Source organism: Pongo abelii, chromosome 15, assembly GCF_028885655.2.
Source record: "Pongo abelii isolate AG06213 chromosome 15, NHGRI_mPonAbe1-v2.0_pri, whole genome shotgun sequence".
NCBI classification, from domain to species: Eukaryota; Metazoa; Chordata; class Mammalia; order Primates; family Hominidae; genus Pongo; species Pongo abelii.
Genome location: NC_072000.2, coordinates 31170461 through 31242549, shown reverse-complemented (window position 1 = coordinate 31242549; position 72089 = coordinate 31170461). Strand labels below are relative to the sequence as shown.

At 34.0% G+C, this 72089-nt stretch overlaps 1 long non-coding RNA gene across 1 annotated transcript; it reads right to left on the bottom strand.

Annotated features, from left to right (window-relative positions):
- Positions 1-31389: 31389 nt before the first annotated feature.
- LOC100937185 (uncharacterized) lies at positions 31390-63580 on the bottom strand. Its single transcript, XR_151274.4, has 5 exons — positions 63491-63580; positions 62672-62747; positions 55507-55557; positions 36686-36786; positions 31390-34588 (listed from the first exon to the last, which is right to left on the bottom strand). It is a non-coding gene; the product is annotated as an uncharacterized LOC100937185 (long non-coding RNA).
- Positions 63581-72089: the final 8509 nt, after the last annotated feature.

The following is a 72089-nucleotide window of genomic DNA, read 5'->3' as shown; positions in this document are numbered from 1 at the left end:
AGATAAAATGACATATGTTTGGGTAATTATCCTGTATTAGTATATTTGAAAATATCTCCTATTTTTAAAAATAAAGAAACACACTATTATAAGCCCCTGGCCATTAAATGTCTTTGTTACCAGGGCTGCAAGTTTTTACCAGTGTGAAGAAGATATTTTTCAGTTGCAAGAACTATACATAAAGCTTCAATTCATATATTAAACATATGCACATGTGTTAAAAAGCTGTATAGCACAGTTACCACTGTGCTGTAAGAGCACAGTGATTGGATAAGAGCATAGATTCTGGCCCTAGACTCCCTGAGTTTAAAGCTTAGCTTTATTACTGACATATATCCAGGATTATCTTTTTCAGTTGTAAAATGGTGACAAAAGTAGTATTTAAAAAATGTATTATTAGAATTAACTTATTTAGGGCCTCTTAAGATACAGACTACTTTCTGAGGAACAATATGCCCTTCATGAATTCTATGTAATCTATGTTTTTAGGCATAGGTATATGTAGCTATGGATGTATATGTATTTGGGAAAGTTCAGAATTTCCCAAAACTAAATAAAATGCCCAAGTTCAATTTTATTCACCTTCAAATTTATATCATTATTTTATTTAATTTGACTTCATATTCCAAATATTTGTTATGGATTTTACTTTCAACACAACTAAATGCAAATACCCATATATCATGCATAAATATAATGTTCATTGAAATGCTGGCTTTTCTCACTGAGAGAAACCAGTTTAGGTTTATTTGCTGCATAAATAGGATAACTGTAACTAGGGTGGCTATAAGTAGAATAATAAATACCTTTAATCGTAAAATTGGTAAAATAATTAATTATGCTATGATTACATGCATAATCCAGGACTGTTGCAGAAAATTTAGGAGATAAATATTTGGTTTCAGGGTCCATAGTTCTATGGCTAATTGTGAAATCATCAGGATATAATTTGAAGTTTCAAAAAGAGCATAAATAAAATATAGATAAAATAAATATTACCAAAAGATAAACTGTATCATAATCCAGTCTTGGCCCTAATTGTATTAAATTGGCTAGCCCTACATTATCTATTTAACAAATATTGAATGAACCGTCTCTTATTGGATGTAAAACATTGGATACTTTTATAATTTAAAAAAGATAATAGAGAAAAACATGGAGTATCACATAATGTTTAATTATTTTTTAAAAAAAGATAGAAAGGGATAAACCAGCATGAACAATCTAGAAAACTTCAAACTCAAATATATCACTAATAATATTAAATACATAAAAATGAAAGACTACTCACAGTAACAAAGAATGTCAAATAAGAATAAAAATAAAATAGTTATGCTATTTACAAGACACACCTGTTGAAATAAGGCATTGTAAATATAAATAAAAGGGTGGAAAATTTATCATGTAATGCCAAAAGAAGACAAAAAATAAAACCCACAACTAACAACACATTCAATGGAGAAACTGAAAGCTTTTCCTCTAAGACCAGAAATAAAACAAGTTGCCCAGTTTCACCACTTCTATTAAACACATTGCAAAAAGTTTTAGCCAAGAAATTATGCCCCAAAAATAGGCATCAAAGTTGGAAAGCAAGAAGTACAATTATCTCTTTTCACAGACAACATGATTTTATATGTAGAAAACCCTAAAATCTCTCTCTCCTCTCTTTCTCTCTCTCTCTCCCTCTTTCTCCCTCTCTCCTCTCTCTCCTCTCTCTCTCTCTCACACACACACACACACAATGGTTAGAGCCAAAATAAATTCAGAAAAGTTTCATAATAAAAATTACCATGCAAAAATCATTTGTTTCTATATATTAAGAATGAACAATCAGAAAAGGCAATTTTAACAATTCATTTACAAAACTATCTAAAAGAATAAAATGCTATATACTACAGAGCTACAGTAACCAAAACAGCATGGTACTGTTGCAAAAACTGACACATAGATCAATGGAACAGAATGGAGAACCCAGAAATAAGACCACATACCCACAACTATTTTATCTTCAGCAAACCTGACTTAAACAAACAATGGGAAAAGAATTCTCTATTCAAAGAATGGTGCTAGGGTAACTGGCTAGCAATATGCAAAAGATTAAACCAGGATTCCTTCCTTACATCCAACACAAGATGGATTAAAGACTTAATGTAAAACACAAAACTATAGGAACCCTGGAAGACAACCTATGCAATACTATTCAGGACATAGAAACAGGCAAAGATTTCATGACAAAAATGCCAAAAGCAATTACAACAAAAGCAAAAGTTAACAAATAGTATCTAATTAAACTAAAGAGATTCTGCACAGCAAAAGAAAGTATCAAAATAGTAAAGAAACCACCTACAGAATGGGAGAATATTTTTGCAAACTATGCATCTGACGAAAGTCTAATATCCAGCATCCATAAATAACTTAAACAAGTCTACCAAAAAAAGCAAACAACCCCATAAAAAAGTGAGCAAAGGACATGAACAGACACTTTTCAAAAGAAGATATACATGCAACCAACAATCATATGAAAAAAAGCTCAAAATCATTGGTCATTAGAGAAATGCAAATCAAAGCTACAGAGAGATGCCGTCTCACACCAGTCAGAATGGCTATTACTAAAAAGTTAAAAAATAATGGATTCTGGCAAAGTTGTGGAAAAATATGAATGTTTACACACTGTTGTTGGGTGTGTAAATTAGTTCAGCCATTGTGGAAGTCAGTGTGGCAATTCCACAGAGACTTAAAGACAGAAATACCATTTGACCCAGCAATCCCATTATTGTGTATATACACAAAGAAATATAAATTACTGTATTAAAAAGACACATGCACATGTATGTTCATTACAGCAACAGTCATAATAGCAAAGACATGGAAACAACCTAAATGCTCCTCAGTGATAGGCTGGATAAAGAAAATGTGGCACATATACACCGTGGAATACTAGGTAGCCATAAAGAAGAAAGAGATCATGTTCTTTATAAGGACATGGATGGAGTTCGAGGCCATTATCCTTAGCAAACTGACACAGGGAAAGAAAACCAAATACTGCATGTTCTCAGTTATAAGTGGGAGCTAAATGATAAGAACTCGTGGTCACATAGAGAGGAACAATACACACTGGGGCCTTTCAAAGGGTAGAGGGTTGTAGGATGCAGAGGATTAGGAAAATATCTAATGGCTACTAGGCTTAATACCTGGGTGATGAAATAAACTGTACAACATACCCTCATGACACAAGTTTACCTACGTAATAAATATGCACTTGTAGCTCTGAACTTTAAATTAAAGTTTAAAAAAGAATAAAATAATAAAGGATAAAAGAGGCTTATAAAATGAAAAGCATTGCTGAAAAGAATTAAAGAACGCATAATTATGCAAACATTGATGAAATATTCACATGTACCCCTAAAATAAAAGTTAAAAAATAAATTAATTAAATGAAACACAAATAAATAGGAAGACATCCAGTATTCATGGATGAGAAGAGTTAATATTATGCAGATGCCAATACTAGCCACAGAAATCTACAGATTTAAGACAGTCCTTAGTGAAATCCCATAGATATTTTTGCAGAAATAGATAAATACATCCCAAAATCCATATGGAATCTCAAGGGACCTCAAATAGCCAAAACAATCTTATTTAAAACAAAACAAAACAACAGTTAGAGGCTTATATGGTTTGCCTGTGTCCTCACCTAAATCTCATCTTGAATTGTATTTCCCATAATCCCCACATGTCAAGGGAGGGACTCAGTGGGAGGTAACTGAATCATGGGTGCAATTACCCCCATGCTGCTGTTTATGTGACAGTGAGTGAGTTCTCATGATATGATGGTTTTATAAGACAGTTTTCCCTCTTTGCTTGGCACTACTTCTTCCTACCATTATGCGAAGAAGGACGTGTTTACTTCCCCTTCCACCATGATTGTAAGTTTCCTGAGTTCTCCCCAGCCATGTGAAACTGTGAGGCAATTAAACCTCTTTTTCTTTATAACTTACCCAGTGTTGGGTATTTCTTATAGCAAACATGAGAACAAACTTAAACAGTAAATTGATACCCAGTAGTGGGGTGCTGCTGTGAAGATAGCTGAAACTGTGGAAACGACTTTGGAACTGGGTAACAGGCAGAGGTTAGAACAGTTTGGAGGGCTCAGAAGAAGAAAGGAAAATGTGGGAAAGTTTGGAACTTCCTAGAGACTTGTTGAATAGCTTTGACCAAATGTTAGTGATATGGACAATAAAGTCCAGGCTGAGGTGGCCTCAGATGGAGATGAGAAACTTGTTGGGAACTAGAGCAGAGGTGATTCTTGTTATGCTTTAGCAAACAGACTGGTGGCGTTTTGCCCCTGTCCTAGAGATCTGTGGAACTTTGAACTTGAGAGATGATTTATGATATCTGTCAGAAGAAATTTCTAAGTGACAAAGCATTCAAGAGGAAGGAGAGCATACAAATTTGGGAAAATTTGAAACCTGACAATGCAATATAAAATAAAAACTCATTTCTGGGAAGGAATTCAATCTGCTGCATAAATTTGCATAACTAATAAGGAGCCAAATATTAATCTCCACGATAATAAGGAAAATGTCTCCAAAGCATGTCAGAGACTCTTGAGGCAGCCCCTCCCATCATATGCCCAGGGGCCTACAAGGAAAAAGTGGTTTCATTGGCCAAGCCAAGGGCCCCCCTGAGGTGTGCAGCCTAGGAACTTGGTGTCTTGCATCCCAGCCTCTCCAGCCATGGCTAAAAGGGGCCATGATACAGCTCATGTCATGGCTTCAGAGGGTGCAAGCCCCAAGCTGTGGCAACTTACATGTGGTGTTAAGCGTGTGGGTACACAGAAGTAAAAAATTGAGGTAGGGGAACCTCTGTCTAGATTTCAGAGGATGCATGGAAATGCCTGGATGTCCAGGCACAAGTTTGCTGCAGGGGTGGAGCCCTCATAGAGAACTTCTGCTAGGACAGTGTGGAAGGGAAATGTTGGGTGGAAACCACCACACAGTGTCTCCACTGGGGCACTGCCTAGTGGAGCTGTGAAAAGAGGGCCATGATCCTCCAGACCCCAGAATGGTAGAACTACTGGCAGCTTGCACTATGAGTCTGGAAAAGCCACAGGCACTCAATGACAGAGTATAAAAGTAGACAGCAGCGGGGGAGGGGAGGCACGCAGGGGCTGTATCCTGCAAAGCCACAGGGATGGAGCTGCCCAGAGCTTGGGGAGCCCATCTGTTGCCTCAGTGTGACCTGGACGTGAGACATGAAGCCAAAAAAAGATGATTTTGGAGCTTTAAAATTTAATTAGAGCCTCATTCAGTTTCAGACTTGTATGGGACCTGTAGCCCCTTTGCTTTGGCCAATTTCTCCCATTTAGGAAGGGTGTATTACCCATTGTCTGTACCCTCATGGTATCTAGAAAGTAACTAACTTGCTTTTGATGTTACAGGCTCCTGGGTGGAAGGGACTTATCTTGTGCCAGATGACACTTTGGACTTGGACTTTTGGGTTAATGCTGAAGTGAGTTAAGTCTTTGGGGGACTGTGGGGAAGGCATAATTGTGTTTTGAAATGTGAGGACACGAGAACTGGGAGGGGCCATGGGCAGAATGATATGTCTTGGCTATGTCACCACCCTAATGTCTTCTTGAATTGTAGTTTGCATAATACCCAGGTGTCATGGGAGGGATCCAGTGGGAGGTAATGGAATCAAGGGGATGGTTACCCCCATGCTGCTGTTCTCATGATATAAAGTGAGTTCTCTTGAGATCCAATGGTTTTATAAGGGGCTTTTTTCTCTTTCTTTAGCACTTCTCCTTCCTGCCATCATGATCATGTGAAAAGGATGTTTGCTTCCCTTCTGCCATGATTGCCAGTTTCCTGAGGCTTCCTCAGCCATACATAAATATGAGTCAACTAAATCTCTTTTCTATATAAATTAGCCAGTCTCCAGAAGTTCTTTATAGCAGCATAAGAATGAACTAATACAGAGGCTTCACGTTTCCTTCCTTCAAATTTATAAAATTATATTATCAAAATATCTTGATGCTGCCATGAAGACATACATATAAACTAATGAAAAAGAACAGAGAACACAAAAATAAACACTCACTTACATGGTTAAAGAATTTTCAAGAGTGCAATTTAATGGAAAGGACAGTCTCTTCAATAAATGGTACTAGAAAACTGGATATGCACTTGCAAGTAGGAAATGTAGTTAGAACTTTACCTTACAGAATATGCAAAAATTAACTCAAAGTGAGTCAAAAATCTGATTATAGATGCTAAGGCTAAAAAGTATTATTTTAATTTTCAATTTTTGTGTGTAAATAGGAGGTGTATGTGTTTATGGGATACACAACCTATTATAATACAGGTATGGAATGCATAATAACTACATCATGAAAAAAATGACACATTCATTCCCTCAAGCACTTATCTTTTGTATTAAAATCAATCCAATTACTCTTTTAGTTATTTTTACATGTAAAGTAAATTATTATTAATTATAGTCACCCTGTTGTGCTGTCAAATAATAGATCTTATTCATTCTTTCTAAATATTTTTTGTATCCATTAACCATTCCAACTGCATTCTCACCCCCACCCCCAACCCCATACCCTTCCCAGCCTCTGGTAATCATCTTTCTACTCTCTATCTCTATGATGTCAATTATTTTGATTTTTAGATGCAACAAATAAGTGCAAACATGTAATGTTTGTTATTCTGTGCCTGGTTTATTTCACTTAACATAATTCCCCCAGTGGTATTTCAAATAACAGAATCTCATTCTCTTTTATGGCTGAATAGTATTCCATTGTGTGTATATACCACATTTTATTTATCCATTTATCTGTGAATGGACACTTAGTTTGTTTCCAAATCTTATCTATTGTGAACAGTACTGCAGAAAATATGGGAGTGCAGATATTTCTTTGATACGTTGATTCCCTTTCTTTTGAGTATATACCCAGCAGTGGGATTGCTGGATTGTATGTTAGCTCTATTTTTACTGTTTTAAAGAAACTCCAAACTATTCTCCATAGTGGTTGTACTAATGGACATACCTACCAGAAGTTGTACAAGAGTTCCCTTTTTTCCACATCCTGCCTAGCATTTGTCGTTGCCTGTCTTTTGGATAAAAGTCATTTTAACTGAGGTGAGATAATATCTCATTGTAGTTTTGATTTGCATTTCTCTGATGATCAATGATTTAGAGTACCTTTTCATATGCCTATTTTCCATTTTTTATGTCTTCTTTCAAGAAATGTCTATTCAAAGATTTTGCCCAATTTTTTATTTGATTATTAGGGTTTTTTTCCTATAGAGTTTTTTAAGCCTGTTATATATTCTGGTTATTAATCCCTTGTCAGGGGGTAGTTTGTAAATATTTTCTCCCATTATGTGCATTGTTTATTCACTCTGTGGATTTTGTTCTTTGTTGTGCAGAAGCTTTTTAACTTGATGAGATCAAATTTGTTTATTTTGCTTTGGTTGCCTGTGCTTGTGGGGTAATACTTAAGAAATTTTTCCCCAGTCTAATATCCTGGAAAGATTCTTCAATGATTTCTTTTTGTTACATAGTATGAGGTTTTAAATTTATGTCTTTAGCTTGAGTTCTGTGTATCGCAAGAGAGAGTGGTCTAGTTTCATTATTATGCCTATGGATATCCAGTTTTCTCAGCACTATTTATTGAAGAGACTATCTTTTCCCCAGTGTATATTTTTGGTAACTTTGTTTAAATTAATTCACTGTAGGTGTATGAATTTCTTTCTTGGTCCTCTATTCTATTCCAGTGGTGTATGTGTCTGTTTTTATGCCAGTAACATTCTTTTTTTGGTAGCTGCAGCTCTGTAGTATAATTTGAAGTCAAGTAATGTGATTTCTCTAGTTTTGACCCTCTTTGCTCAGGATAGCTTTGGCTATTTGGGGTCTTTTTTGGTTCCATATAAATGTTAGCATTGTGTTTCCCATTTCAGTGGATAATGTGATTGGTAACCTAAGAGAGGTTGCACTGAATATGTATATTTCTTTGGGTAGTGTGGACATTTTAACAATATTCATTCTTCCAGTCCATGAACATGGAATATATTTCCATTTTTGTGTCCTCTTCAATTTCATAGTTTTTATTGTAGATATTTTTCACTTCTTTGGTTAAGTTAATTCTAGGTCTTTAATTTTATGTGTGGATATCATAAATGGAATTACTTTTTTAAATTCTTTTTCAGATTGTTCATTATTAGCATATTGAAGTGTTACTGAGTTTTGTATGTCGAATTTGTGTCCTGAAACTTTACCGAATTAGTTTATCCATTCTACTAGTTTTTTGTTGTTGTTGGGGTCTTTAGGTTTTAGTAATATAAAATCATATCATCTGCAAACAACAGTAATTTGATTTCTTCCTTCCCAATTTAGATGTCCATTATTTCTTTATCTTGTCTGATTGCTCTAGCTAGGTCTTCCAGATCTGCAGAGAAAAGATCACTGAACTCAAAGATATAATAATAGTAATTGATCAAATTCAAAAACAGAAAAAATAGACAAAATAAGAAATGAACAGAACCTTTGGCATATGTAGAACTGTGAAGAAAACTTCAAACATGTGTGTCTTTGGATAGCTAGAAATAAAGCTAAAAGAGTGTGGGGCTGAAAAATTATTTTTTAAAATAATGGCTATCAAATTCCCATATTTGGAGAAACATATTAACCTTCAGTTTCAAAAACTGAGTAACTACAAAGAGGATAAATAAAAAAAAACTGATGCCAAGCTACATCACAGTCAAACTTCTGAAAACTAAAATTAAGAATATTTGGAAAGCAGACAGAGAAAAACAATATATTACTTATAAGGGGAAACATTTGGAATGGCAGGAGGTTTTTTTTATCAAAAATTCCAGAGACGACAAGGAAGGGCCACAACATTTTTCCAGTGCCAAAACAAAAAAACAAAACAAAACAAAAAACTACTCACAATTATCCAGTAAAAGTTATCCTTCATATATAAATGAAAAATCAATAAATAAGCTTTTTCATTACATATCTACCCTAAAAAACTAGTCAAAGAACATTTTAAATCAGAACAGAAATAAAATAGAATGAACCCTGTGGTGGGGCGCCATGGATCATGCCTGTAATCCCAGAAGTTTGGGAGGCTGAAGTGGGTGGATAACCTGAGGTCAGGAGTTTGAGAGCACCCTGGCTAACATGGTGAAACCCCATCTCTACTTAAACTACAAAAAAAAGTCAGGTTTGGTGGCAGACATTTGTAATCCCAGCTACTCAGGAGGCTGAGGCAGGAGAATCGCTTGAACTTTGGAGGCAGAGGTTGCAGTGAGCTGAGATCATGCCATTACACTCCAGCCTGGGTGACAGAGTGAGACTCAGCCTCAAAAAAAACAAATGTAACATTGACAAAGAAGAAATAACAACAGAAGAAACAAAAATATAGGTAAATATAACAGATTTATCTTCTTTTATGTAGTTTTTAAAATTATGTTTGATAGTTGAAACAAAAATGTTAATGCTGTGTCTTATGATTATCAATGAATATAGAGTAAGTATTTAAGGAATTGTATTATAAATAAAGCAGTACAAAATGACATAAAATGTGTTAAGTTTTCTGTCCTTTATTTGCACTGGTAGATGCTGTGCTGGAAAGTTATATTTAATATATAAATATATATTATATAACTATATATTAAGTAGAGCAGCTACTAAAAATGTTATACATAGAGATAAGTTCAAAAACATTATAGACAAACAAAAATAGAAAATTTAAAAAATTCCACAAAACCATAGGCAGGCAGAAAAAAGAAAACGGAAAACAAAACATAGAATAAACAAAAAAAAATAAAAGGTAAACTTATGTATAAACTTATCAATAAATACACTAAATATAAGTGGTCTAAATACATTATTTAAAAGATAGAGATTAGTACAGTGGATAAAACAAAATGACCCAGCTATATATGTCAGTGCATTAGCTCCATAGGGATGCCAGAGCAAAGTACCACAAACTGTGTTGCTGAAAACAACAGAGTTGTTCTCTCACCGTTCTGCAATGATGAAGTCAACATTCAAGGTGTAGGTAGGTCCATACTCTCTTTGAAACCTGTAGGAAAGAATACATATTTTCCTCTACTAGCTTCTTGTGGTATTTGCCAATTGTTGATGTTCTTTGACTTGCAGCAATGGCACTTCAATTTCTTCTTCTTTAGTCTCATGACATTCTCGCCTCAAGTGTCTCTGTCCAAATTTCTCTCTTCTTACAAGGACACAAGTCATATTGGATTAGGGATCCATCATTCTTCACTATGATCTCATCTTAACTAATTACATTGATGATGTCCTTATTTATAAATAGAATCACAATTTGTGTACTGGAAGTTAAGACATCAACATATTTTGTAGTGGACAAAATTCAACCCATAACACATAGGAAGGCTAAAAGTTAAAGAACAACAAAAAAAGATACAGTATGAAAATATCAATCAAAGGAAATTAGGCATGAGCACATTAGTATTAATAGACAAGGAAGATACCAGAGCAAAGTTAATTATGGGATAGACAGTTGTCAGTACATAATTTTAAAGGGCTAAATCCACCAAGAAGACACAGCAATCCTAAAACTGCATGCACCAAACAATTAACTCCAAAATATGTGAAGCAGCATTGATAAAACTGAGAGAAGAAATAGACAAATCTACAATTTTAGTGATCGACAAATCAGCAAGATGCTAGAATAACTCAACACTATGAACTGATAGCATCTAATTGAGATTTACAAAATGCACCTTCCAACAACATAAGAATACACAATTTTTCTCAAGTGCTCATGGAACATATGCCATGAGAAACTATATCCTGGCCCATAAAATAACTTATAAAGAATTTGAATATAAGACATAAAAAGTGTTATTTAACCATAATGGAATTAGACTAGAGTCAATAACAGAAAAAGACAAGGAATGTTTTCAAACATTTGGAAAGTAACCAATGCATCTCTAAATAATCCAAGGGTCACAGTCAAAGTCTAAAGTAATTTTATAGATAGATAGATACATTATAGGTATAGATATGTAATCAAAGGGAACATAAACACAAACAATTCATATATATCTAAATAAAACTAAAAACATAGCATATAAAAATGTGTACCCAGCTAAAGTTATGCTGATAGTGATGTTGTAAACTGGATGCTTATAAAAGGAGAAAAGGTTTTAGATCAATAATCTAAGTTTCAGCATCAAGAAATTATAAAAAGAACAAAATAAATCTAAGGGAAGAAGAAGAAAGGAAATTGTAAAGAAAGAAGCACAAATCAGCAAGATTAAAATATAAAAATAGAGGAAGTCATTAAAACAAAAATCAGATTATTTCAAAAGATTAGTAAAATAAATCTGTAGTAATTTGGACAAGGAAACAAAGAGAAGACATAAATTACTAATATCAATAAGAAAATAAGAGATGTCACTACAGTCGATGCAAAAATCAGAATGAGTAAATATGAACAATTCTGTATAGATTAATTTGACCATTTGGAAGAATTGGACTCATTCCTTGAGCAGTGAAAACTGGCAAAACTACATGTGAAATAGAGTATTTGAATAGCCCTATAACTATTAAGTGAATTGAATTTGTAATGGTAAACCTCAGGTAAGAGAAATCTCCAGGCCTGGCAGTTTCACTGGAGAATTCTACCAAATGTTTAAAGAAAAATTAACACCAATTTAAAAAAATATTTTACAGAAAATAGAAGACAGAGTAATTTCTATCTCATTATATGAAGCAGAATAACCCTGATACCAAACCAGATAATGAAATCTCTAGAGAAGAAAATTATATACCAATACTTCTCATGAATATTGCTGAAAAAATTCTTAATAAAATATTAGCAGATAGAATTCAAAAATATCTAAGTACCATGACCAACTGGGATTTATTCCAAGGATAAAATGCTGCTTCAATATTTGAAAATCAAACAATGTAATCTCTCTTATTATCAGGCTAAAGAAAAATAAATCATATGATAATTGATGCAGAAGAAAATGAAAATATTCAACACCCATTAATGATAAGAACTATCAGAAAAAAAGTAATAGTAATTTCGTCAAGTTGATAAAAACAATCTACCCCAAATCCCTATCTATATCTAACGTCATATTTAATGGAAAGAAATTGAATGTTTTCCTTATGAGATTGAAACAAGGCAAATACAGTTACTTTTGCCTTGCTATTCAACATAATACTGGAAGTTTAGCCAGTACTACAAGACATACAAGGAAATGAAAGGCATAAAAATTGGAAATAAATAAATAAAATTGTCTCTAGTAGCAGATGCTGGAATAGTCTATGCAGAAAATCTTGTGATGAGCAGGTGTACTTGTTCCCAAGGTCTTCAGTAATAAACTGCCCAACTGGGTGGTTCAAAATAACAAAAATATATTGTCTCACAGTTCTGGAGGCTAGAAGTCTGAAATTAAGGTGTCACCAGAGCCATAATCCCTCTGAAACCTGTCAGGCAGAGGAGAGGCGGATCCTTCTCTGCCTCTTCTCCCTCTGGTGCTTGTTGGAAACTCTTGGTACTTCTTGGCTTGTAGGTACTTCACTCCAATCTCTATCTGTTGTGGCATAGCCATCTTCTCTCCATGCATCTCCCTTCTCTTATAAAATCACAGGTCATATTGGAGTAAAGGCTCACTCTACATCCAATATGACCTCATCTTAACTAATTACATTTTTAACAACTCTATTTTTAAATAAGATCATGTTGTGAGTTACTTGGAGTTAGGACTTCCACATACTATTTTGGGGGAATACAATTCGATGTTTAACTGCAGTAAAAGTCAAATGAGAGATAGCTATTCAGAGAGGCAAAAAAAGAGAAAAACAGAGTTTAAAGAAGGAGGTAGTACCTTTACACTGTTTTTAGTTTTGTTCATGTTTTCATTTTCGGGTCTCTCTCTGTCGGCCAGGCTGGACTGCAGTGGCATGATATTGGTTCACTGCAACCTCCGCCTACCTGGTGCAACCTCTGCCTCCCGGGATCAAGAAATTCTCCTGTCTCATCCTCCCAAGTAACTGGGACTACAGGTGTGCACCACCACAACCCACTAATTCTTGTATTTTTAGTGAAGGCAGTGTTTCACCATGTTGCCCAGTCTGGTCTTGAACTCCTGGCCTCAAGTGATCTGCCTGTCTCAGCCTCTCAAAGTGCTGGAATTACACACGTGAGCTACCACACCCAGCCTTTCACACTGTTTTAACAGACTACCAATATTCAATTTTTTTGCATAGCTGTACAGTCTCTGACTTACAGTGGTTTGGTTTATGACTTTTTTTTTTTTGCTTTTAGGATGTGTTTCTCAGGAAGTAATTCCATCATAAGTTGAGGTGCATCTGGATTTACGATGATTCAATTTATGTTTTTTAAATTTACGATGGGTTTTGGGGTATCAATTGCATTTTCAACTTATGATTTTTTTTTACTTATGATGAATTATTGGGACCTAACCCCATCACAAGTTGAAGAGAATATGTATTTCTTTTTCTCTTAGACTCCCCGTGGAAAAGAGTTGTTGTTCAGCAGAAATAATCAGGAGTTGAAATTATACCAGGTAAAAAATAGAAGCAGTAACTTTGAAGGTGCTGTCAGGAGAGTTATTGAAGTGGTCATGAACTCTAAAGTTACAGAGGCAATTATGTAAAGATAAAAGATAAAGGTACATAGTACAAAATAGAGGATTCAAAGGGTTCATGAATGTAATGAGGTCAATGACCAAGTCAGTGTAACTGAGAACTGGAAAATGAGGAAGTTGTGGTCCAGGAAGAGAGTGTTTGACTTTAATACCTAACAGCTGGAATAGTTTCAGTGATTTGGGTTCACGACATGGATAGGAGGATCAGTATGTGAAATCAGCAGAGTTGCTTATTTTTATATTTGTGAAATGAAAGAATTTAGAGACAAGAGAAGTGGATTTCTCATCTTTGTTATAGAATCACCTATGATGATGACACAACTTAGCCTGAAAAAAGTGTTTCAGTCATATTTCAAAATCTCCTTTAAAAAAGAGAAAGACCAAGTAATCAGTATATAATAATAGACCAAGAAGGTTTAAATATGGTATGACTTGGATATATGAGCTCCATGTAATGGGTGAAAAAAAAGGGTTTGGAAAAAGCTTTAGGGAACACTACACAAATGTGAATTATATAGAGCATGGAGCAATAATTAATGTTGAGTTGAATATTGCTGGTAATGTTAAGAAGTATAGGTAAGGAATTGGGGCTTGGGAAATAAATCAGTATGATGGGACTTTGAATAACCCTTCTCTAAGGCTTTGATTGTACACCAAATCTAGAGTCATGAGATGGTCCTTTCTAATAAATATTAACATATTATTTTCTTACTTAGGATGGAAGTTTTTCTCTACTTCGTTATATAATTCCCTGGCCATTTTCTAAAGTATACTGCAAATATTTTAATAGTTTTTTGATAACCACTTATACATACCAAATTTGCTTTCCCAGAATAAAGTGGTAAAGATTTAACTATTTGTATCAAAATATACTATAGTTGATTATTAGCATATTATTCCTTCAGAGTTAGTTTTTATTATAGACTGCTGAGAAAGATGATAATTTTAATTTATGGTAGCTTTAATTTCAACAAAGAAATATTAGTAAAACCTTACCTGTTTTACTGCTACCCATTTCTCAAATATCTATTGATATGTTTGAAACTACTTGCCCCTGCACAAATGGCATTAAATCCAGCATTCTTTTTTATTTCTTTTGATTGTGTGGGTTTTTTCCACTTATTTCCAACTCATTAGATGTTCCTTCTTGCAATCATCTGTGGGTATAACAATCCAAATTTATGGTTTGTAATATTTTATTTTTAGTTTGAAAACCAGATAACAAAGATTATTGGAAACCTAGGTAAAAAGTAACCTGAGAAACAGTCTTAAAGAGCTTTCTTATAATTCAGATGTTTGATGGCTGAGTTCTGTATACATAAGTTGCAAATGTTTATTTTGGTTCATGCTACATATACAAGGCAGAAAGTTCTGTCTCATATAGTAACAACTGAAAGATCCAAGAGGATATAGGTTTCACTTTAGTGTAAATTTCTATACTTCTTGAGACATAAAGAAAAAAAAAGGGGTGGTAGTAGAATTTGGCTGTTAAAATGCATACCTCTAAAATGTGTAGCCTGTTTTTGGAAGGATATATGAGAAACTTGTAAGAGAGAATGTATCTGGTGAGGAGAAGTAGGTGATTTGGTAGAGGAAAAGGAAACAAACTTAATTTTCATTATTAAAAATATGTCACACTTCATATTCCAAAGCAAGTTGTGTGACCAAACCTAATTTCAAAGGAGTATGGACATGCAATCAATCCCCTACAAAGTACACAGAAAAAGAAAACTGGAATATTTAGGGACAAATTAGTAATCATTACATATAGTACTAATAAATATGTAGAAAGGAATTTCTTAATAGGACCCATAAATCCCTAGGAAGCCTAGTAAATTGCAGGTCTATATAAACTCTTTGAAAATGTTATAAAATGATAAGTTTGGGGATATATCCATTGCCTTTGTCATATCATCAAAGGTTCATGAAGTTCTTTCGTTAAAAAAAAAAAAAACATGTAGAAATCATATTATGTGTCAGGAAAGTAAAGATATACTTATAAATAGGAAAAGCACCAAAAATAACTGTAGCACTTTACTCATAAAATGTGACTATATTTGAAGTATTCTAGAAGATTTTAGTTAGGACCATATTTCTTATCCCAAAATTTCTGTGTAATAATAGGCAATATTACTTCTTACGGATTCTAGGTTGTTCCGTCTCATCTGTGCAGCAGTAAAATCAGGACATATGCTGATGAAGGGAATTGCTTTAAATTCACTGGAACTAATACCACCTTGTAACATTAATTTTAGAATGATTCTCTTTTTCCATTTAGCACATCTAGTTCTAGGTTAAATGATGTATCTGTGATCTCGGAAAAAACCAAGGTAGATGAAGAGTTATATTCCATACTAAATTGAAAAGTTTCATTCTCTATTTTCATACTTTTAAAGCACAGGGCAAGTTTATATTGCTCTTTACTATTTCTTCTCTTCAAGAAATAATCCACTTTTGCCATCAAAATAGAGTAGATGAATCTGGCTCATTAAAAATGTTGTTATAAAAGTGGTTATGATGATGCAGATTAATTTCCAACCATTCAGTGCTTTAAAAACTTTAAAACATTTATTATTGCCGTGTTTATGTGCTGTGCTATTCAGTAAAATGACAGCGACATTTTATCTCAAGCAGATAGAGAATAATGTATTTTAAAAATACATTTATTAGACATTTTACTGAAAATACAGGATTGTAATAATGCATACAACAGCATTATCATAAACAGTAGCTATAATAAACAGCAGTTAAAAAGATTTTATGGGAAAAATAGCTAAAAAAGCAGCTTTCTCTCCCAGTCTAGGATATGTATTTTAAAACTGTTAGAGAATTCTCCTAAGCCTATAGTTAATGGGATGTTTGCATTTTACTAACGTAAGAAAAAAGTTGATAAAAAATTCTCACTGTGATTTTTGAATGTCAGAGGTTCATATTTTTTTTCTAGCTTAATTTTGTGAGCAGTGCCAATACATGCAAATTAAAGAAAGAAATCAAAGACATTACCTAGAGTACAACAAATCCTGTTATTTCCCCCTTAATTGCGTAGATTGTTTACGTACAGAAGTGTTCAGGCTTTAAAAAATCTAGATTGTTATGTGAATTTGTCACTCCCCATATTGTTAGTGAGATTGATTAATTTTCGATTACACAAACATTGTGGGATTAAACTGGAATTTTTGACTGGAAATGTATTATAAAGCATAAGATTAGTTTTGTAAAGAACATAAAGAATTTGGGATAAGATTTTTTTGATTGAATGACTTTTTTAAATAAAAAGGATTAATAAACATTTATGTATTAGCAAATGTGAGTTTACAATCTTTCTTTTTTTTATTTCTTGTAAAATAGACAAGAGATATTAACATCAGCCGTTGTAAAGGGCAATCAGAAAAGCCACAAGGTTTAGGCTGGAAGAGAAGATACATACTTCACAGCTCCCATGAGCTTTACGCCACATAAAATAGACTTTTATGACCCTGGATGAGATTGTGTTTTAGTCTCGGACATATCTGTTTTTTATGGTCATTAAAAGTTATTGAGTTAACTGCTCATTATACAGTTTAATCTGTACCCTTACTTTTTATCTACTTTCAGGACATCTGAAGTACTTACATTAAATTAAGAGCTCTTCCAAAACTTTGAAAACGTGTAAAATTTGACTTCAGGTATAAATGTGGTTGAGATTCAGAGAGATTTTGCTGACTTGATGAAGTTATCCTTCAGTTACATACATTACAAATATATTTTCCCAATCCATTGCTTCCATATTTATTCTCCTTAATAATTTTTTGAGGAAAACTTTCTATTTTAAATGCAGTCCAGTATATTAATTCATTTCCTTTATGAATCATGTTTTATATATCCTTTTTAACAAAATTTTCTATACCACAATTCAGGAATGTATTCTCTTAGTATTTTCTGGAAGCACTAGGGATCTATTTTTCTTGTATATTTATATCAGTGATCCACTTGGAATTGATTTTAGGTATAGGATTATATGTATGGTGGGGTCAAGCATCATTGGGATAAATTCGTAATGGAATTCTAATATTAAATAAATGTGTAATTAATTAACATACTAAAATTAAATTACAGAATATCTTGATAAAAATGGCCTACCTGTGTATTCTAGAGATGTTGAAGGCTTGATATGTATAATTCATTATGAAGAAAGGATTAAATTTTATACAATATACTTTTCAAGATGGCCAGACAGTATGTAGCTAATTGAAAAAATAAAATAAAATAAAAAACCTTGACATTTAAAATGATTAACATGAGAGTTTTATGTTTAAAATAAGCAATTCCCTCATTACTTTTGTTAGATGCAAATTTTGTGAAATGAAGAGGGCCTAACTGAATTCTGAATATCATGATTTGTTTTATATGCCATATTTCCTTACCAAAGCTTCTCAGTGAATCCAAAATATTCAACTGGATTTTGATAATTCTTCTGGATAGCAATTATTTCAGATTTGCTTGGGCCTGCACTGATGCCTCCACGCTATTTCTCTTCCTCTTTCATGTAAAAACTCACTTGTATTTTGCTCTTGTCATTTCTAGATTAGCTGTATTCAATTTCTAATTGTGTCTATCTCATATAATAATCATGATCACTCACTTTATTTACTAAAAATATTTCTATCTATCTTAAGACTTATCGTCAAGGGACAGTTGTATCACATGAATATAATGACAATCTTTTTTTCTTCCTTCTATTTTTCTTCCTTCTGTCTCCTCCTTCTGTCTTCCTTCTCCTTACTGCACTGTGAAGACAATGTTAGTTGAAGTGGTAATAACAAGCATCTTTTTCTCATTCCTAATCACAGGAGAAACATCCAATATTTCAAAATTAAGTATGATTTTTTTGTAGAGATTTCTAGGTGCTGTTTATTGAGTAAGAAAGTTTTATTTTATTTCTGATTAGTAGCTTCTACAATGAATAGACATATAACTTTGAAAATTACTGTATTTTCCTATATTTGAGTACATAAAACGTTCTTATACTTTTAATATGATAAATTGCAAACATTTATTTTCTATTGTTAAACCAATTCTAAAATCCTAGATTAAGTGTTTCTGGTCTTGATTTTCATGTGTTATTGGATTTGACTTACTAATATTTTGTTTGGGATTTTATTTCTCTGTGTTTTTGGTAGAAGTCAACTTAGAATTTATCTGTTTCGCTGACTGTATCCTAGTCTGGTTTTGTTGTTAAGATAATGATGACCTGATTTTTTTTAAAGATGAGATTTATTTCCTATGTTATTGTTATTCTAAGAATTTTATTTGAATACTTTACTTCTTCTTTAACTATTTGGAAGAAATTGCTGATAAAGTCAACCTGGGCCAATAGATTACATTTTTGAAATATTTAAAAATATGAATTCAATTTCTTTTATAAATATAGAACTGCTTAACTATACTATTTGTGTCAACTTTGAAAACTGTACTTTCTAGGAATTTGCTTTTATCTTCCAAAATATATGGGCAGTAAATTGCTCAATGTCAAGTCCAGTTCCTGGTGATAAACCTATGAGTGATCTTTCAGACCTCACCATACATAATTTCAGAGGTTTTAAATGAAAGGCAAGTAAAGCTAGGAAAGCTGCCCTTCCCACACCACAACTGGTGCAGCTAGTGCACTGCAACCTCTAAAGGAAGCTACAGTCAAGATATCAGCACCCTGGCCAATCATGGTATTTCACATATTTACCTTACTGGTCTGGTGGTGCTCTGATACTTAGGGATCTTTATCTGAGGCCTTGGGCAGAGGTCTTTCTCAGGCTCTTCTGAGCAGGCCTCCTGATAGTAGGAGGAGAGGAAAACGTTAAAGACACTTTTTCTCACTGATACAGTCTCCAGTATTTTTTTACTCCTATTGCCCCCTGCACTCCAACATCCCTGCCATAGTCCATAATAGTGCTAGAGACTTTTCTTTGAAGATCTCCCTGCAGTGGGACAAACGCCAAATCTGCACTCATCCACCCTACCCTGGAATATGCATCATTTCATGTGGGAAGATGGAAATGGGGAAGTTGGAGCTTTAGCTGGATTTAGGGTGTTGCTTATACCACCACAATAAGTGATAAAGGGCTTAACCCATTCATTTTTGGCTTATTGCTTTGTAGTGGTGGTGTGTTTTTTTATATTTTTTGTTTATTTTTTAACCTGTACATTTATTTTTTATATTTTTATGTTTTTTAAATTTTACTTTAAGTTCTGAGATACATGGGCAGAACGTGCAGTTTTGTTACATAGGTATACATATTCCATGCTGGTTTGCTGCACCTATGAACCCATCATCTAGGTGGGAAGCCCCTCATGCATTAGGTATTTGTCCTAGTCCTCTCCCCCCATGCCTTGCTCCTCACCCCCGACAGGCCCAGTGTGTGATGTTCCCCTCCCTGTGTCCATGTGTTCTCGAGTTCAACTCCCACTTATGAGTGAGAACATGCAGTGTTTGGTTTTCTGTTCCTGTGTTAGTTTGCTGAGAATAATGGCTTCCCGTTTCATCCATGTCCCTGCAAAGGACATTAACTCATCCTTTTTTATGGCTGCATAGCATTCCATGGTATATATGTGCCATATTTTCTTTATCCAGTCTGTCATTGATGGGCACTTGGGTTGATTCCAAGTCTTTGCTATTGTGAATAGCACTGCAAGAAACATATGTGTGCATTTGTCTTTATAGTAGAATGAGTTATAATCCTTTGGGTATATATCCAGTAATAGGATTGCTGGGTCAAATGGTATTTCTGGTTCTAGATCCTTGAGGAATTGCCACACTGTCTTCCACAATGGTTGAACTAATTTACACTCCCACCAACAGTGTAAAAGCATTCCTATTTCTCCGCAGTCTCACCAGCATCTGTTGTTTCCCGACTTTTTAATAATTGCCGTTTAACTGGTGTGAGACAGTATCTCACTGTGGTTTGATTTGCATTTCTCTAATGACCAGTGATGATGAGCTTTTTTTCATACGTTTTTTGACCGCATAAATGTCTTCTTTTGAGAAGTGTCTGTTCATATCCTTTGCTGACTTTTTGATAGGGTTGTTTGTTTTTTCTTGAAAATTTGTTTGAGTTCCTTGTAGATTCTGGATATTAGATCTTTGTCAGATGGGTAAATTGCAAAAATTTTCTCCCATGGTGTAGGTTGCCTATTCACTGTGATGATAGTTTCTTTTGCTGTGCAGAAACTCTTTCATTTGATTAGATCCCATTTGTCAATTTTGGCTTTTGATACTGGCACCAAAACAGATATATAGACCAATGGAACAGAACAGAGACCTCAGAAATAACACCATACATCTATAACCATCTGATCTTTGACAAGCCTGAAAAAACAAACAATCAATAGGGAGAGAATTCCCTATTTAATAAATGGTACTGGAAAAACTGGCTAGCCATATGCAGAAAACAGAACTTCAACCCCTTCCTTACACCTTAATACAAAAGTTAACTCAAGATGGATTAAAGACTTAAATGTAAACCCCAAACCATAAAAATTCTAGAAGAAAACCTAGGCAATACCATTCAGGATATAGGCATGGGCAAAGACTTCATGACTAAAACATCAAAAGCAACTGCAAATAAGCTGTACATTTATTCTTTAAATTTTATTTGTATAAATTTATGGGGTACATGTGCCCTTTAGGCTTACTGCTGTAATGAGCTAGTTCAGCCACCTGAGTTAGAGCTTACGCTGACTCTCCCAGCTCAACTGAACTCATGACAAATATGTTAATGACATGTAATTACCATTATATAACATATAATCTATAATTGTCATTATATATCATATAATCTATTGTATTGTATAATAGATAAATAGATTAATAATAGTATTATTTGTTTAGCGTCTCTAGAAGCTACAATGATACTTGTTTTTTTTTGCATTAATGAAGTCTTCCTTTGAATCTTCTCTCACTTTCTCTTTCTAGATGAGTCTTTCTAGAGATTGCATTAATTTTTCAAATTCCAACTTTTGTATCTAATTTATCTTTTACACATTTGTTTTATTCACTATTTTGATAATGATTTGCTTGACAGTTTTATCAATTTCTGTTCTAATTCCGTTACTCTGTTCTGCCTGTTCTGCCTCTAGATGCAATCTTAACTCCTAAAGATGAATACATAATTGATTTTCAGCAATTTTTGTCTTGATACACATAGGAAAAGCTATAAATTTATCTTCTGAATGCCTTTATCTGCATTACATCTTTCTATTATGTTTTATTTTTATTATTATTCAGCTCAATTTTTCTAATTTGTATTTTTTTTCTTTTGATCCATGGGTTATGTCAAATGTTACTACTTACATCTCAGAAATTTGGAGGATTTTTTTCTTTTTCTGTTTCTTTTTGTACTTTAGTTTAAGTTCATTGCAGTCAAAGAATTGCCTTTATGATTTAAAATTTAAAAATCTTGTTGAAGCTTTTTTATGGCCCAGTATATGGTCAAGTCTGCTAAATGTTTGACGTGTAGACTAGAAAAAAATGTGGATTCTGCAGTGTCTTACATATACCAGCAGTTTAATTTTTAACTGTGTTCTGATTATTTTGTTTAGTTTTGTGTCATTTATAGCCTACTTGTTCCTACAAGTAGGAGGAGGTATCTCTTTACGGATTTTATTTGCACTTACATAATGTCTATGACGTTGAGCATGTATGTGTTTATTGTCCATTTGCATATCTTCCTTAGAAAATGTCTTTCATGTCCTTTGTTCATTTTTAGATTGACTTTTTGGTTGTTGTTGTTGAATTGTAAGACATTTTTAAATATATATTCTAAATACTAGACCCTTATCAGAAATACAATTCATAATTTTTTCCATTCTATTATTGATTAATTGACTAGTTACCTCAGGATATTAACATTTTATTCTATTTTTTAATCACAGTGCCTGGAAAACAGTAGTCACTCAATAAATGTTTGCTTAATTGATGTAATTAATTAGATGGTGAAACCTTAGTAATCTTTTCACATGCATTATGACGTGTGTTTTACTTTGCCCGTTACCAGATATTTAGCCTTTCAAAATATATTTTGAGTTATGAATTTTAAATATTTAAGTACTTCATTTAAATATTTTAAGAGAGACTTTGAGTCAGTAAAATCCATTGTTTGAGAATAATAACTTAAATTTCTGCAAATCATAGTATACTTAGGTAACATTTAACTTTTAAACGTCAACTACTAGGGAAAAATAATTTTTAAAATATAAAATTTTCCCGAATTTCTGATCACACAGCTATGAGCTAAAGAAAGCTATTGTATTTGTCTTTAAATATAGTTGCTTTATTATTTCTTAAGTATCCTGTCATATTTCAATAATCATCTGCTAAAAAGATATTAAACAAAATGAGAGAATCAAAACAAGAAAGAAAATGAGACCGTTTTCATAGATTGTACAGCTTAGCTATTTCGTTAATTGGCTGAACTGAAAAGTTGGAATAGGTTAGATAGGCATTATCTCATTAATTTCTATTGTTGTCTTTCATATATTTATAGAACAATAAATGCACTTATTTTTTTCTGTGTATTTCCTTTCAAACATGCAAGATAATATCTAAACCAATTAAATCAGTAATAATTGGACTCGTGTTTCTTAAAAAATGATGGATTGAAAATATGAACATTGATTTTTATAGCTATAAAAAGTATAAAATACATAGTATAATAATATTCTTTGAATTTTAGCTTTAGAGATAATTATTTCTTTAGCTTTATTTCTTGGTTTTTGTTGCTTTTGATAAGAGGAATGAAGTATGAGAGCTTAAGAGACTTGTCCAAATTGACCCAATTAGAAAATAATGAAAGACACGAATTAGAAAATATTTCCATGAATTTTATCTTTTAAAGTGTATCTGAGAAACCACTAAACCGGCAATTCTAAGCCCAATAAAATAAATATACCATGCAAGAAAATTATGTTATTCTCATGTGCTGAAATAAACTAATTATTCAGTGAAAATAAAATAGTCAAGAGTTTATAACAAAGAATGGAAAAAAGAATCAAGTTAGTATTCAAATGAATAGAATACCATAGAATATGGTATATTGAAGGAATATATAAAAGGAACAATCTTAAATCACTTAGGTATTAGAAATATCTAATGACAAGGTGGTTTTAATTTATGGCTAATATTTCATGAGATAACTTTTTCAAGGTTCTGACAACATATTTATAAAGACTCAGAAATAAATAAATGGTCAGACAATTTTTAAAAGACAGTTTACAAATCTACTTCTTGCCAATATCTTGAAGAGATTTTGATAATTTGACCAAGCCTAATTTATTATATTTACTTTATTTTTGTAAAAGCTATCAATATTCTTTTGAAGGGCAGAAATTCCAGTAAGCAACAATGAATGGTGAATAACTCCAACATACAAATGCCTTGCATTAATACAATTTATCTTTGATGTCAAATAATATACTGATACATGCTGTGTTAAAAACATGGAAAACCTTATTGGCAGTGTATCATGTGCATTCTAATTCTACATATACCCCTCTTATTTCAGTTGTCAGGCAAGTATCAATAAAATTATGAGAAGGTGATTTTCAAATTCCCAGTGCTAGTGAATAGCCATATCATGAAACTCTGATAGTATGTTTGATTCCTTCTCTCCTTCATCCCTTGCACACACATATAAATTCACACACACAAAGTTGGCAAGTACTAACAATTCTATATTCTAAATAGTTTCAGCATCTCTTCTGTCTGACCCTGCATCAATTTTTATGTAAATTATGCTCACCTCCCAATGATCACCTTTCTCCAGTACTGTCAATTTGAAAAGGATAATTTACATAAAACATTAATTTAATTATAACACTCCCTTACTTAACCTATTATTAAAAGGAGTTCTATTTATGATCTTTGAGCTGTTTTACCATATATCTTGTGATTTCACCTACTTGCTATATCTTCCTTCCTATATCTATTTATTATCTTTGAGTTGAGTTGAGTTCTATTTATTATCTTTGAGTCATCTTACCATATATCTTACGATTTGACCTACTTGCTATATCTTTCTTTACTATGAATTTTGTATTCCATACTCCTCATAGGTCATTAAATAATTTATTCAAAATTATTTAAGGATAACATTTATTATTTATTGACTTCTATAATTCATTAACTAAAATTATTTAATGACTTTTCATAGATCATTAGATCATTTATTCAAAATTATTTAAGGAACAACTACTTTGCACATGGCACCATGCAGGAACTGGAAAGAGACTATGAGACAAATATTTAAATGAGAATATTTGGATATTTATATACAGGCATATCTCATTTTATTATACTTTGCAAATAGCATTTTTTAAATTGAAAATTGTAGCAACCCTACATTAAGCAAGACCATTAGCATCATTTTACCAACAGCATGTGCTCACTTTCAGTCTCCTAGAAACATTTTGTTAATTCTTATAATATTTCAAACTTTTTTATTAGTATTATATCTGGCAGAGTGCTCTTGATTACTTATCTTTGTTATTAATATTATAATTGTTTTAGGGTACCATGAAACACGTCTATACGATATGGCAAACTTAATAAATGTTTTGTCTGCTCTGATTGCTCCACAATCGGCCTTTTTTCTGTCTCTCTCCATTTCCTCATGCATCCGTATTTCCAGAGACACAGCAATAGTGAAATTCAGGCAATTTAATTATTCTAAATGGCATCTAAGGGTTCAAGTGAAAGAAAGAGTTGCATGTCTCAGTTTAAATTAAAAGCTAGAAATGATTGAGCTTAGTGAGGAAGGCATGTTGAAAGATGAGATATGTCCAAAGCTAGGCCACTTGTTCCAAACATTTAACTAAGTTGTGAATGCAAGGAAATAGCTCATGAAGGAAATTAAATGTGATATTCCAGTTAACACATAAGTGATAAGAAAGTGAAACATCCTTATTGCTGTTATTGGGAAAGTTTTAGCGGTCTGGATAGAGGATCAAGCAGTCACAACATTCCCTTAAGCCAATGCCTATTCTAGAGAAAAGCCTTAAGTGTAACTTTATGAAGGCTGAGAGAGGTGAAGTAGCTGCAAAAGAAAAATTGGAGGTTAGCAGAGGTAAATTCATGAGGCTTAATCAAAGAAGTGATCTCCATAACATAAAGATGCAAGGTGACATAGCAAGTGCTGATGTAAAGCTGCAGCAAGTTATTCACAGTATCTTACTAATATCATGATGACAATGGCTACACTAAACAACAGATTTTCCATGTAGATAAAACATTCTTGTATTGGAAAAAACTGCCATCTAGAACTTTCATAGCTAGGGAGTGGAAGTCAATGCCTGGCTTCAAAGATTCAAAGGACAGGCTGACTCTCTGGTTAGGGAATAATGCAGCTTTATTGAATTTAATTTAAAGCCAATGCTCATTAGCCATTCTGAAGTTCCTAAGGCCCTTAAGAATTACAATAGGTCTTCTCTACCTATGCTCCATAAATGAAACAACAAGCCTGGATGACAGTACGTCTGTTTGCAAGATGGTTTACTGAATATTTTATGCCCTCTGTTGAGACCTACTGCTTAGGAAAAAAAAGATTTCTTTAAAAATATTACTGCTCATTGACATGACCATTAGTGCACCTGGTCATCCAAGAGCTCTGATGTAGATGTACAGATTAATGTTGTTTTCATGTGTGCTAACAGAATACTCATCTGCAGTTCATGGATCAGGGAGTAATTTTGAACTTCAAGTCTTACTTTATCCATGTAGCCATGGATAAAGGAGTAATTTCAAGTCTTGTTTTATTTAAGAAATACATCCTGCATTTCTCTGATGGCCAGTGATGGTGAACATTTTTTCATGTGTCTTTTGGCTGCATAAATGTCTTCTTTTGAGAAGTGTCTGTTCATGTCCTTCGCCCACTTTTTGATGGGGTTGTTTGTTTTTTTCTTGTAAATTTGTTGGAGTTCATTGTAGATTCTGGATATTAGCCCTTTGTCAGATGAGTAGGTTGCAAAAATTTTCTCCCATTTTGTAGGTTGCCTGTTCACTCTGATGGTAGTTTCTTTTGCTGTGCAGAAGCTCTTGAGTTTAATTAGATCCCATTTGTCAATTTTGGCTTTTGTTGCCATTGCTTTTGGTGTTTTAGACATGAAGTCCTTGCCCATGCCTATGTCCTGAATGGTAATGCCTAGGTTTTCTTCTAGGGTTTTTATGGTTTTAGGTCTAACATTTAAGTCTTTAATCCATCTTGAATTGATTTTTGTATACGGTGTAAGGAAGGGATCCAGTTTCAGCTTTCTACATATGGCTAGCCAGTTTTCCCAGCACCATTTATTAAATAGGGAATCCTTTCCCCATTTCTTGTTTTTGTCAGGTTTGTCAAAGATCAGATACTTGTAGATATGTGGCATGAGATACCATCTCACACCAGTTAGAATGGCAATCATTCAAAAGTCAGGAAACAACAGGTGCTGGAGAGGATGTGGAGAAATAGGAACACTTTTACACTGTTGATGGGACTGTAAACTAGTTCAACCCTTGTGGAAGTCAGTGTGGCGATTCCTCAGGGATCTAGAACTAGAAATTCCATTCGACCCAGCCATCCCATTACTGGGTATATACCCAAAGGACTATAAATCATGCTGCTATAAAGACACATGCACACGTATGTTTATTGCGGCATTATTCACAATAGCAAAGACTTGGAACCAACCCAAATGTCCAACAATGATAGACTGGATTAAGAAAATGTGGCACATATACACCATGGAATACTATGCAGCCATAAAAAATGATGAGTTCACGTCCTTTGTAGGGACATGGATGAAATTGGAAATCATCATTCTCAGTAAACTATCGCAAGAACAAAAAACCAAACACCGCATATTCTCACTCATAGGTGGGAATTGAACGATGAGAACACATGGACACAGGAAGGGGAACATCACACTTCGGGGACTGTTGTGGGGTGGGGGGAGGGGGGAGGGATAGCATTGGGAGATATACCTAATGCTAGATGACGAGTTGGTGGGTGCAGTGCACCAGCATGGCACATGTATACATATGTAACTTACCTGCACATTGCGCACATGTACCATAAAACCTAAAGTATAATAATAATAATAATAATAAAAGAAAAAAAAATAAATTGAAAAAAAAAAAAAGAAATACATCCTGCAAGGCTATAGTTGCCATAGACATTAATTTCTCTGATAGATCTGGGAAAAGAAAATTGAAATCCTTCTGAAAAGGATTAATCATTTTTAGATGTCATTGAGAACATTCATGATCAATTGGCAGAGGACAGGATATTAACATAAATGGGAGTTTAGAAGAAGTCGACTCCAACCTTCATGGATAACGCTGAGGGGTTCAAGACTTCAGTAGAGAAAGTAACTGCAAACGTGGTAGAAATAACAAGAGAACTATAATTAAATGGCATCTGAAGATATGACGAAATTGCTACAATCTTACGAAATTTAAATGGATAAGGAGTTATTTTGAATGAGCAAAAAAAGTGGTGTCTTGAAATGAAATCTATTCCTAGTGAAGATGTTATAAACATTGTTGAAATGACAGCAAAGGATTTAGAACATGCCATAAACTTAGTTAGTAAAGCTGTAGCAGGGTTTGAAAAGATTGACTCCAATTTTGAAAGTTCTATTGTGGATGAAAATGTGATCAAACAGCATCATAAGCTAGAGAAAAATCTCTCATAAAAAAGAGGCAATCAATGCAGCAAAATGCATTGTTGTTTAAATAAATTGCCACAGCCACCCAAAATTTAGCAATCATCACCCTAATCAGTCAGCAGTCATGAACAAGGCAAGATCCGCCACCAGCAAAAAAGATTATGACTCATTGAAGGCACTGGTGATTAGTAGCATTTGTTTAGCAATAAAGTAGTTTTAAATTATATACATTTTTAAGATAAAATGTCATTGCACACTTAATAGACTACATTATAAGGTAAATGTAACATTTATTGCACTGAGAAACCAAAAATACTGTGTGACTCACTTCATTGCAATATTTACTTCAATGGTCTGGGAGCAAACCCATAATATGCCTGCAATATGGCTGTATTAATACTCCATATGGACAAAAGGGAAAATATAGCAACCCTTAGTCCTATCTATTATAAAATATGCTCACTATGGTATCATAGTTTTAATTTCAGAAAATGATAACAGAAATACTAAAATGACATTAACCACAAAAATAAATGCCCACATTATATATATGTATATATGCATCTGTATATATTTCTGATTTCTAAAATTTTGTGACAATAATAGACATATTTTTATTACCCAGAAAAAAGATTGTGAAAATGTTTTATCACAAATATATTATTTTACCAAACTTTTAAATAATTAAATATTATATAAGGTATGTGGCCTCAACTTGGAGCAGAAAACACAGGAACAACATAAAAATGAATAAAAAAGTGGTGTTGACTTACATCAGAAATAATTTCAAGACAGTATGACAATTTTTATTGAAGAATTAAAATTTATGACTCTGCAACAGAAACCAGAATGAACAAAGCAAAATAAATTTAATAATGGTCCTATTGGAAAAGGACCAATGGTAAATTAAATACAAGTTTCTTTGTTCCTAGGTAAACAAATGGAAAGGTGAAATGGATTTTAGCACTTTATTTTTTTTTTAGGTCTCCCTAAAAGGTCTCCCTCTGTCACCCAGGCTGGAGTGTTGTGGTCTGATCATAGCTTTTAGAGCCTCAAACTTCTGGGCTCAAGTGATCCTCCTGCATCAGCCTCCCAAGTAACTAGGAATACTACTTGCCTGCATGTAGTATTGACACTAGGTGCATGACACTATGTAAGGCTAATTTTTTAAAAATTATTTTATTGTAGAGACAAGGTCTTGCTATGTTGCCCAGGCTGGTATTGGACTCCTGGCCACAAGCTATTCTCCCACCTTGGCCTCTGAAATATACTAGAATAATAAGGAATGAGAGAAAAACATGAAGAAAATAGTACAAAATTATTTGCGAAAAATCATATTTTTGCATATGCTGCTTAAGAGTAATTCATTTTTTAAAAAAGAGATGATAAGTGGAAAACATACCAGAAACATTAAAATGTGCACAGTAAAAGGAAGAATACAGTAAGAAAGCATTAGCAAACTAACACAAGAACAGAAAACCAAACACCACATGTTCTCACTCATAAATGGGAGTTGAACAATGAGAACACATGGACACAGGGAGGGGAATATCACATACCGAGGCCTGTCAGGGGTGGGGGGCTATGGGAGGGATAGCATTAGGAGAAATACCTAATGTAGGTGATGGGTTGATGGGTGCAGCAAACCACCATGGCGCGTGTATACCTGTGTAACAAAACTGCACATTCTGCACATGTACCCCAGAACTTAAAGTATAATAAATACATAAATAAGATAATTAAAGCCAAACAGCCTCATAACAATAAATGTAAATGGTTTAAATTATTTCAAAAGTAAGTGACACTCAAAATTTTTGTGTGTGGTATGTTAAATAACTGTATGCTATTAAGATGAGGAAAATCTAAACTAAGCACATAAAATGCCTTATTGTCATCTACATCTAGATTTTCCAGATCAATATTCTTTGGTCCTTTGTAAGATAGTTTCCCTTTTTCATGTTAAAAACAAAGCTATTGGTAGAATAAGCAGTATACTATCTTTTTAGAAAATAAGCCTAAATTTCATATAATCACCAAATTCAGCAATAATTTTGTGTTAATACAATGAGGCCATTATTATTTTTCCTATTAATTATTTATGGTACAACTCTTAAACATTTTTGAAAATTGTTGAAAAATAAAATCAGCACAGCCAACCAAAATACAGTATGAAATATTTTTTAGGTTGTTCTCTAAGGCAATTTTGAGTAAATTAAACTAAATTGAAATAGTAAGGAGAAAAATCACATAATGAAAATTCAAATTTCCCATATTTATTTTTGCTGGGTGCAAACATATAACTATAGTATTGAAATTAATAAAAGAAAATATAGCAATAACATCAACTTGGTATAATACAATAATAAAATTATAATATCTTATATAAAAAGTTGGCACCTCATGGCGATATCTGCAGAGACATTAGGAAGCATACCTTAAAATTATATTTTCTTGGGTATCAAATGCTTGAGGTCCCAGAATATGCCAATTTTCTGCCAATATCTGCAACCCAAAGATCTATTACTTGCTTGGCAGAGCATCTCATCTTTCTACAGATCTCACTGTCACCCAGGCTGGAGTGCAGTGGCAAGAATTTGGCTCACTGGAGCCTCAACCCATAGGGGCACAAGTGATCTTCTCATCTCCACTCAGCCTTCTGAGTAGCTGGGACCACAGGCACATGCCACCACATCCAACTAATTTTTTTGGTGTCTTTTGAAGGATGAGTTTTATTTTGTCTAGGCTGACAGAATTGCCTTTTTAAAAATGATAAATATTTTCATATAGGTGGATTGGAACAAAATTCCCCCCTAGTTATCTAAAAGATTTACTCATATCAACTAGATTATAAGAACAAATTAAACGAATATACCTCTCTTAAGAAAGGTAAGTATACGGACATCACAGGCAATTGTACTTTTTATATTGCATAGTGCATATATAAAATTAAAATAATGTTTATATAAAATAAAATATAGTAGAGGAAAATGAATTGGCTTAAGGAAATAGGAAACAGAAAAATGTGTCCTTGTTCAAATATTTATTACCTTGATATTTGTCAAAGTATATCACATATTTTAATTATTTCAGATGAGAAATTAGATTAATCTGAATAGAATATGATGTAGCTTGAGCGAGTAAAAAAGTCACCCACCATTCATCCTGAGTGAAAAAGACAGTTATATAGGCCAATCAAGAGAGTTTATTTTATACACAAGCCCCCACATGCACACATACCTCATTTACTTATCACAAAATGTCTGTAAAATACATATTATACTTGAGTGTTTTAAGAAAATATTTCTCAGAGCTGTTAAGTAACCTGCTGCATTTTAAACAAGTAACTGGTGACAGACTGGGATCCAAAACTAATTCTGTCTGATTCAGATATCTGTCTTTTGTTTATTTTGTTTTTGCTTATTTTTGTTTTGTTTTGTTTTCAAAATACTTGATGAAGGTATGTACAGTTCCATTACCAGATGGGTTTCAGTGGGAAGCAGACATGGGGAGAGAATGTCAGTTTTGGAGTGACCTTAACAGCTGCTAGTAGATGCATAACAGTAAGTTATAAAGGAATATAAAGGAGAATGCTTACAATCATATCCATGAGCAAGTAAGGCCTTCATTCCCAAACTCAGGCCATATTTAAAATAGTTGGTGGGGGGATGTGAGACCATATGATATTTGAGAGACCATATGACATTTGAGAGACCATATGACATTTATCTTTGTTTCCTAAAACAAAATGCAGAAATCATCTCATGAATAATTCAATTTAAAAACAGGTAAAATGAGGGCTTACATGGGTAGCCTGGGAGACACCTAATAATTCCCATAAAAATTAACCATTTCTTTTAAAAACAGGAAAATGGTTAAGGCTTATTATTTTGATGTCTCTAACTTGGAAAGAAAGCAGAGGGGGAAAGAGGCACCATCATAAACACTCTCAGAATTTATGTCTTGGCATAATGTAGAGAAAAAAGAAAATCCATAAAACTTTGAGTAAATACATTGTTTCAGCACACAAGATAAGACACCATATACTCCTTTACAGCCAAATATTGATTCCCCACTCAATCTTAGAGTGAGGAATAGAGGGAGAAAGTGCCAGGAAAAGACTGGTGAAATGGGTGATGAAAGTACATGAGATGGCTCGTTGATACAAGCAAAGCCTTGGTGGCTCTGCGCTGAATTAAGGAAGAGATTTGAAAGCAAGGCTACTTCCCTGGCAGCAATAAAACTGCCTCCTGGAAAGAGAGCAAGCTATGGGATTAGATACTTAATAAAATTTTAGGCAAGAGAAAGAGTCCAGGTCTTCTACCTAAATTGCACACCAGTTGAGCTCATCTGCTTATTCTCTACACACTCAGGCTAGGGAAAAAGTGGGCACATTTCAAAATTCAATCCTTAAATTATAGCTTGATGTGAAAAAGTAGAGACAAATTTGCCCATGCTACATCAAAGTATAAGAACTGTCCATCTTAAGCTGGGAAACCTGGAAATCATGGCAAGTATAAAATCACTTTTTAGTAATAAGACAAGGAAATAAAATAACATAAAAGCACATGCAAACAAAGTATTAGGAATCCATCCTATGAAATACAATTTTTAAAAATGACACAATGTCCCAGGAATAATTATACAGAAAGATGCAATGAAAACAAAAATTCAAAGAATCCATCAAGGACATACACACAAAATTAAAATGAAATGAGAAATCCAGAGCCAAAGAAATACACATGTGGCTAAAATAACACTGTTTACAAAATAACAGAATTAGAAATAGCAAAGCAAAGTATCTGTAATATAAATAATTTTAAACCATTTTATAGAGTCAATGTTTGGCAAGGTTGTCAGCAAATAAACACTTTTTACTTTTGTTTGTGGCAACCCTACATTAAGCAAGTCTGTTAGCATCATTTTACCAACAGCATGTGCTCACTTTGAGTCTCCTAGTCACATTTTGTTAATTGTCATTATATTTCAAACTTTTCAAATTAGTGTTATATCTGACATAGTGGTCTGTGATTACTTATCTTTATTATTAACATTGTAATTGTTTTAGGGTACCATGAAACACATCTATACAATATGGCATTGTAAATTGGTGTCACTTTTGCACAGGAATGTGGTAATACGGAGCAAAATTTAAAGTGTTCATATGATTTGACTCCACCATAATCTCAAAATTTCATCTAAAATATACTGGCAAAAGCATGTCAAGTTATGAATAAGAAAGCTTATCATAACACTACTTGTTTAGCATCAAATTTCCAATTTACAACAAATGGGAAACAACCAGGATGTCTCTAGCTAGTAGCCTAGAAAAATATGTAACAGATTAAAAATTTAGATAAAACTGTATCTTTTGTGTGTATTGGGGATATATGAATAATACTCACACTTCTGAAGAAATGGATACAGATGTCATAAATATGAACAGCTTTCTTATTGACAAAGATGACTCTAACAATGTGGCATAATCACTAGCCAGTTTAACTACTTTATTCCCAGAATTAAACATATCCATGTATCATTAAGGATCTCCACAGGGTAATAGGGGACCCTGCTCTAGCAAACTCATTAAATTGAGAAACAGAATTAAAATAAACTGAGAACAGAGTGCTCCCAAAAGAGGTGACTTGAGACACATGTTCAGACCTTTATTTCCTCTCTCTCACCAATCTGATAATTCTCTGCTTCCTGAGGGAGAAGGACAGAGATAATAAAAAAAGTTATCCTCTTGTTAACTGTACTGTCTGAAGGAATGAGTGGAAGTTTTTATTCCTTGAGCCATGGCCAGAAACAACTAGAGGAATAAAATATTTCCTCTAATGATATGAATAAAGCAAAGTGTGGAGCAATGTTACCCTACAAGCATCTTTATGCAAATTAAATGCATTTTTTGTTGTTATTTGACATCTCACTTCATAAATGAGATTCAACCTGCATGTAGGAAATGAAAAAGATGATCTTGACTTCACTAATATTTCATCCATAAGATAATTTTTGATTTATGGGCTGAACTTGCCCATAAAAACATTGTGAAAAAGAAAGTTTATCTTCAACTTTCTTCACCTTCCTGTCTCCTTTTCTATGTTTCCTTTTCGCTTCCAGATCCCACTGTTTTTTTCTGACAATATTCTTCAGGCTATAGATGTCCATACATTTCCTGGATCTTCATCTCTTACCACAGAAGGTGGAGTTGGTATCTTAAGTCATTACATATCCTAAAAAAACAGGTAGATCCATATTAAAGAGAGTTTCATAGAAAGGTATGGATTTGAATTCTGTTTATTTCCTTAGTGTTCTAGATGTAATTTATCGAGCAAGTTACTTTAGATCCATTAGCTCCCTTGTTTTTTCCCATACTTAAAATACAAATATCTAAAATTACTACAGTTTTTCTTATTAAGAAATTCCTAGATGAGTGGATATTTAATTACACTGTGATTATTAAGAAAAAGCAGAAAATACCATGACATTTTTCCAATGGTGGCTTTCAGGATTTAGAAATAGTCCATTAAAAGGCTTATTCTTAAGTGAATTTTTCTTCCTAGAATCCATGGGCTATGTATATTGAGTTTGGAAAATATTTGGATATTTTCTCATATGCCATATATATATCACAGTTGTATGACAATAGACCTGACCACATAATAACCAGGAGACCACAAGGTGAATTGGAGACATGCTCAGTTACCATGTGCAGTTCTAAATGTCTTTAAATAGCTATATGATCACTTCGTTTATTTGCCTAAAAAACAACCATTAACACAGGGAAGAATTTTGTGAAAAATCCCTTGTCAGTGTGAATTAATTACTCATGACCATTTAAGAGAAATACCTATATGATAGCTACCAAAACTGTTAGGCTAAATCAATTAGTTGGAGTTAAGGATGCTACATAGAAAGATTAATTCAGTTACAAACTAATTGGCCTAATACCAGTTAATACGGAATTTCCTTTATATAGACACAGCCTAGAGCTCCAAATGAAAATGCACTATACTGTGCCAGAAAAAAAAAATATAATGAATGCATAAAATATTAGCAAAAATTGTTTTAAAATATGTAGTTACAGTTTATGACAGATTATCAGTGAGAGAATTGTAAATTTGGAAATAAAATCTCATTCTTCTCCACTTGAGCTCTTCTTTTTCTTCTATTTTTTTAGTAAAATATTTCAGACATCTGGAACTTTACCATTTAGGAAATTTGTGGTTAATTTACATGGTAGAGCATATTGACATGTAACTCTCAAAATTATTTGTTGTGAACTATGTCTGAGACCATGCAGTACTGTTCTTATATCTATCTACTTTATAATCCTTTCACTCTCTTTCCCCTAAAATGTGCTGATAAAGCTAGCATTATGTAAATGTTACTAGTTACTATAATCAAAGAAATGCTCCCATGCAGGCATCTTCCCTTTCCATTCTATGAACACACACACACACACAGAGACACACACACGCACACACACACACACACACACACAGGCACACGCACATGCACATATTATTCATTTTTAGAAATAAGCCTAATCATATATATAATATATATTTTATATACATATATATATATTCAAGAGACATAGCTTAAAGTTATACAGAATGACAGTTTACTAAGTTTTCATAGAGCCTGCTATCTGAGGGGAAGAATATCTATTGGATTCTTTCTATAGCCAACCAAAAAAATAAAAAATAAAAAACAAAAAACAGAAAGCCCCTCCCTCCAATGTTTGTCATTTAAGTCCCAACTGTGCTGTAGCCTTTAACTGTGTAAGACAGCAAGACAGCACATTTTGTAGATTAAACCAATAAACTCACAAACATAAAAGAAACAAATCTCATAATTGCGGATTTCAATTAAAGGAAGGGGGATCAAAGCAAACATTCTGCTGGAAATTACACAGCTGCTATCTATACAAAATGAGAAAAACGTCTAGAGCCAGCCATAATTTTACAGAGGGAAAAAAAATCCATGCAGCAAACCCTGCAGTAGGACAGATTGTCTGTGCTCCTCACGTCCCAATCAGTAATACAGAAATATTGAGTAATAAATTCCCTGCCTCTCTCGATCTGAAAAGCTCCCACCATCTGTGAAAGACAATTTGTAACAGCCTCAATATTAAGATTCAGTAAACAGACAATCACTCCCCTTGTGCCAAGCCGTGGCTACATTTGGATAAAAGCATAAAGCAAAACAATTAGTAACACCAAGACCCCTCTATTACAAATTATCGAGCCACCAAAACAACTAGTTTCAATTGCAGTTTCCCTTCAACTGGAGAGGAATGCAGGAGATCCTGCATATTTGGCTACCTCTGTGGCCCATGCGTAGGCCTCATCCTAATGCGTTGAATTATTATTGATGGCTGAGGCAGTTCTGCTCTGTTGGTGAACCAATAATGTCAAGGCACTACCTGCAAGATTAATTATAGGAGAGAATAGGCTGAGGTTTCTCGGGACTGAGACATTAATATAGACTGAGCATTAGTTTCAGGGAATTCAACAGACAGCTGAACTAACGCCTCAAACGACGTGATTCGCACTAAATCCCGGTAGCTGTATCTTAGCAGCATGTGGAAGCTTAGAACAATTGTTTTTAACTATGAGGTGCAGTGCATTATGTATGATTTAAAAAACCCTAAAATACAAAATCAACAATTCTACCTGAGTTACAAATTCAACCTGAGCTTTGCGGAGAGCATAGATGATACTATTTCACCACAAAGAAGAGATGACGCCACTTTCCTCATGCGTTTGTCCTTGGAATATGTAAAATATGTTCGTATTTACTGTATTTTCTAGAGTTTTGAGTAGGGTGACAAATCTTCCTGGTTTTCCTGGAAAAATCTCAATTCACACTTGGTATCCTGGAGTGATTATTAAAAGCATACACATTTTATTCTTAAACTGTTGTGGTTTGGATGATAAGTTATACAGTCACTTTAGTTCTAAGGCATATGGAGCCTGAAGCATTTTCTCACTGTGGCTATAACCACCTTTTATGTAAATATTTTATTTGCTTATGATATGCAGATATTTGTACACTTTCTTGGAAATAAAAATTTTAAAGAAGCTGAAGTGTGAAGTTAAATAGAAGGATATGTTACAGTATTACTCTTAATGAAATTTAACTTGGGGCTTCTACTTCACTTTGCCGAATTCAAAGTTGTATGATATACAATTATATTATATATGCGTGTGTATATACATAAATGTATATACAAATATTTATATATATGTATATACCCATATGATATCAGGTAACATTCATTTAATTCTTAATTCTTAATCTGTACTAGACACTCATCAAAGGATTTTACATATACTAATTCCTCTTTTACAGATAGATAAATGGATGTGTGTGTGTAAATATTTATGCATATATAGAGAGATGTATGGAATCTGTATATATCTATATATATGTGTATATATAGATTCCATAAATCTATATATGTATGTGTATATATGTGTACATACATATAAAATATGTATGGAATCTCTCTATATATATACTCTCTATATATTATATACTCCATATATATTCTCTCTATATATATTTTATTAATATTTTCAACTCAGAAAAGTGAGGCACAGATGGATGAATTATCATGTTCATGGTTACAGAGTGAGCAAATAGTAATGTTCAGATTCAAATTAAAAAACTCTGTCCTTAGTGTCCAGTCGGTAACCAGTTAAAAAGCTGTCTTATAATTCGTATATGTATGCATTTAATAGATGCATTGCTGAGGTTTCTGTATCAGTCTCACTATTTAAATCATCTGCAGTATACCAGAGAAAACAAACCATGATAGCAAAACTAGTAAGCCTGGAGAATTACAACCATGCTCTGCTGAATTTGTTATTGTAACTAGGAGGCTATTTTGTATTCTAATATAGAATAGTTATCTCAAAATAATTTATTTTACTTTGCAAGTTAATGCTATTCTCAACTATCTCTCTATTCTCCTCCCAGCAGCAATCAAAAGGAACTTGAAAAAAATTCCAGGATAGATTTGATCTATTGTCTTAAAATGTCATGACTGTGGAGCGTATGATAGTTAGAAATAAGTTATCAGGCATCTCCACATGAGTAAAGACAAATGTCTTTGTCGGTTTTAAATAGACAGGGAGGAACACTTTGCTTGTGAAGGAACCTAAATTCCAAGTAACTGGAAGGACTGCATTTATATATATGTATACATCACCTATCACCTGCACTCCTGTTTAGAGTGTTTCAATAGAAAATTTATAATTAAAAGTTCTTTTAACCTGAATACACCATGTACAGTTATGCATGTTAAGAGTCTGTCTAGTTTTATTGATGTTATTATTTCACATGAGGAAAACACAAGAATAGAGACAACACATTTTGCTAATGTGCAAAGGGGAGCAAGGGTCAACCTGTCCATGAGATTCTTTCCACAGGGCCTTAGATCACATTTAAAAGACTAAGTAAAGCAAAGTTTAGAAAGATTCTCTTTTTTGCTTGTATCTTTTCCTGGCTTTGGTATCAGGATGATGCTGGCCTCATAAAATGAGTTAGGGAGGATTCCCTCTTTTTCTATTGATTGGAATAGTTTCAGAAGGAATGGTACCAGTTCCTCCCTGTACCTCTGGTAGAATTCGGCTGTAAGTCCATCTGGTCCTGAACCCTTTTTGGTTGGTAAGCTATTGATTATTGCCACAATTTCAGATCCTGTTATTGGTCTATTCAGAGATTCAACCTCTTCAAGGTTTAGTCTTGGGAGAGTGTATGTGTCGAGGAATTTATCCATTTCTTCTAGATTTTCTAGTTTATTTGCGTAGAGGTGTTTGTAGTATTCTCTGATGGTAGTTTGTATTTCTGTGGGATCGGTGGTGATATCCCCTTCATCACTTTTTATTTCGTCTATTTGATTCTTCTCTCTTTTTTTCTTTATTAGTCTTGCTAGCGGTCTATCAATTTTGTTGATCCTTTCAAAAAACCAGCTCCTGGATTCATTAATTTTTTGAAGGGTTTTTTGTCTCTATTTCCTTCAGTTCTACTCTGATTTTAGTTATATCTTGCCTTCTGCTAGCTTTTGAATGTGTTTGCTCTTGCTTTTCTCGTTCTTTTAATTGTGATGTTAGGGTGTCAATTTTGGATCTTTCCTGCTTTCTCTTGTGGGCATTTAGTGCTATAAATTTCCCTCTACACACTGCTTTGAATGTGTCCCAGAGATTCTGGTATGTTGTGTCTTGGTTCTCGTTGGTTTCGAAGAACATCTTTATTTCTGCCTTCATTTCGTGAAGTACCCAGTAGTCATTCAGGAGCAGGTTGTTCAGTTTCCATGTAGTTGAGCGGTTTTGAGTGAGTTTCTTAATCCTGAGTTCTAGTTTCATTGCACTGTGGTCTGAGAGACAGTTTGTTATAATTTCTGTTCTTTTACATTTGCTGAGGAGAGCTTTACTTCCAAGTATGTGGTCAATTTTGGAATAGGTGTGGTGTGGTGCTGAAAAAAATGTATATTCTGTTGATTTGGGGTGGAGAGTTCTGTAGATGTCTATTAGGTCTGCTTGGTGCAGAGCTGAGTTCAATTCCTGGGTATCCTTGTTAACTTTCTGTCTCGTTGGTCTGTCTAATGTTGACAGTGGGGTATTAAAGTCTCCCATTATTATTGTGTGGGAGTCTAAGTCTCTTTGTAGGTCACTCAGGACTTGCTTTATGAATCTGGGTGCTCCTGTATTGGGTGCATATATATTTAGGATAGTTAGCTCTTCTTGTTGAATTGATCCCTTTACCATTATGTAATGGCCTTCTTTGTCTCTTTTGATCTTTGTTGGTTTAAAGTCTGTTTTATCAGAGACTAGGATTGCAACCCCTGCCTTTTTTTGTTTTCCATTTGCTTGGTAGATCTTCCTCCATCCTTTAATTTTGAGCCTATGTGTGTCTCTGCACGTGAGATGGATTTCCTGAATACAGCACACTGATAGGTCTTGAGTCTTTATCCAATTTGCAAGTCTGTGTCTTTTAATTGGAGCATTTAGTCCATTTACATTTAAAGTTAATATTGTTATGTGTGAATTTGATCCTGTCATTATGATGTTAGCTGGTTATTTTGCTCGTTAGTTGATGCATTTTCTTCCTAGTCTAGATAGCCTTTACATTTTGGCATGATTTTGCAGCAGCTGGTACTGGTTGTGCCTTTCCATGTTTAGTGCTTCCTTCAGGAGCTCTTTTAGGGCAGGCCTGGTGGTGACAAAATCTCTCAGCGTTTGCTTGTCTGTAAAGTGTTTTATTTCTCCTTCACTTCTGAAGCTTAGTTTGGCTGGATATGAAATTCTGGGTTGAAAATTCTTTTCTTTAAGAATGTGGAATATTGGCCCCCTATCCTTGAAGAACATTGATGCAAAAATCCTCAATAAAATACTGGCAAACCGAATCCAGCAGCACATCAAAATGCTTATCCACCATGATCAAGTGGGCTTCATCCCTGGGATGCAAGGCTGGTTCAATATATGCAAATCAATAAATGTAATCCAGCATATAAACAGAACCAAAGACAAAAACCACATGATTATCTCAATAGATGCAGATACGGCCTTTGACAAAATTCAACAACCCTTCATGCTAAAAACTCTCAATAAATTAGGTATTGATGGGACGTATCTCAAAATAATAAGAGCCATCTATGACAAACCCACAGCCAATATCATAATGAATGGGAAAAAACTGGAAGCATTCCCTTTGAAAACTGGCACAAGACAGGGTTGCCATCTCTCACCACTCCTATTCAACATAGTGTTGGAAGTTCTGGCCAGGGCAATGAGGCAGGAGAAGGAAATAAAGGGTATTCAATTAGGAAAAGAGGAAGTCAAATTGTCCCTGTTTGCAGACGACATGATTGTATATCTAGAAAACCCCATTGTCTCAGCCCAAAATCTCCTTAAGCTGATAAGCAACTTCAGCAAAGTCTCAGGATACAAAATCAATGTACAAAAATCACAAGCATTCTTATACATCAATAACAGACAAACAGAGAGCCAAATCATGAGTGAACTCCCATTCACAATTGCTTCAAAGAGAATAAAATACCTAGGAATCCAACTTACAAGGGATGTGAAGGACCTCTTCAAGGAGAACTACAAACCACTGCTCAATGAAATAAAAGAGGATACAAACAAATGGAAGAACCTTCCTTGCTCATGGGTAGGAAGAATCAATATTGTGAAAATGGCCATACTGCCCAAGGTAATTTATAGATTCAATGCCATCCCCATCAAGCTACCAATGACTTTCTTCACAGAATTGGAAAAAGCTACTTTAAAGTTCATATGGAACCAAAAAAGAGCCCGCATCGCCAAGTCAATCCTAAGCCAAAAGAACAAAGCTGGAGGCATCACACTACCTGACTTCAAACTATACTACAAGGCTACAGTAACCAAAACAGCATGATACGGGTACCAAAACAGAGATATAGATCAATGGAACAGAACAGAGCCTTCAGAAATAACGCCGCATATCTACAACTATCTGATCTTTGACAAACCTGACCAAAAGAAGCAATGGGGAAAGGATTCCCTATTTAATAAATGGTGCTGGGAAAACTGGCTAGCCATATGTAGAAAGCTGAAACTGGATCCCTTCCTTACACCTTATACAAAAATTAATTCAAGATGGATTAACGACTTAAACGTTAGACCTAAAACCATAAAAACCCTAGAAGAAAACCTAGGCAATACCATTCAGGACATAGGCATGGGCAAGGACTTCATGTCTAAAACACCAAAAGCATGTCTAAAACACAAAAACCAAAATTGACCAATGGGATCTAATTAAACTCAAGAGCTTCTGCACAGCAAAAGAAACTACCATCAGAGTGAACAGGCAACCTACAAAATGGGAGAAAATTTTTGCAACCTACTCATCTGACAAAGGGCTAATATCCAGAATCTACAATGAACTCAAACAAATTTACAAGAAAAAAACAAACAACCCCATCAAAAAGTGGGCAAAGGATGTGAACAGACACTTCTCAAAAGAAGACATTTATGCAGCCCACAGACACATGAAAAAGTGCTCATCATCACAGGCCATCAGAGAAATGCAAATCAAAACCACAATGAGATACCATCTCACACCAGTCAGAATGGCAATCATTAAAAAGTCAGGAAACAACAGGTGCTGGAGAGGATGTGGAGAAATAGGAACACTTTACACTATTGGTGGGACTGTAAACTAGTTCAACCATTGTGGAAGTCAGTGTGGCAATCCCTTAAGGATCTAGAACTAGAAATATTATTTGACCCAGCCATTCCATTACTGGGTATATACCCAAAGGACTATAAATCATGCTGCTATAAAGACACATGCACACGTGTGTTTATTGCGGCACTATTCACCATAGCAAAGACTTGGAACCAACCCAAATGTCCAACAATGATAGACTGGATTAAGAAAATGTGGCACATATACACCATGGAATACTATGCAGCCATAAAAAATGATGAGTTCATTCATGTAGGGACGTGGATGAAATTGGAAACATCATTCTCAGTAAACTATCGCAAGGACAAAAAACCAAACACCGCATGTTCTCACTCATAGATGGGAATTGAACAATGAGAACACGTGGACACAGGAAGGGGAACATCACACTCTGGGGACTGTTGTGGGGTGAGGGGAGGGGGGAGGGATAGCATTAGGAGATATACCTAATGCTAAATGACGAGTTAATGGGTGCAGCACACCAGCATGGCACATGTATACATATGTAACTAACCTGCACATTGTGCACATGTACCCTAAAGCTTAAAGTATAATAATAATAAAAATAAATAAATAAGTAAATAAAATAAAAAAATTAAAAAAAGAAAGATTCTCTAGCTTTTCTAGCATTCCATAGTTCTGCCTGCCTCCAGGAGATTTTCACACCAGTTGATAAAATGGTCCTCTTTCTATGGCTCTCCATCCTAAATATACTCTTTAGTTATTAAATAAACATTATGTTTCAGTCAGAGTTCAACACTGGGGTAGATGCTTGAGCAGTGAGGTGAAAGAGACACACAAGGAATCTGCCGTCATAATGTGTAACCTTGTGGACAAGGTAAGTAATGAATATAGAAATGAAAAGGCTATTGGGATATTTGCTCAATCTTCTTTTTGCTGATAAAACCCTTAACACTTTTCTTCCTTTTACTTCAGTGTCACCTCTGACTTTTCTTATTTCTGTTATCAGTACCTTGCCTAATTCTTTTGATTTGATATTTCAGGGAATTTCCTTCTTGTTGTTCCTCTTTTCCTTTCCATTCTTATGAGATTTTCAACCACAAAAGGCATGTATAAAATTTATGATAGCAGCTACGAAGTCTTTAGTATTATTTTCTCTGGTTTATTGATTTTCTGTAATTATCTTTCTAAAATGAACTGCATCTTCTGTTCTTACATAATGTTTGGCTTGCTTGTCTTTAGTATTGAATATTTATTTTGTCTTTATATATGTGACTATCTAAAATTTATTTAAGGTTTTTAGCTCAGAATTCTCTCTGTTTGAATCTTATTATTAAAATATGATTTATTGTTAATTTATTATTAAAATGTGGAATTTGGGTGCCATGTGTTGAATTCATAAATCTCCTTAGTTAATGGCACATCATCATCACTGATCTGTGCCACAAAACTCTTGAAAAATGTTATTTACTTCATTCTGTATTCTTTATTCCTATTTTCCTCTCCCTTATACCACATAGAAAGACATTTTATAACGTTGAACATGGAAAAATTTTGGCATACTTTTTTTAAATAGGCATTTATATTCAGTGCTTGAATTTTAAGTTGCATAATAAAAGTGTTGGATATTCGATTTTAGAGATTTGTCCATGTTGTTGTTTTCGTATCTAGTCTTTTAACAGCTGGCCAGGGTTCCATGGTGCATGCCCATCAAAGCAAACTGCACACTTGCCTAATGATGTACAACTTGCTACAACAAATCTCACTGTAATACCATACTTGAATATGTTCCCTCATACTTACCTATGAGATAATGTCTTTAGTTATATACCAAGTGGAATTTCTATGTCATAGTTTATGAAAGGAAAGAGTTAACAGCAGGCCTGTGATCTATTTTTTCCACCTCTTCTTTAGAAATTGGACAGAATGAAAGATGTTCCAGTCAAATCATCTTTTAAACATATTAAAAGATGCAGGACTTCTGCAAAACATATGTTGTTATTTTCTAGTGGGTGAGCCCTTATCTTTGAAATATTTTGGACAACTCTATTAGTTTACCAGAGCTACCACAACAATATACCATAGACTGAGTGGCTTCAACAACAGAAATTTATTTTTTCACAGTTCTAGTGGCAAGAATTACAATATTGAGGTACCAACAGGTTTGATTTTCTCTGACATCTCTCTCCTTGGCTTGTGGATGTCCACCTTCTTGCTGTGTGTTCACATGGTTTTTTCTCTGTGTAGACACATTGCTGTTCTCTCTTTGTATGTCAAAATTTCCTTTTATGAGTACACTAATCAAATTGAATGAAGGTCCACTTTAACAGTCGCTTTTTCACTTTATTATCTCTTTAAAGGCCCTGTCTTCAAATACAGATGCCCTCTGAGATACTGGGGATTACAGCTTTGACATAAGAATTTTGGGAGAACATGATTCAGCCTATGTACCTGGTTGATCTATGTTGCTTATTGTAAATTCACCTAGAATATCCCCTTAGAAAATGTCTTCTATACTAGATAATTTTCAGCACACAACATAAAAATATTTCATGACTTGCATAGCTCCTTTTTGTGTAAGTTATATCCTTCTAGCATAGCTGAGACCTATATGTTAAATCTGTGTCTGATGCACCATAAAATAAAAAGTTAGGACTCAAGAACAGTCCTGGATTTCTCCATGCCTCTTCTATGCTTCACAATTACCCATGTGTTCTGTAAAAGGGTCATATATGCAATGTGGCCTCCAAGTGCCAAAGGAGCCAAGAAGCTGAAGAAGGAGGCAGACAAATCCAGTTTGTTGGTTTTGAGTGACTGATTAAGGAAACTTGCAGAAAGAATGGTGGCCTTGGGCAACCACAGCACAGGTAGATTTTTACACTGTGAACTTCCAGACCCATGGCTTACATCTTGGGGGAAAAGCCTATGTATGCTAGAAGGTACGTGTAAGTGGTTGCAGATATTTCAGCCTATAATTTCTGTGACTATAAGGGTTGTTTTGGAGGAAACTTTCTGTGAATAGGTGTTCTTACATAAGGAGCAATAATACATCAACTAGACATTTTGGCAGCATTCCTGGACTGGAGTTAGTCAGATGTTACGTGTCAGATTAGCATTTAATAAAGTCACTCTTGTCCCTACACCACGGTCCTAAAATTATTAGTAAATTTTGATATTTAGTAAGATCTTAGATTCATGTGTGTCTTATTGAACAACTAACACTTTGTGTTGTGATCTGCAGTTATAGAAACTGATGGGGTGTTTTGTTCTTATGTCTACACATTATCAGTCCTTCTATCACTCTATTCATAAGGACTTTAGAATCATAACACTTAACTCACATTTTTAATTTTAAAAAATATTGAGGATCTATTGATCATATTTTTGTACCATGTTATTAAACAGCTCATTACTATGTATTATCAGTTTTTTTGTATTAAAAATGTTGAAAGGTATTCAAAAAGAGAAGCCAAAATACCTTGTAGTATAAGAAGGAATAAAAAAATATGAAAAATGTATGATGACATGTATCTACCATTTATTATCATCTGGAGTAAATTTATTGCCCCCAAAATTTTGTGTTCTACTTATTTATCCTTTCCTTTTGCAACTCCTGTCAAACACTAATCTTCTCACTGTCTCCATGGTTTTGCCTTTCCTATATGCCCTATAGTTGGAATCATACAGTATACAGTCTTTCTCAATTGATTTCTTTCACTTAATAATATATGTTTAAGGCTCCTCCATGTCTTTTCGTAGCTTTATAGCTGTTTCTTTTTAGGAGTGAATGATATTCTATTGTTTTAACACAGTTTATTTATCTATTCATATACTGAAAAACATCTTGGTTGCTTCCAAGTTTTTGAGAGTTATGAATAAAGTTGCTATAAACATCTGTGTGTAAGTTTTTTATAGATGTAAGTTTTTAACTCCTTTGGGTGAATACCAAGAAATGTGATTACTGAATAGTATGATAGGAGTATGTTTAATTTTGCAAGAAACTGTCAAATTTTGTTCCAAAGAAACTGTACGATATGCATTTTCACTAGCAATAAATGAGATTTCCTGTTGCTCCACATCCTTGTCACCATTTGATGTTGTCGATGTTCTAGACTGTGGCCAATTCTAATTTGTATGTAGTAGTTTTTTATTATTGTTTTAATTATCATTTTCCTGATGACATATAATGTGAAACATGTTTTCATATGCTTATATGCCATCTGTATATTTTCTCTGGTGAGGTTCTGTTTAGGTCTTCCACCAATTTAAAAATCTAGTGTCTTTTTGATTGTTGAGTTTTAAGGGTTCTTTGAATATTTTGGCTAATAGTTTCTTTCATCAGATGTGTGTCCTGAAAATATCTTCTCCCATGCTTGTCTTTTCATTCTCTTGACAGTGTCTTTTTCAGCACAGAAATTTTTAATTTGAATAACATCTATTTTATTAATTTTTTCTTTCATCAATCATGCCTTTGGTGTTGTATCTAAAATGTCATCACCAAATCAAAGGTCATCTATTTTTTCCTATGTAATCTCTAAGTGTTTTATGGTTTTTCAATTTAACATTTAGGTCTGTGATTCATTTTCAGTTAATTTTTGTGAAGAGAATAGGGTCTGTATCTAGAGTCATCTTTTTGTATGTGGATGTCCAAGTGTACAAGGACCATTTGCTGAAAAGACTACAAGGGATCTTCAAACAGTTCATAAAAATTTTCTAAATTTTCCATTAATTTCAACTTTTTTCACAAAAATAAACTTGCATTGTCTTGTTGTAACATGTCTAAACAGGATCTAGTTTGAGATGCTAAGAAGAATATGACACCAGTTTGAAAATAACCCCTATCAGAGCAACATGAATTCTGCTAAAATGAAGCAAGAACAAGCATCAAATTTATGGTGAGGCTTGAGCAGAAACAGAGAAATAATTGACCAAAAGCCTATGGGGACAATAGCCAAAAGAAATCAGCAGTTTACAAATTATAACTCAAGTTAAGAAGGGACAAGATGATGTTGAAGTTGAAAGCTCGCAAGAGCAGATGATCCATATCAGTTTGTGAGAAAAAAAAAAAATCTTGTCTGTGCCCTAATTGAAGAGCACCAAAAATTAACAGCACAATTAAGTAACAGCCTGGAAACCTCAATTGGTCCAGCCTACACAATTCTGATTGTAAAATCAAAGGTGAGCAAACTTTTCAATTTGTGGGTGCCAAAACCATTGCACACAGATGAGCTACAGATAAGAGTAGAGCTTTCAATTGAAATTTTAAAAAGTGGAATCAATATCATGAAGCATTTCTTTGAAGAACTGTAACAAAAGATGGAACATGGCTTTAACAGTGTGATCTTGAAGACAAAGAAGAATCAAGGCAATGGCTACCAAGAGATGGAAGTGGACTAGTCAAAGTAAAACAGATCAGTCAAGAGCAAATATATGGCAACAGTTTTTAAGGATGCTCAAAGGAATTTCGATTGTTGACTTTCTGGAGGGCCAAATAATGATAACATCTGTTTATTATAAGAGTGTTTTGAGAAAGTTTGCCACAGCTTTAGCAGAAAACACCTGAGAAAACTTCACTAGAGTCTTTTCTCCACCATGACAAGGTTCCTGCTCATACCTCTCAAACAAGAGCAATTTTGCAAGAGTTTCAGTGGGAAATCATTAGGCATCCCCTTGCAGTTTTAATTTGATTTCTTCTGATTTCTTTTTCTAATATTAAAAAAATCTAAAAAGGATGGCCATTTTTCTTCAGTTGATAATGTAGAAAAGCATTGACATCATTAAATTCCCAAGACCGTCAGTTCTTTAGGGATTGACTCAATAATTGGTACCATGTTTTACAAAATTGTCTTGAACTTGATGGAGTTAATGTTAAAAAGTTTATATCTTTAATTTTTATCTTTCAATTCCATTTTTCTACATAGTTTTAAAATTTACCTCATATCTTTCCTGCATTGTATTGCCTTTGTACTTTGTGAAAGATCAATTGGCTATATTTATATGGGTTTATTCCTTCACTCTCTATTCTTTTCCATTGATCTATTTGTGTATTTCTTTGTCAATACAACCCTGAATTGATTACCCTAGCTTTATAGAAAGTGTCAAAGCAAGGTAGTATCCGTCCTCTAACTTTATTCTTTTTCTTTAATACTGTGTTTGCTATTCTGCATCTTTTGCCTATTCATATCAATATTAGAATCAATTTGTCATTATCTGTAAGATAACTTGTTGGGATTTTATATTGAGATTACATAGAAACTGTAGATTAAGTTGGAAAGAATGATATCTTTACAATATTGAGTCTTCCTCTTTATGAACATGAAATACCTCTCCAAGTTTTTAGCTCTTCTTTAATTTCTTTCATCATAGTTTTGTACTTTACTTCGTATAAGTCTTGAACATAGTTTGTTAGATTTACACATAAATATTTCTTTTCTGGGTGCTAATGTAAAGGTTATTGCATTTTTATATGCAAAAGTTACCAATGTAAAACACAACAAATAAGTGCTTGCATTATAAATACATTTATTGCAAATAACAAAAAGTCCAAATATCAATGGCTTTAACATAAAATAGATTTACTGTTTCCTTATACTTATAAGATGCTCCTTCAGGTAACAGACTGTATTCCAGGTACACAGAAGAAGGAATAAAAACCAAAGAAACTTATGAGCCTTTCTTTTTAATCAGGAAGACACTAAAACTCTCACTGAAGCCTTTTATCAAATTCCTCTTACATATTATTGGCTAGAATTTTATCTCATGATCAAGCTTTGCTGCAAGAGAATATAAAAAAGGTGTGTATTTTGAGCATTACATGTTGAAACTTCAATATAGATATTTTTACAGTGGGGAAAAAGAGTATAACAGATATTGAATAGACAACTAAGAGTTATGGCTAAATTAATACTTCAGAAACTTATGTGTAGAACAGCTGAATATTTGAAAGAACAGGCCAACAAACTTATATTAGACTTGAGTTCTCTAATTTATATATTTATTTTAAATTAATATAAAAATAAGCATCTGCTTCCATAAAGCATATGGTTGTTAAATAAATATTCAATAATAAAGTTTGCTTTATTTATTAAAGAAATAGTTGCTCAGAATTTTTTCCAGGAGACATTAGCAAATGATGCTAGGAATAAAAATTTATTCATAATTTCTCTATTTTGCAATACTATGAACAAATAATCACCATTAGAAAATGTAAAGGGCACCTGGGGTTTTAGTAAATCTCTGACATATCCCTTGCCATGATCACAGAATCTGTATGTACATGATCTTCTTGTGTAATCTTGCCAATCATTACTCTTTGAAGTAATCATTCCTTTGATTGAAATTTTAACCTCTATTGTTGCATGAAACTATTTTTAACTGATTGTATATTTACTTGAGAAGTTGTCTTTTTTATATGACCACACTCTACATATCAGATATATGACTTATTCATTTATATATCCTTTTATTATCTAACCGATTTTTAGCAAAGTGGGTCCCTCACATACACTTGTAGAACAAACATTAATAAATCAAATGAGTACTGATGGCCTTATGATTCCACCAATTTGTTGTGTTTAGCGAATTTGTCTGAAACATAATTTCAACCCTAAACAACATATGAACTAAACTCTATGCTCATGAGGGGTGTGTGTGTGTGTGTGTGTGTGATTTTCACATTTTAGTAACAATCTATATGCTAGGGATGCTGTGCAAAGTTCAGTAGAAGTTTTTATGGGTTTCTGTTGTTGCTATTGTTGCATTTTATACCCTCATAATGTCATGAGAAAATGTATGAATTCACACATGCTGAGTGATATGATTTTCCTGTGTCCCCACCCAAGTCTCATCTTGAATTGTAGCTCGCATAATTCCCCTGTGTCATGGGAGAAACCTGGTGGGATGGAATTGAATCATGGGGATGGATCTTTCATGTGCTGTTGTCATGATAGTGGGTTAGTTTTCACAAGATCTGATGATTTTATAAGGAGCTTTTCCCCCTTTTGCACTGGACTTCTCTCTTGCCTGCTGCCATTTAAGACATGACTTTGGCCCTCATTTGCCTATTGTCATGATTGTGAGTCCTCCCCAGCCATGTGGAACTGTGAGCCAATTAAACCTCTTTCCTTTGTAAATTACCCTGTCTCTGGTATGCCTTTATTAGCAGTGCGAGAATGAATAATACAATAAATTGTTACTGGGAGTAGGGTGCTGTTGTAAAGATACCCAAAAATGTGAAAGTGACTTTGGAACTGGGGAACAGGCAGAGGGTGGAACAGTTTGGAGGACTCAGAAGAAGATAGGGAAATGTAGGAAAGTTTGGAACTTCTGAGAGACTTCTTGATTGGCTTTGACCAAAATGCTGATAGTGATATGGACAATAAAATCCAGGCTGAAATGGTCTCAGATGGAGATGAAGAACTTTACTCTAGTTGGGAACTAGAGTAAAGATCACTGTTGCTATACAAACAGACTGGTGACATTTTTCCCCTGCCCTGGAGATCCGTGGAACTTTGAATTTGAGAGAGATGATTTGGAGTATCTGGTGGAAGAAATTTAAGCAGCAAAGCATTCAAGAGGTGACAGAGCATAAAAGTTTGAAAAGTTTGCAGCCTGATGCAGTAGAAAATAAAAACTCTTTTTCTGTGAAGAAATTCAAGCCAGCTGCAGAAATTCATATAAGTAACAAGGAGCCAGATGCTAATTTCCAAGGCAATGGGGAAAATGTCTCTAGGGCATGTCAGAGACCTTCATGGCAGCCCCTGACATCACAGGCCTGGAGGCCTAGGAGGAAAAAATGGTTTTGTGGGTTGGGCCCAGAGTCCCACTCCCTGCTCTATGTAGTCTCCAAACATGGTGTTGTGCATCCCAGCTGTTTCAGGCCCAGCTGTGGCTAAAGGGGTCATCACACAGTCTGTTCCTTCAGAGGATGCAAACCCCAAGCCTCGGCAGCTTACATATGAAGTTGGGTCTGTGGGTGCACAAAAGTCAAGAATTGAGGTTTTGGAACCTCCACCTAGATTTCAGGACATATGGAAATGCCTGGGTGTCCAGGCAGAAGTTTGCTGCAGGAGTGGGGCCCTCATAAACAACCTCTGCTAGGGCAGTTCAGAAGGGAAATATGGAGTTGGAGCCACCACACAGAGTCCCCACTGGAGCACTACCTAGAAGAGCTGTGAGAAGAGGGCCACTCTCCCCCAGACCCCAGATGGTAGATCCATTGACAGCTTGCTCCACGTGCCTGGAAAAACCACAGGAGCAGAGCTTCCCATGCCACGGGAGCACACCTTTTGTTTTAGCATGAACTGGATGTGAGACATGGAGTAAAAGGAGATTATTTTGGAACTTTAAAGTTTAATGACTGCCCTATTGAATTTCAGACTAGCCTGGGGCCTATAGCCCCTTTGTTTTGGCCAATTTCTTCCATTTGGATATTTACCCAATGCCTGTACCCCCATTGTATCTAGGAAATAACTAACTTGCTTTTGATTTTATAGGCTCATAGGTGGAAGGGACTTGCCTTGTCTCATATGGGAATTTTGACTGTGGACATTTGAGTTAATACTGAAATGAGTTAAGACTTTGGACTGTTGAGAAGGCATGATTGGTTTTGAAATGTGAGGACATGAGATTTGGGAGGGGCCAGGGGTAGAATGATATGGTTTGGCTCTGTACCCATCCAAAAGTATCATCTTGAATTGGGAGGAACCTGGTGGGAGGGAATTGAGTCATGGGGGTGGGTCTTTCCCGTGCTGTTCTCATGATAGTGAGTTAGTTCTCATGAGATCTGATAGTTTTATAAGGAGATTTTCCCCTCTTTTGCACTGCACTTCTCTTTTGCCTGTTGCCACGTAAGACATGACTTTGCTCCTCATTTGCTTCTGTCATAATCGTGAGGCCTCCACAGCCATATGGAACTGTGAGTCCATTAAGCATCTTTTTCTTTATACATTACCCAGTCTTGGGTATGTCTTTATCAGGAGCATGAGAATGCACTAACATGTAGTTTCTCTATTTTATAAGATTTGTCTCATTTTTGCCATTTTTTGATAAGAAATTATGTTTTGTATATATTTAATTTGTTCCAACTTCAACTCTTGTGGGAACCATTAAAATGTTCTTCCCTCTAAGTTGCTCATGTTTAATGCTGAGGACCTGTGAATATGGCAAGAGGGACTTTACAGATGCAGATGTGATTAAATTAAACATCTTGAGATGGAGGGATTATCCTGTATTACTCAATGGAGCCAATGTAATCACAAGGATGCTTATAAGACAGAGGCAGGAGAGTCAACCTCAGAGAGAGAGAGAGATTTGAAGATGTTACACTGTTGGCTTTGAAAATGGAACAAACGGCCATGAGCAAACAAATGAAGGTGGCATCAAGAAGCTTGAAACACAAAGAGAGATTCTCCTCTAGTGTCTTCAGAAGCAACACAACCCCAAAATACCTTGATTTTAGCCTAGTCAGACTCATCCTGGACTTATTTCCTCCCAAAATTATGCTATTTAAAGCTACTATATTTTAGGTAACTGTAACAGCAGTAATAGGACACTAATACAACTCCCTACCACAATTAATGAAAACAATCTCTTTTGGATGACACTTCAGAGTCTCTTTAAGTAAAATGTTCAATCCCTCAGAATCCTGCTTAATCCCTCTTGTGAACTCATAATATAGGCAGTGACTTACAGTGTTTTTATATCACAGAGTTAAAGGGGACCCCAAAACTATGCAGAGACCATGGATCCTATGTCTTCAGTCAACTTTGTTCTTTTCTGATTATGCTGCAAGTGTTGATTTAATGGTCAATTTTTTATCATTAAGTATAATGTTAGCTGTAGGGTTTTTTGTAGATTATCTTTACCAAGTTGAAGGAGGACTCCTCTTTATTCCTGTTTTCCTGAGAGTTTTTATAATAAATGGGTGTTGACATGTTTCACATGTTTTTTTTCTGCATAGATTGTTATAATCAAGTGATTTTTCTTTCTAGTCTAAAATTATATGTCATGGCATTAATTAATTTGTGACCCTTGAACTAGTCATGTGCTCCTAGTGTAACCTTAATTGGTCATGGTGTATAATTGTTATTACTAAATTAGACTTGTTAACGTTTTAAAAATAATTTTGTGTTTATATTCATAAGTGGTGGACTCTATATTTTTTGTGCTTTCTTTTTTTGATATCAGATATCAGCATAATAGTAGTCTTATAAAATAAAGATTGTTGCTTCCTCTTTACTTATCTGAAAGAGTTTGTGAACTCATATTAATACTTCAAAAGTTTGATATAATTCTTGATGAAAACCATTTGGGCATAGAACTTTCATTTTCAGGAGGTTTATAATTTAAAAATCCACTTGCTTAATAGCTATAAAGTTATTCAAATTATCTATTTCATCTTGGGTGAGTTGTGAAAATGTTTTCAAGACTTGGTCCTGTTTGTCTAAGTTGTCAAATTTATATCTTTTAGAGTTGTTTATAGTATTCCTTTATTACCTTTTTTATATCTATAGGATTTATAATTGTATCCTATTTTTATTCCTGATATTTATACTAATAATTTGGTTATGCTTTTTTCCTTACTCTTACTAGATATATGTTAATATTATTGATTTTTTCAAAGAACAAACTCTCTGTTTCATTGGTTGTTTTCCAATATTTATGTTTTTATTTTTTATTTTATTCACTTACAGTCTTATTATCTTGTTTCCTATGCTTACTTTGGGTTTATTTTACAGCTTTTTATATATGTTCTTTAAGTGAGAGAGTAGATGATTTATTTGATGCTTTTAATTTTTTTGAATGTCTTTATTTATAGCTATACATTTCTTTCTCAACACTGATTTAGCTGTCTCCCACAAATTTGGGTCATTGTCTATTCCATTTCATTTTATTTCAATATATTTTCACAAATTCCTTTGAGACTTTTTTGACCCATAGATTATTTACAAGTGTCTAGATAATTTTCAAGTGTTTGAATATTTTTCTGTTACCTTTTTGTTACTGATTTTTAGTTTGATACCATTGTGATTAGAGAGCGTACTCTGTATGATTTCTAGGGTTTTACATTTTTGAAGTTTTTTTAATGTTCCAGAATATTATCTTTCTTTGGTTATGTTCTGTGGGCACTTAAAATTAATGTGTATTCTCCTGTTGTTGCTTGGCATGTTCTAGAAATATTGATTAGATTTTGGTGGCTGATGGTGTTGCTGAGTTTTGCTGAAATTCTATTTAGTTGCTCTACTAATTCTTCAGAGAAGGATGTTGAAGTCTCTGATCATTGTTGTGGTTTTGTCTATTTCTTTTTCAGTTTTTTTCAGTTTTCACTTCACATATTTTATAGCTCTGGTGTTCAGTGCATGAACTTTAGGATTGCTATGTCTTTTTGGTAGATTGCCCTTTCTATCATTATATAATGTCCCTCTCTGTCTGTAATAATTGTCTTTGCTCTGAAGTCTACTTTATCTAATATTATATTCAAGCTTGTTTTCACGTTAACATGATTCACATTTTCATGATTTGTCTTTATCCATCCTTTTAGTGTCAACCTGCCTATAGCATTATACTTGAAGTGAATTTCTTGTTGACAAAAAATAATAGAGTCATGTTATTTAATCCACTCTGCCAATCTTTTTATTGGACAATTCAGACCATTTGCATTTAATATAAGTATTGATGTTAGGTTTAAAGTCTATCATTTCATTTTTGTTTTAGTTTATCTCTTTTTTAATATTTTTTCTGATTTTTTCTGCTTTTATGATGAGTACTTTAAATGTTTTTTGACTTCCATTTCTCTCTGGGTGTGTATGTATCTATCTATCTATTTCTTTTTTCTATAAGCTTTGTTGGTGGTTGCGCCAAGTATTTCATTATATATATACATAATTTATCGTGGTATAGTGGTGTTATCATTTTTATCAGCTCAAGTGAAATATAGAAATCTTACCTCTGTTTTCATTGTTACTGATTCCTGCTATAACTGTCTTAAATAATTCCTCTACATATAATAAGAACAAAATAAATCAGTGATATAATTTTTGACTCAATGTCAACAATAATTTAGACAACTCAAGAGAAGAGTGTTTCGTATTAGCTGATTTTTTCATTATTTGTTTCTTCATTTTTTGCTTTATTTTTTAAAGAGTTTTTTCACTTTTATTTATTTTTTTAATTTTCAATTTTTATAGATACATAACAGCTTTACACATTTATGGGGTAAAAGTGAAATTTTGATCCAAGCATACAATGTGTAATAATCAAATCATGGTAATTGGGATATCCATTACTTAAAGGACTTTTTTTGTTAGAAACATTCCAGTTTCTTACTCTTACTAGATATATGTTAATTTTAACAGTTTCACTTGTTCAGTTATTTTGAGATATACTATATATATTACTAGATACATGTTAGTATAAAGTTTCACTTGTTTAGTTATTTTGAAATATACTATAGTTCTTATTAACATAGTCATTCTATTGTGCTACTAAACACTAGATCTTATTCTCTCTAACTATATTTTTTATACCAATTAAGAATCCCCACTTATTCTGCCCCTACTGTTCCTTACAATAGATTTACTGGTAACAAATTTTCTTAGTTATCACTCCTGTGAGAACGTCTTGATTTTCCTTTCATTCTTGAAGGCTATTTTCACTGTCTATAGGTTTCTGAGCTTTCCTGGCCTCCATTGTTTGTGAAGAAAAATTTCTGTCATTATAATAGTTTTTTTCCTACAGTTTCTAAAATATAATGAAGATGTATCATAGTGATATTGATTTATTTAGTCTTATGCTGTTTGGTGTTCATTCAGCTTCTTGAATTTATATCTTTTATGGTTTTTTGCCAAATTTGGGGAAGTATACCGCTATTATTACTTCAGGTAATTTTTTACCCCAGTCTTTTTTCTTATTCCAGTGCTTTGACGACAGAAAATGTAGATATTTCACTATATGATCATTCGCTACATAATGATGTTTTGGTCAATGATGGGTCATATATATTGTGGTAGTCCCATAAGATCATAATAGCATGATTTAACTGTACCATTTCTATGTTTAGATAAGTTTAGATAAACAAATACTTACCATTTTGTTACAGTTGCCTACAGTATTACATGTTGTACCAGTTTAGCCTAGGAGCAATAGGCTTTGTAGGTTACACCACTGAGATTTGTGTATAATATACTCTTTTTTTTAATTATTATTATACTTTAAGTTTTAGGGTACATGTGCACAATGTGCAGGTTAGTTACATATGTATACATGTGCCATGCTGGTGTACTGCACACATTAACTCACCATTTAGCATTAGGTATATCTCCTAATGCTATCCCTCCCCCCTCCCTCCACCTCACAAGAGTCCCCAGAGTGTGATGTTCCCCTTCCTGTGTCCATGTGTTCTCATTGTTCAATTCCCATCTATGAGTGAGAACATGCGGTGTTTGGTTTTTTGTCCTTGCGATAGTTTACTGAGACCGATGTTTCCAATTTCATCCACGTCCCTAAAAAGGACATGAACTCATCATTTTTTATGGCTGCATAGTATTCCATGGTGTATATGTGCCACATTTTCTTAATCCAAACTATCATTGTTGGACATTTGGGTTGGTTCCAAGTCTTTGCTATTGTGAATACTGCTGCAATAAACATACGTGTGCATGGGTCTTTATAGCAGCATGATTTATAGTCCTTTGGGTATATACCCAGTAATGGGATGGCTGGGTCAAGTGGTATTTCTAGTTCTAGATCCCTGAGGAATCGCCACACTGACTTCCACAATGGTTGAACTAGTTTACAGTACCACCAACAGTGTAAAAGTGTTCCTGTTTCTCCACATCCTCTCCAGCACCTGTTGTTTCCTGTCTTTTTAATGATTGCCATTCTAACTGGTGTGAGATGGTACCTCATTGTGGTTTTGATTTGCAATTCTCTGACAGCCAGTGATGATGAGCATTTTTTCATGTGTATAATATACTCTATGGTGTTTGCACAATGACAAAATCACCCGAGGATGTATTTCTCAGAATATATCCTCATTGTTAAGTGATACATGGCTATATTTTCACAGGTTGCTGGAGAATTTGTGTCTAATTTTCTCAATTTTGCAGATTGTATAATTTCTACCTACAGTCTCTCATTCATTTTTTTCTCCCCTCTATTCTATATTGAACCCATCCACTGAACTTTATATTTTGGTAATTGAATGTTTTAATTCTAAAATTCCATTTGGCTCCTCTTGATATGTTCTATTTCTCTGCTAAGATGTTTCAACTCTTTGTTGACTCATTCTTTTGTTTTTTAAGGATATTTGTTTGTAATTGCTTACTGAAGTATAATTATTGTAACTGCTTTAAAATATTTTTAGATTATATGAACATCTCTGTCATCTCATTGTTGGCCTCTATTGCTCACCTTTTTAATCAAGTTTGATATCTTCCTACTTCTTGGTATGATAAGTGATTTATTATTGAACACTTGACATTTTTATGTTATGTTGTGGGACACTAAATTTTCTTTAAACTTTCTGTTTTAACTGGCTTTCTGTGACACTGCTCCAGCAGAGGAAGAAAAGCAGCTGGTTGTAAATACAAGTCCAGGTTACTTACTCATCCTCCATCAAAACCCAAGGGGAGTGGTCTTTTGATACCACTGGGTGAGTGCTGATGTGTTGGTGCCTCACATGACATCTACCGACATTATGGTGAGAGTGGCTTGTTATCAACTGGGTAATGGTGAAATTCCTGATTCTCCAGTAGGCTTTCTCTGACGCCACCCAGGCATCGAGGATGAAGGGCACTACATTACCAATGGGTGAGGTGAAAGCTCATGTTCTTCATTGTGGTTTTCACTGACATTGCTGGACAGAGGACTTGTTACAGGCTGACGGTGATGTATTGATTTCCTATTTGACTTTCTCTACCATCAGGACCAACAGTTATCTTTTAACAAACTTGTGACTGTGAAAATCAAGATTTCCAGGTCAGTCTTTGCTGACTCAACCAAAATTTTTGTGGATGTTGTTTTCTTGATTTGTTTTTTGGTGTTTGCCTGGAGTAGAGTGGTTATTACATAAAAGTTTTCTCTCTAGCTAAGCTGCTTTTCTCCTAGTTCTTTGGCTAGAGAAAAGTGTCATTTTCTGGAGGTTTTTTGTCTGTGTCCATTGGCACTTTCAGGCAGCTTTTTCAGCTCCAAGTCTAGTATATATGAGACAAAAACCAAGCCCAAGAAACTATCATTGTGTTGTTTTTTGTTCCTGAGGTCCCTCACTGGTCTACTGTCTTCTTTACACCTATATAGGTCTTTTTACATTTATTTTATGTATAATGTACAAGGTTTTAGCTATGATTAGTGAGAGGAATAGGAAAAAGTATTTCTACTCCATCTTCCCAAAAGTGGAAGTCACACCTAAAAATGTGGTTTCAAGTTTCCAATGTTAGGAATTTTATAGATGTCTATTTTTCTTATTGCTGATTATATTCCATGGGAATAACAAAGCCAGATGATTTTATTCCTTTTAAACTAATTAAATCATACACACATCTTAATGAATATTCCATTTTCATCTGGAAAGAATGCATGCTCTTCTGTTTTGAAGTAGAATGTTCTATAAATGTAATTTAGAAAAAACTGGTTGACAATGTAATTTAAGTCTTCTATATTCATATTTGTTTCCCCTATAAATGTTATATAAATGAAAAGCAGATGTCTGTTGAAATCTCAGTCTTATAGAGTGAATTTATCTATTTCTGCTTTCAATTATTTTGATTTTTGCTTCATATATTTCAAAGTTCTGTTATTAAGCCCATATACGTTTGAGATTATTATGTCATCTTGGTGAGCTAGTCTCTGTATCATTAAAAAAAATCCCTCTTTTTCTCAGAGAACATAAATTGTTTTGAAGTCTCTTTTTTTAACATTAATATAGATACATCAGATTTTTATACATAACAATGTCAAGGTATGGTCTTTTCTACTTCTTAACTTCAAAAAAAAATTACGATGAAACTATCTTTTAACTTTTGACCTGTTTACAAGTAAAATTACTTTCTTGAGGTCAGCATATAGATTGACTTTGGTTCTGTATTAATTCTATCAATGTCTCCCTTTTATTTGGAGATTGTAGTACATTTATAATGAATTTACTTTTCTATAATCTTGACATTAAATCTGTCATTTTGCTTTTCATTTTCTTTTGTTCTCAAGGTTCTTTTCTTTTTTTTTTTGTCTTTTCTTGGCTTCTAAGACATTAATTATTTTAAAAAATTATTTTATTTTCCATATTAGCACATTATCTATACCCACTGATCCTTTATTACATAGAGGAATGAGCACCAGACAAATAGAAAAATGAGTTGTGCTGTGTGCTTTGTTTTGTTTGTCATTAATTGATATTAAATTGACCAAGCTGGGTGGGCATAGTGGCTCACACCTCTAATTCCAGCACTTTGGGAGGCCAAGGCTGAAGGATCACTTAAGCCTAGGAGGTCAAGACCAGCCCTGGCAACAAAGCAAGACACCATCTATACAAAAAAAGTAAAAAATTACCAGGCATGGTGACATGTACCTATAGTCCCAGCCACTCAGAAGGCTGAGGTGGGAGGATCAGTTGAGCCCAGAAGTTCTAGATTGCAGTGAGCTATGTTCACACTCCTGCACTCTAGCCTAGGTGACAGAGTGAGACCTTATCTCAAATAAATAAATGAATTTTTAAAAAAGTATACATATCTTTTTTGACCTCTTTAACCAACTGTAGTATTAGATGGTTTTAGCTGCTTAATTCTGTTTTATTACCTATATATAAACCATTGTAATTTACTTGCACAGCAAGCTTATTTTAAATAGAGCTTCTAAATTTTTAATTAAATGATTAATTAATTTTAACCAAATAAATCACATAAAACATCAAATATGCTTTGAGGCATAAACCAACATTATCTGCTCCAAATAATATTAATACATATATACAAGTATTATACATAGAATTTTCACTACTTAAAAAATTTAGAAGCAGATTTTAGTAACATTTTTCTTATTTCAATTAGTGTGTTAATCATATACAAGTTATTGCAATCCATGTTTACAATTCTACAAAAACATAAGTAGTTATAAATTCTTGTAAAATGATATAGTCATAAATAAAATTCTGAAGTTGAAAATATTTGTTTTTATTGTCTTATAACTTTTCTTCTCTTCCTTATGAAGTGTAATAACACGTGAAGGTGAGACAAGCATTTAATCTGCAAACAAAAGAAGAAGAAGAGCAATTAACTGATTCAATCAACTGGATGAGTTCTTGAATACACCAGGGAAGAATATCAAGCTTTAAGTAGTAAAAGATTTTAAGTAGCAAAAGTTTCAAATAAGGGGTGCAATAGAAAATTTTGTTGCAACAAGATAGCTTCAAAGATAGCTTAACTACGTACTGGTTATACTTTTCAAAACTTAGTTTATAAGCTATAAAGGAATGCCTACACAGCATATCTGATATTATAGTAGTCAATTTTTTTATAAAAGGACCCTGAAAATTTTATTATTATTATTACTCCCTGTACTCAGCAAAGGAAATAGTATTTATGCCTCATTATGAAACATTACACAGTATTACAACAAGCAGATATTATTTTAAGGTTCTCTTTTATCTCAACATAATATGTTTCTCAAATATTTTTGAGATATAATTACCAATATCCTTTAAAACTGTTTATTCTTGTTTAAGCATTTGGATTTCAGAAAAACATTATGTCACTTGAATTTGAATTTTTTTTTTTATTTTTATTCAAACTGTGAACCCAAAAGTATTTGAGGTAGGTTTCAATCAATTTAGAAAGTTTATTTTGCCAAGGTTAAGGATTCACATATGATAAAGCCATTCATATGGTTTGGGGACCTTAGAATTTTATTTTGGTTTAACATTCTCCCTCTTCTGGCCAAAGTTTGCCAGAGACAGCATCAGTGGCCACCAAATGTTTATTTTGTTCCATAGCATTGCCAGGGCTACAGGACTGTCTGCCTTAGGTCCATCTTGTCCCTCGGTGGGACACTCTGTGGCAGAGGGACTTAGAGTCAACAGACTTATAGCCAATTAAATATTCTAGGCCAGATAGGAATGAACATGGACAGGCATTCATTATCCCTTAATTTTTTTGTTGTTTTAAAGAGCCAACAAACAAAAAGCCAAAGGCGAGGTTACAAAACTGAATTATATTTAACTTCTGTGTGTTGAGCTACTGCAACCTTGGTTTTAGTTACAGACATATAACAATTCACTATATAAAGCATAACATTGTTCTGAAAAATAAATTTTAAATATATATTTATTTGCACAACTCATAACTAGGAGTATTATACTCAGGAGGCTTGGTCACAAGGTATCATAATCCTCTTTGTAATTATTTTCTCTTAATTGTATCGGAAGCAGGAAATTCCTTATGGTTGAGGTAAATGAAAAGGTGCCACATAATAGCTCAGAAAACAAAGTCCTTTGTTTTACTGGCTGTTTAGGTGTGTTTGTACCCATCTTTGTTTTGGAGTGTCTGACCTTGATCTACTTCTATCCCTCAAAACCAGCCCTTACAATCTTATGTGCCAACCAACCTCTTCCATGATAGTCCCTGGGCCTAGAGGGAGGGGGCTTCTATAGCCTTAAACAGCGGGGTATTTGCAGTGAAAAACAGATCAGGCCTAGTGGAATGCCAAATGAGGGAAATTTGCATCTTGTAGCGAAGAAATAATTCATGATTCAATCTACACTCAAAAACAAAAGTCAGGGCTGAAATCTAGTAAAAAGTGTAATAGTCTTACTTTGAAACAATTTCTTCCTCTCTCTAACCCTCCTTTCCTATTGAGGAGAAATTATAGTCAGACTAATTTGTGTGCAAAATAAGTTTTAGGCTCATTGTACTTTGCCTGATTATTTGCATAAATTGCAGCAAGAATTGATTGCCATATAGGCTCCTTCTAAGTTGGCTTTTCTGAAACTTTACCTAACAATATGTTATTCTAGTCAAAGCCTTGGTAAAATAACCAGTGTCTCAAATTGTCCTGTTTTAAAAGAAAAGAGTCTTACTAAACTTATGTAAATAAATATATTTTCATAAAATCAGAATACTCACAGTTTCTGAATTTTGGAGAATTCAGAGAGAAAGGTAAATTTGCTCACAAAAATATACTTCATCCAATTGCTCTAAACTATAAAAAACAGAAAAGAAAAAGATTTTCTAGAATTTTCCTTGGAGCAGCACCGTTCCAAACAAGATGTTGTTTGTTCACCTTGGAACTGCTATTCACATGCTAAGTAGCTCATCTTAGATAACAGCTGTTTATTAGGCACTGTAGAATCTAGCAGCTCCTCACACAGTTAGTTACTTCTAGGGAAAATGGAGGCTCCCTGCTCATGAGAATTTCCTTCTGCCATCCCTAGGTAGTAAGATTCTATTTAAACCATTTTTATTTTATTATAGAACTCTTTGGGGCACCATTATTTCCATTAGCATAAGGGTAGCTTCAATTAACATTTCATAGCAAGGCAGTAAATGCTCCTCAGGTGGAAATTCTCTAGTCCAGTAGTTGTCATTGGGAAGTGCTTACAGTCTTTTGTCATAAGTCCCAATAAATGTTCCACAAAGGGCTATAAAGTGGAGGATTTTTCCTGATTAGCACTCCAACTTTTGCCCTATATTCTGTGGGCTCAGGCAATCTTACTAGTTCCTATTTATTTAGCATGTCCATATTCTCTTCGGGAAAAGCACAAGGGGAGAGGAAAAGACGCACACACAATACCTTTAAAAGTAAACAAACTTTATCCCATGTATATGGAAATGCAGATGTAATAAGCAAATTATATAATAATAAGCAAATGATATAATAAGCAGATTGACATAATAAGCAAATCGCAATGGGAAGGGGAGAAAAGAAAAGATTTTTACACTCACCAGACTGTGGAGGATTCACCACCAGACTGGATAGCAACAGCCTGGGCTCCAGAGTCAGCTACTCGTCCGTCCACAGACGAGGAGCAGTCTCATGAAGCTTCGGCGCAGTCTGGGACCCTAGCTCTTTTTGTAACAAGTTGTTTGGCATGAGGCCCAATCACGAGGGCCCTTCATGACTGGGCTCAAGGAATACAAAAACGTCAACTTGTTTTTGTGATTGTCTACTGTTTTTCAATAACTAACATATAGGAGTAGATTGAAACAGAGATTTGTCCAAAACAGTGCTGGATAAACGCCTCAAGGGGCTCACACAACCTTTTCCGGGACTTGGTGACCAGTGTTTGTGTCCATGTTCAATTGAGTTCAAATTTAATATTTAACTTTTCCTCCACAGTCCAATGAACAGTTCTCATAGGATAGATTTACATGCCTTCGGTTTTATGGTATTACATAAGGGAACCATCCCCCGTCAGATACAATACCTATTTTCATAGCCATTTATGTAAAGGAGTCACAACTAACTTACATGAAATCTGTTTAAACATCTCAAGTTTCATAACTCTATTAACTTATACATTTTTATGTTTTGGTCCCAGGACCTTTTTTTTTTCTACCCCCAGTCCACTTTACCCTTTCCCTTGAAAGAGGATCTGGATCACCAGCAGTGGGTTGAGCCAGGGAACTCGGTCTCTTTTGTCAATCTTTATCATAATTTGCCTTAGCCTTGCTTCATGCAATATTAGCTTCTTATTATAACCTTTGCCTTTTGATATTTCTTAAATTTCCCCAATTTGGGGTAAATGCAGAAAATGGGTGTGGGGCCTTTTAATGTTAGAGAATGAACAGGGTGGATCATCATAAAGCCAGTCCCACAGGGCTTTCGTATGAAGCATATTAACTGCTTTATCCAGAGTGCTGTACTTGGCATTTATAGGGAGAGTTAGGCAGTTTCCTTCTTAGGGTAAATAGACCTTACAGTGGCATTTATCTGGGTCACTGGGCTGGTTGTTCTCTCAGGTATAACCTCCTGTGCATTTGGATCACATATATTCATCAGCAATTGTTTAATAGTAAGCTATGGGTCTCGCATCAACTTAAACTTGCACTTTCATTCTGTAGCATTTAAAATTAAAGATTCTGTCCTTAAAGTAGTTATTTTTACAATTTACTATAGTAAAGATTTCTCAGGAAATTGATGATATCAATCTACAAAATGGAACAATTCCCTTACACTCTGGTTTTAATAGTTACTTGGTCTTGCCCTTCTCCTGCATTGACTAACTCCTTGGTAACCACAGGTCTAAGAGGTAAGTTTTGTTGCCCTGGCTTAATTTTTCCTTTTGTGTGTAGCTTTCAGGCTAGTGGCCTGACCTGAGACAGACACACATCTGAGCTTGGCCCAGCCTTCAAGCCAAACCCAGCATTCTTTTACTTTCATTTAGCTATTACAGATAACAATAACCAAGAGATTAAATATTTTGTTTTTTCTTACTAATTTGCATTTCTGTAATTAATTAGTTCAGTGAACTAATGCCCTGGGACTATGAGTATGATCCATCTCTGAATTCTACCGTAGCTTTTACCTTTAGTAATTGAATGCAGCCCAGCTGCAGCTCTTTAAGATGGGTAACCACGTGGCCACTCAATAATCAAGCTTTCTCATCACCCACCTTTTTATTTTTCTCTTTACCCATTTAGTTTTATTTATACTTTCTTTTTCTTTATTTTAAAGCAATTCTGAAATAGTCTCCAAAATAGAAAAAAAAATTACATTTTCCTTAGCAAAACCACATCATTGTGTTTTTACAAACTTCACCAAAAACACCTTTTAGTGTCTCTTATTTTAAATCTTAGTAACCCAAATTCCCAGTGAAAAAAATTGAAGTTATGTAATGTAACATAATATGACTTTAAGATTTTAAACTACTAGAGATAATTTTGAGACTAAATTTACCAAATTAAGCTTACCAAAGATTACCAAGGTCATGTGAATTAAAAAGGATCTGAGCTAGCTTCTATCAGACTGATAGGCACTTTCTTTTCTTTAAACAAATTGATTAGAGCCCTTTCATATAGTTTGGTAGTGAAATATCACTTCCACATGACACGTACAAACATATAGATATAACAGACATACAGACAAGAGCAGATCCAAAAGATTTTTCTTTTGCTTATTTTCAAAAATTCTCTCCCTTACTTTAGATAATTAATTTTAAAAGTTACAGGAACCAACAAAAGGTGAAAGAAAGAGTTACCATCCCAGGCCTTGCAAAAGAGAGAAAGAACTGAAGCAACAGGTTGCAGTTTCTGAGATATTAATCTGAATAATTTCAAAAAGAAGCACTATAGAATTTAAAAATTAAAAACTTCTCACACTAAGAGTAACTCAATATTTTTAATAAAATCTTCTAATCAATTTTTTAATTTTATATTTGACTATTTTTAATATCAAATTTCAATTTTTAGGAAAACAATTTACTATAATTTTCTTTAATTATAGCCAACTTAATCACATAACATTTTTATAATTTCCTTTTTTACTAATCTTATTATGACTTACACAGACCATTCACAACATTTTTGGACTTTCTGGTTTGTCTTAAATATTCCTCTTTTTTGAACAATGAATGATTTCATTTTAGGACAAAAAATTCATCATACAAGATTTTTTCTTATATGATATTGCTTTTCTTTTAAGATTTCTTACCAAAAATACCTCTTCATATCTGTAACTTTCTCTATATCTCTCTTATTTCTTGGTTCATTTCACCTTGTTTTATATATAACCTTTAAATAAGCTTTGGATTAGACAAAAAATATTTACCTTTTAATAAAAACATTTTTAAAAATGTTTTTTCTATAATTTTTAATTCGGTAATTACCCATTTAACTAATTACAAATATTAATTAAAAGTAACATCAGATATAAAGCTGGCAGAAATAATATCTATTATGTAATATAACCTTAGATTCTAAATTATTTGACAAGTTTGTTTACAAGCATTTATTCTAGTACATTTACCTGGTTATTTAATAGTTTACCTAGATTACTTATAAAAACTCTGAATATTATCATTTAAAGTTATTTTGTTGTTAACTATCTTTAAAGCCTATGAATTTCAGTTGTTCACCTAAGTAAAATCTTAAGGCTAAAAATACAGGTATTTTACCCATAATTCAGAATTTATCTGTTTTCATTAAACAAAAAAAAAAGTTTTATTTATTAAAAATTACACAAGGAAAGATCATTCTGTTTTGGGATGGGGTTATAATTGTATAAGTGTTTTGGCAAATTTTGAAAGCTTATAATAGTATTCTGCACCCATAAGTATAAAACTGCTTGATTAATTAATGAAAATAAAAATGCTGACAATTCTTAAGACATTTCTAATACTACTTTACTAATATTTTTAAAGCCAGTTATTTATTAAGGATTTTACTTAAGTCACATGAACTTGAAAAGCATTTGGGCTTCTTATTTAATTTATGCATACTCTTTAAGCCAATTTGGTAGCTAGTGGCCAAAAACATGTAACAAAATACGTGTACGTACACATAAAACATACATACACACTCATACAAACAAAGATCCTGTAGCTTTTGCTTCAGAACCATAGCTATGAGATATTCATAAAAACTCACCAGTTTGGGAGGGGAAAAAAAAAAGTTGTATCTAAACTGGTTTTTATCTCAATAGAAAAGTAACATCTGATGTAAAGCAGGCAGAAAATAAAATAGAGAACTAAGGAACTCTATAGTTGCAGGTGGACTTTGGGGCTCTGAATTTTTTCTTGATGTAATTTGCCCATCAGTTTCAAATGTGCACAACAGATTATAATATATAGACCAATTGGAGTACTAGAAAAACCTGACATGCCTTTGAAATTTCTCATTTTACACAAACACTTCCAGTATAGGTGCCATAAAACTAACGGGGTAGCCATTCTCTTTTGACTTTTCTCATTCTTAGACTATTTGTCTTCTCCTTCTCCTTCTTCTTTTTCCCTAAAGAGAGGAACTGAGCTCTGATCTAGGGTTTAGTGTAGTAGATTGAAATGTGCTGGTTGTAGGTGGGACTCCACAGGGTGTCACCATTGAGTTGTTTCTGTCCTCTTACATGTCTCAGTTACTCTCTATAGAAGTATTGCACCTTCAAAAATCCTCAAAATGTTGAGCGCCCAGGTCCTATATGCATTTCCCTTTTAAGCTAATTTTGTTTAGGGCTCCCTGTAGGGCCGCTGTATATCGTGGGGTGTCAACCCCCAGACATTTCCAGTTGGCCCTTGGTCACCCAGGGACACCTTTTGGCTGAGAAGAGCAAAATGCCTTGCCTCTTTGGAGCTGAGGAAACTCAGTCTCTCATTTGACTATAAAAATGACAGTTCAGTTTCTCACGCAAATGCACATACAAGCCAACCAAGCTTAATTTGGAGAGAAAAAGTGATGGAGAAAATCCTATAGAATGCACCTCCAAATTAGAATTAAGATCCTAAACGACAGCTTCCTGGGGGGGGGTGGGAACCCACAGCTAAGACCACTTTATCTAGACTGTCCTCAGCCACCCCTAACTCTCTTTTGCAAGTCAAATCTTCTCATATTACAAGGTAATCTCTGGTACCCAAAAGTCAAAGAGGTCAGGTAATGTAATACAAGAAAGCAGGGCTGTAGACCCAAGAAGAATCTGTCCATGACTCTTGAAACTCAACAAACTAAAAAGAACACCCCCAAAAGGAGTGAGTAGTGCCTTTGTTCTGTGTTATTTAAGCGGTTTGAGTCATTAGAAACCTTCTCTAGATTTTCCTTCTTACCAAAGATGGCAAAGGTGGAAGGAGGAATAAAGTGGAAGAAAAGGAAACAGAAGAACAATGTTTTTAAGACAAGAAGCAAACAGAAACCAAATGCATGTCTTTGTTGTTGCTGCTGTTGTTGTTGCAGCTGTGATGAATTTTAGCCATTTCAGAAGTCTTGTTCCCTATAATTTGAAATTCTCACTTGGATTAGATCAAGTCAGGTAGCGTTGGTCAAATTCGATGAGAGAAAGACTGGAACAACAACAACAACAAAAAAACCCAACAATATGATTAATAAGCACTCTAATTTAATTAGAGAAATTAAGACCAGTTGGTTGGCAATTTTAACTTTTAGTCATTAAGGACAATTTCTAAGACAAAAATCCCCAATTCAGCTACTTACCTAGGAATGGGGCACCAGCTCAAGACTGCGCTTTACCGTCTTAGAAGCAAGAAGAAAAAGCCTCTCAAACTTCACCTTCCCTGTTGGAAATTAGCTGAAACTCCAGAAAGGGGTTACTTGCTCTTTATTGTCATGGAAGCAGAAAAACTCGCCTTCCTTGTTGGAAGCAAGTAAAACTCCAGAAAAGGAGTTGTACAGCAAAATAAACCTCTGATCTCAACCAAATTTGGGAAGATCACGGATTCTCTGGAGGTGGGGGAGCTCCCATACCTCAGCAAATTGTCCTATTGGTTTGAGCTGTAAGCATAACTCAAGCTGGTACCAAGTACCAATAGGAGATTTGTTAAAAGTCAGGGACACCTCTACTCAGAATTATTCTGTGGTTACCAATTTGTAAACCCAAAAGTATCTGAGACAGGTCTCAATCAATTTAAAATGTTTATTTTGCCAAAGTTAAGGATGTGCCCTTCACACAGCCTCAAGAGGTCTTGATGGTATGTGCCCAAGGATTTAAAAATTGTCTGATTGGCAATTGGTTAAAAGTGGTATTATCAATATAAATAAATGTCTGGGTAATAATAAGGGGTGGTGGAGGCCAAGGTTTCATCATGCAGATGAGACCTCCAGGTAGCAGGCCTTCAGAGAGAATAGATTGCAAATATTTCTTATCAGACTTAAGGTCTATGTTGATATTAATGCTGGTTGGCTTTTCCTGAATTCCAAAAAGGAGAAGGGGTCCATTCATATAGTTGGGGAGACTTAACTTTTATTTGGTTTAAAAACTGACATTCAATTTTGTATATTTATGATATTTCAAGAAAGTAATTTTAAAGTTTGCATGGATTAGGACTAATAGGGAGTCAAAACACAATAAGTAATTTGAACATCACAGAGAAACTAACATATGAATTAATAACTATAATTTGAGATTAGAGTAATGAAGAATTGGCAATGATAACACAAAAAGAATAGACAAAAGAGGCAGTAGATGAAGCATCTAAATAAGACTCCTCCTGGGACTGAGATCCAGACCATGTTGCAGATGGCTTGGCTGTTGATCAATAAGTGGCAAGGAAATTGCTGTAATCTTGTGCCAGTGGAACTTATTTTTGTTCAAATGTTGCATATCATTTATTAGCATCTATAATAAAATATAAGTACTTGGTTATTATCTTGCATCCTTCCCCAACCAACATACAAATAATAATTTTCCTCCCTGTTGTTCAAATATAGTTATAAATAAGTATTTGATTCTCATAAGTTAATGTTTATATTATACATTGACATAAAAATTGAGCCAAGCCTTGTAGTACACTATCAAGATTTTTTATTTCTTGGGAAAATTTTATTTTTTTGGAATTAATCATTAATGTTTTCATTTGCTTAGTTTTCTAAGCTTAATGGATCAATTTTGTAATAAATATTTTAACTGTTTCCATATAGCATAATTTTTATTATATTATTTTTTCCTGGAAGATATCAGTGCTGGATCATTAAGAACTTGGCATCACCACCAACTCTTCAACATTTTCTTCTATAGTTTAGAAGAGAATGTAGCACCTACAATTCCCAACATATATTTACTCTTACAGTTTTAAATTAGAGTTAGCTAGTGAGAGACACTGCTGTAGATTTAAAAGGCATACGAAAAGGTGAAGATTTTACTGGAGAAGTTTGTTGTAGCCAGATGCTTGGGTCTGTGTGAAAAAAACAGTAGTGTCCATAAAACCAGTCTTCCTGCAGCTGCCGCTGAAATTGGAAAGAACTTCCTTGAGTTTTCTTGAAAATTTCAGTGGCTTCCTGTTCAGGCAGTTTTTCAAAACCACTTTCCTTGGTGCCTCAGGCTAATACTTTAAGTGGTACTTTCCCTGACTGGAATTCCTTCATTATCATCTTGGGAAATCCCCTTTCCATCTCTAAATATTTGAGTCCCCTCTTCCTTGCTTTACATATTTAAGTATTTTCCTGTATACTCAATCTGTTTTATTGCAGTACATTGGCCAGTATCTTTCTGGAAATAAGTGAACGGGAACTTTTTTTTGTCTTTGTTGTTGTTGTTGTTTGTTTTTGCCCTTTGCAAGCCAGGAAGCAAATGTAGTTTATATTTATATTGATAAATCATTCAGTTACAAAATTCAATGTAGAAAACTTGTTGCTGCATAGCATTCTAAATTTTTGTTTATGCAATCCTTTGGCTCCCGTTTATTTTGTTTTTCCTTCCAGAAGTTTTTTGGCATTTTCTCTTTGTTCCTAGAATTCTAAGATTGCACAGTAACGTGTCTTGGTGCGTATTCACTTTTTGAGGTGAAATATATATTTAGTAAAATTATATACTTTTAATTATTTTATGAGATTAGGGAAATGTGTAAATTCATGTAACTACCCCTGCAATCAACAGTTAGAATATTTCAGTCATCCTGTTACATAGTTTAGACTTTTCTGGAATTTCACAGTCTTTAGTGTCTTTTTTCTTTAACTTAGCATACTACTTTTGAGATTCATCCATATTGTTGTTTTGTTAGCACTTTATTTCTTGTTGTTGATGAGTAGTATTACATTTTATGAAGATACCATAATTTGTTTATATATTTTAGTTGATGTATCTTTGGGTGTGTTTGGAGAAAACACTTAAACTGTGTTTTTTCTCTGCTCTCACACCACCACAACAATAATCAACACAGAAGATTTCTGTGACCAAATGTGGGTGGTGGTTCTCTCCACCACTAAGCAACCAGTCTATGCTGCAATGGACACAACTAGGTGTCCTTCAATTCAATTGTGACACTGTCTACCCAGAGATAGTGTCAGATCCTGCACATTTGTTAGAGACATTAGAACTAGAGCAACTCCATTTTGAATAGAAGCTGGGTAAAATGAGGCTGAGACCTACAGGGCTGCATTCACAGGCGGTTAAGGCATTCTAAGTCACAAGATGAGATAGGAGGTTGGCACAAGATACAGGTCATAAAGACCTTGCTGATAAAAACAGGTTGCAGTAAAGAAGCCAGCCAAAACCAAGAAGGCAGCGAGACTGACCTCTGGTCGTCCTCACTGCTACACTCCCACCAGTGTAATGATAGTTTACAAATGCCATGGCAGTGTCAGGAAGTTGATGTTTAGCCCTATCTGGTCTAAAAAAGAGAGGCATGAATAGTCCACCCCTTGTTTAGCATATTATCAAGAAATAACCATAAAAATGGGCAACCAGCAGCTCTTGGTTCATCTCTGTCTATGGAGTAGCCATTCTTTTATTCCTTTACTTTCCTAAGAAGCTTGCCTTCACTTTACTCTATGGACTGGCCCTGAATTCTTTCTTGCCCAAGATCCAAGAATTCTCTCTTGGGGTCTGGATCCAGACACAACACACTGAGGGCTCAGTCTTACAAAACTGCCCCTCTTTTCCACC